General features: G+C 32.5%; 1 long non-coding RNA gene across 1 annotated transcript; it reads left to right on the forward strand.

The window, feature by feature from the left end:
- Positions 1-13,868: 13,868 nt before the first annotated feature.
- On the forward strand, positions 13,869-48,102 carry LOC139891206 (uncharacterized). Its single transcript, XR_011773568.1, has 3 exons — positions 13,869-14,001; positions 14,083-14,302; positions 47,761-48,102. It is a non-coding gene; the product is annotated as an uncharacterized lncRNA (long non-coding RNA).
- The last annotated feature ends 23,987 nt before the right edge of the window (positions 48,103-72,089 follow it).

A 72,089-nucleotide genomic window follows, 5' to 3' on the forward strand; every position in this document is an offset into this window, starting at 1 on the left:
TATTTCCTAAGCCGTTTTTTCAATATAGGGGTCCATTTATTCAAAATTGTTATTTTGAATATTTCTATAGCAATTCAAATAGCAGTTGTTATAATGTGTAAAATAATAAGTCTAGTTTCAATATTTTTGCTGCTCTTCTTTTCCTCTATTTGGTATCTCTACTTGTCAAATTTTAGATCCAACCCAAGTGACAAAGAAATAAAGATGAGAAGAGAGTTGAAGGAATACAAGAAATATGTATTGCAAATAGAAGATAGCTCAAAACTCACTACGAGAGTATTAAGAAAAACCCTCAATTCAATAATTTACTTCTTCAAGAATATGAAGAGAAAAGCCCAACAAATCTTATGAAACTGCTACACACTTCTTCAGGATTCATGCACTGGTGGAGACAGACAGTAGGGTGGCTTGAGAGTGTTTTACTACCCCTAACTCGCTCATTTGAAATAGATATTTTGTATGTTAATTGAAAAATATTGTTTTAACCACCCCTAATGGATTAATGTAATTAAACCAATAGAGTGATGGTATTCTTATATTTTTATAATTAGTCAAGTTATACAATATTATTATTAGCTCAAGCTCATATTATATTTAAATAAAAATTTTGTTTAAAGGTTCAACTAATGAATTATTAGATCTCAATACACGAATGACAAAAATAATCCCTAATTGTTAATTACTTTGATAATTTTCATTAAATTTCAAATAAATTTTTATGTATTTATTGGATACTACTAAATTAGTGAACGAAGTTTTATTAAACATAGAAGAAAATAAGGTAAATAATAAGTGTATTAGATTTGTGAGTCTTTTTTAAGAAGAAAATAAAAGGAAAACAAAGGAAACGAAAGGAAACAGTAAGGAGTTGAAAGAAAAATAATAGAAAATGAATAGAATTTTACAATGTTTTTGTTTGACATATTTTACTTCTAAACTAAGCGATTAAAAAGAAAGACTATGTTATTTGTTATAACATATATAGTGATAGTGATTGTTATTCTTTATAAATAAGTCGATCACTAAGTTAAAATTCTTGCTCCGCTTGTGTATATATGTTGTCAAGTATTTTTAATTTTTTTTAGCTTTAACAATTTCCATGAAATTTTAAATAAATTTTTACTTATTTATTGCATTTTACTAAGTTTATGAATGAAGTTTCATCAAATATGAATGACAGAAAGGTAAATAAAAAATATATTACATTTGTGAATTTTTTTTAGGAAGGAAATAAAAGGAACAGTAGGAAGATGAAAGAAAAAGAAATTGCAAAGAAATTTACAATATATGTATTTGAAATACTTGACTTCTAAAATAAGCCGATTAGTATTTTGTTATAACATAAGTTGAGCCTCCCTAACTTAAAATTTTAGCTCCGCCTCTAGATTCATAGGGTTGCTAAATTCTGACAATGATCAAATAGTACAATTTAATTTCTCAAATGAATTCCATAACTAATTTAATTTCTCAAATGGATTCCATAATTCTTGGAGCCTAGCAGTAGTGAGTTTAACTGCTGTTGCAATTGCGCTCCCGAATATAGCTTCTGACCAAGTGAATGAGTTACTTTCTAGCATGTCTGAAGGCATGTTTATTATAAAGCATGTTGAAGAGAACCTCAACCAAGGTGAAAAATCCGCGAATACGAGAAAATCCTCACAACGTGTAGGCTATAAAGTTGAAGTGTATAATACGTGCCTTAAAATCAAACTTCAAGATAAGGTTCGTAATGAAGTGACATTGATAGAGATTCTTCAATGGTTGAGTAAAGAAGCCATAAATATTATGGGATTGGTTTACGGAGAAAAAAGGTCAAGTCTAGATCTTTGTTATCATAAATTCGTTGTTGCGATAAGCATTTACGGAATCAGCGAAACGTTACTTCTCCGCTACAACTACCAAGAAGATCCGCCAACAATTAATGATATATTTGAGCAGATAAAGACGCTAATCGCGGACATATTGTTAGCGTGCTTTACAAATTTACCGCGGGTTATAACAATGAAGTGTCATCATGACGCCATAGAAGAAAGGGAAGAAAGCATCAGGACGGCAGCTCAAATTCTTGGTAAATAAAAAATGATCATGGCTATCCTTCAAGCGCGCAAACTTCCTAACATAGATATGGATTCTATGGTGTACATAGATATGGATTCTATGGTGTACGTATTCTTGGTAAATAAAAAATGATCATGGAGACTTAAAAGCGAAATCAAAATGCGGAATCGAAACTCGGAACCAAAAGATGAAAACGAAACGCGACACCTAGATGCGAAACTGAAACGTGAAATTGAAAAACGAAACAAAAAATATTTATTTAACTGAAATTAACGCATGTTAATGTCAGAAGCCACGATGGTGAGAATCATTATGTCACGATGGAATTACAAGGATATTACCCAAAATGTCTCCGATTACAATTTACTGGCATGATCGCTACATTACCAAGTATGCAGCTAGATGAAAAACAATTTTTTAAGGAGCACTTAGAACAATTTACTCAATTTAACCGTCATAAAAAGTGATTTTGTCGAAATAAGTGATTATATTCCTTAGTCTACAGGCGCCGTTAACGTAGGTAAAGTTGCTAATAGTTTCTTCATTTCCTGAAATGCGCTTTCCGCCTCACTTGTCCATACAAAATTCTTTTGCTTTAAACACCCTTTTAAAGTCTAAAAGAAAGGCAACTGCCTCTCCGCTGCTTTTGACAGAAATCTCGTTAAGGCAGCTAACTGATAGTGCTCCAAATGAACATATATTTAGTAGCAATATCCTCCCAATATGTAAATTATTTAGTTGTAATTGTCCTATTTTAAGTTGTAATCGTTTATATTAAATAAGTGCGAAGACAAAAGGCGAAAACGACGATTTGAAGACGCAAATGACCAAAAAGCTCGAATGTACAAGATACAATCCAAGTGGTTCAATTTATTGATGAGAAACGTCTAAAAATGACAAGAGTACAAGTTGCGGAACGCAAAGTACACGATATAAAATAATACGCAAGGACGTTCGAAAATCCGGAACCGGGACATGAGTCAACTCTCAACGCTCGACGCAACGGACTAAAAATTACAAGTCAACTATGCACATAAATATAATATAATATTTAAATAATTCTTAAAATTATTTATATATTATATTTATTTATATATTATGTCGGCAAAGCTAAGATCCAAATTGATGTGAGCTGGAAAATCAAACTCCACGACTCGCGGAGTTTGAAGGCCAAAAACTCCACGACTCGCGGAGTTTGAAAAATCAGAAATCCCTATAAAAGGCCACGAATTCTGCGAGTTTAAAGAACATAATAATAATAATACTCCGTAGTATAATATAAATAAATATATATATATATATATATATATATATATATATATATACATATATACATATATATATATATATATATATATACATATATACATATATATGTATATATATATACATATATATGTATATACATATATACATATATATATATACATATATATATATATATATATATACATATATATATATATATATATACATATATATATATATATATATATATATACATATATATACATATATATATATATATATATATATATATATATATATATATATATATATATATATATATAGTATAGATTAGTGTTATATTAGATTAGTTTGGGTTATGTAAAAGTTATTTTTACGGGTTTTAAGGTCGGAGCTCTGTTCGTGTACCACTACGCGATAAATAATCAATGTAAGCTATGTTCTCCTTTTTAAATTAATGTCTCGTGCTTAAGTTATTATTATGCTTATTTGAGCCGAAGTAATCATGATGTTGGGCTAAAAATTAAAGACGGGGTAATTGAATTTTGTACCATAATTGGGGTTTGGATAAAAGAACGACACTCGTGGAAATTAGACTATGGGCTATTAATGGGTTTTATATTAACTAAACAATACCTTGTTAATTTAATATACAAACTTATAATTTGACGTATTTATATATAACCACATACGCTTGACTGGGTACGGTGGGTGGGTTATCTATAAATACCAATAATTATTCATTTTACCGGATACGGAACTGGATTAATAGTTAATAGACTTGTTGAAACAGGGGTGAATTACATTCAAGGGTAATTGGTGTAATTGTTAACAAAGTAGTAAAACCTTGGTTTACACGCAGTCGATAACCTGGTGTATTCATTAAACAAAGTATTAAAACCTTGTTACAATTCGAATCCCCAATTAGTTGGAATATTTGACTTCGAGAATAAGAATAATTTGACGAAGGCTTTCGCTCTTTATATTTATGACTGATGGACTATTATGGACAAATCCGTATGAACATATTAAATAATCCAGGACAAAGAACAATTAACCCATGGGAATAAACTAAAATCAACACGTCAAACATCATGATTACAGAAGTTTAAATAAGCATAATTCCTTTATTTTCATATTTAATTGCACTTCTAATTATCTCACTTTTATTTATTGTTATTGTATTTAATTGCACTTTTATTTATTGTCTTTGTATTTAATTGCACTTTTAATTTTCGTACTCTTTAATTATCGTAATTTTATTTTATCGCACTTTTATTTATCGTAATTTCATTATCGTTATTTACTTTACACTTTAAATTAAGTCTTTTATTTATTTAATATTTTACATTAGGTTTTAACTGCGACTAAAGTTTTAAAATCGACAAACCGGTCATTAAACGGTAAAACCCCCTTTTATATTATTATTATATATAAAAATATATATTTTGTACAAATATAGTTGTTTAAAAATATAGTGTAAAATAAGTCGATCCCTGTGGAACGAACCGGACTTACTAAAAACTATACTACTCTACGATTAGGTACACTGCCTATAGTGTTGTAGCAAGGTTTAGGTATATCCCATTTGTAAATAAATAATTAAATATCTTGTGTAAAATTGTATCGTATTTAATAGTATTTTCTAGTAAAATATACCCCTTAGCTTTAACATCAAGTTTTTGGCACCGCTGCCGGAGAAGTCGGCGAAACTCTATATTTTTAATTTATTTTTGTATAAATATATTTATATATATTTTTAGAAAAACAATATAAAATAATTTAAAAAAAAAACCCCCCGAAAATGAAAACTCCACGACTCGCGGAGTTTGCAGGCTTAAAACACCGCGACTCGTGGAGCCGCCCTGACAGATGCACCAAGAACCCTAATTTGGCATTTATTACGAGTATAATTTAATAATTATTATTAAAACTTAATTAGGTTTATATTTAATATTAATATTTAGTTTTAGTTTTTAAATTAATTTGTATTTTAAATATTAATTAGTATTATTAAATATATATTTAAATTAATACTTTTATAAAATATAATATAAAAATAATATTTTTATAAAATTTGTATTTTTATCATTTTAATTATAATTTGTATTTTTATCGTTTATTCGTTCGTAATTAGTTTTAAGATTAGTTTTTGCCGTAGTTTATTTTTATTTCTAGTTTTTTTTTAAGATTTGCCGTAAAATCCCTTAAAGTGCTTTTTCTTTAGATTAAGATTTAGGCGCTTTAGAATTTTACGACGCCGTTTTTCACTTTAGATTTTAAATAGATTTTAGTGCCTTTTAAGTAATTGCCGTTTTCCGAATAAAATTGCATTTACCTTTAGACCTTTAGGCGCAACTTTTTAGATATAGTTTTTAGACTTTTAAGTTTCGACGTTTTTCTTTCTCATTTTTATTTTTCGACGTTTTTCGACGCGTAATCTTTTTCTTTCTTATTTCTCGACACGCTAGTTTTTAGGACATAGATTTTCTATTTCTTCTCTAAAATTTCAAACGAAAAATTATTTTAAGCGGTTAAATTGATAGACATCCAAATTTTCTGCTTCGTAGTAATAGTTGGATTTGTTAGTGGCTGAGTTGTGAGCTTCCGATTTAAAGGGTTCTGGCTCCCTGCTGCATCTATTGGCTATTCGAAACGTGGGCAAAAGCAGAAAAGTCTATTAATTTGATAACTTATATAATTTTTTTTATATAACTAATAGGATAATTAAGTAAATGCCCCACATTGTAGCTAAAATTTGGTAATAAGAGCATTATGGAAAATCTCGAGAATATTTTGGAAACTCTTTATGACATCCGAAATTAATTTAATCAATACTCTCAAACGGGTGTTGATGACAATTCGTTCAGTCAATCTTGGATCACGAATGACGAAACAATAACTGGTTGTGAAATCTGTGGAGATTATCACTCAACATGGGAATGTTATTATTACGTTCCTATGGAAAATTACGCACCCATGGAACCTGAATGGAATGATTATGAGGAATACAATTCTAATTGGGATTATTCCCAAGAATATATCCAAACTCAACAACCAGTAGACGAGGAAAATTACGTGTCTGAAAATTTATTAGACAATATGAAAATCAAACTCGAAGAACTTGATGCTCAAAATGAACAAATGAGAGAGTTTGTAAATAGGCAAGCTGAAACTCTATCAGATTACACACCTGTTGATCTAAGGAGTATTGTGCAAGAAAATCTCATATCATCGAATTTTGATGAATTCGAGAGCTCCGAAATCACCAACTATCCCGATGATACTTTTTATTCAGTTTTACCAATTTCACCACATATCGACACATTAGCCTCTACCGACGAAATCAACGATCCATCAATGGATGAAGAAGAAGAAGTAAGGGTGACAAATTGGTACTCTTGGGAAAACGATAACGTTGAAAATTTTACCCCCGAGACTAAAGTGGTGGGACCGATAAGTACCGTTAATGAAGAAGAATCTACTCCAATCCCGAAATTCACCATTCCACAACCTTCCAACCCAATATTCTCAATAGACGAGTCATCTACCGAAGATAAACTACGAGCTGTAATAGATATTGACACCTCGGATTTTACCCAATTGGGTAATAGAGGTGAAAACTTTTATCCCGAGAATGATCGGAAGGAAATGTTAGGAATTATCCACCCTATAATATGTATGTCGGTGTGTATCGATCCATTTGACCAAGAACCAGAAAAGAGACATATCCATTTACTAAAAGCTACACTTAAAAAAGAATTAAGTAGTGACGATCGGGTGAGTCTAAACTTTAAACCCATTGATATATTATACACCACCCGAGATGTAAATAACTGGCTCACTATTTTAATTCGTGGAACTTATTCTACCGACTTCACATGTCGTCAGCTAAGTGTGGGGAAGTCTAACCCCACTTAACGTTAAATTAGGGGTTCGGGTTAGTGCATAACTCGTTAATAAAAATGCATGATGAGTTAGGGTAAAAGACGTATTTTCAAAACTTAGATAACAGTTCAGAAAAGCAACCGTTTTTGAAGAAAAACATGTGTGATAAAACAAGAAGGAATGAACGATGAGGCGAACCATCTATCATTCGACGAGCTTTGTAATTAAAAACTGGGTATTTTCAATCACTTTTCTACACTAATCACCCTCATGAATTTATAATTAGAGTCTGATTTCATGCAAATGAGGGCATTGCATGATCTTAAGTGTGGAGAAGGATTATAAATTCTCTCGGGTTTACACTTGGTTTTATTTGCCAAATTTTGTGAAAATTTGAAAAATTTTAAACTAAATGAATTCAAAATCATGTTTATACATATTTATGAACGATGAAAATTAGGTGTTAATACCGAAATTATCGTTACCTCGAAAAGGACATAAATTGAGAAACAACTAAAACGCTTGAATTTATTTATTAAGATATAAAAAGATGCATGAAAAAAGCCAAGTGTGGGGAGAATGTATCAAGTTATTCAATTAAAAACTATCTATCACATGTTTCTGTAAAGTTATTGCAGGTGCTTTTGTTTTGGACTAAATTGACAGTTTTACCCGATTTACTGTAATACATTTGAAAGAAAAGATGGATCTACACGATGAATCAATTCCATCATTAAAAGGAAGTAAAGTCTTCCGAAAAAGAAACGCGCTTCTTGATTTAGGTCAGGAAGTTGTCGTCCAGACCAGCTGTAGATTGACAAAAAATCTAGAAAAGTCATCTCTAAAATCAGCAGGAAATCCACGGACCTCAGCATCAAACAGGGTCGCCAAGTGGTCAGATTTATCCTAACCATGAGAAGGATTTATCTCGTACAATGGGGGGACACCGTGCAAATTAGCTTGATAAGACTAATGAATCAGATCCCCAGAAAGGATAATCTCCTTAAAGATTAAAAATCAGCTTTTAAGCCTGATATTACGCAATCCTTGAGATTGACCTTAAAGATTGAGAATTACAAACTCATGGAATTCAATGATATTTAAACTCGAGCTTGAACGAGAAAATATTTTGATCAAAATTACAAACCGATTTGTTTTCTGAAAACCTATTTTCAATGCGTTCATTACCATTGAATGTAAAATCCTTGAAATTCACCTGGAATTCATTAGGTCACCTGAACCAAATCGGGTGTCAACCGTAAGAACGGTGGTTGCATAGCATGGTCGAAGACAGGACCTTCTGCTAGACCGAAAAATCATAGGATGATCTTTACTATTGCTCCTACAAAGGATAGTAATAGCATCCGACACGTTTTTGGACCATTATCAAATGCATGTCATTAGACATTGCCTTAACAGTTGCTTGTTCATCGCTTTCCTTTACAACCGGACGGTAGTTTGCCGAAAGGTAATATACAGGACAAGTGAACTGGACGTGTTGCTTTCCTAATACAAGGTTAGCAAGTGGGTAACACAAAACCACAAGTGTTGAGCTAAAATTTTCAAATCTGAAACCCACACAACCCACAAAAATATTTTGCAAACACCGGTGAAGGGTTATTCCAGAAAACTTGTCTAGGGTGAAAGCTAGATTGAATTTTCAAAAGATCAAATGTTTTCATAAAGATCCAATTTCCTTAAGGATCTAAATTTTCATAGTCATGTGGGACTGTAAACCGCCTTTCAAATGTGCACTTTGCTTTGGAAACCGAAAGTAAATCGGCTATTTGATTACAAGTGTCGTTGACCTAAACCCGAGGCAACTGTGAATGACACACCCACCTTTAACCATGGTTCTATCGTTACTATCATTGTTTATACCGCCATCTCAAAATCACTGATGTATAAAGTGTGAAGAATAAAGAAGTGATTCGTGTGATGTATTATATTATTTCAAGTTATGTATTGCTTGAGGACAAGCAACGTTCAAGTGTGGAGATATTTGATGGTGCTCCAAATGAACATATATTTAGTAGCAATATCCTCCCAATATGTAAATTATTTAGTTGTAATTGTCCTATTTTAAGTTGTAATCGTTTATATTAAATAAGTGCGAAGACAAAAGGCGAAAATGACAATTTGAAGACGCAAATGACCAAAAAGCTCAAATGTACAAGATACAATCCAAGTGGTTCAATTTATTGATGAGAAACGTCTAAAAATGACAAGAGTACAAGTTGCGGAACGCAAAGTACACGATATAAAATAATACGCAAGGACGTTCGAAAATCCGGAACCGGGACATGAGTCAACTCTCAACGCTCGACGCAACGGACTAAAAATTACAAGTCAACTATGCACATAAATATAATATAATATTTAAATAATTCTTAAAATTATTTATATATTATATTTATTTATATATTATGTCGGCAAAGCTAAGATCCAAATTGATGTGAGCTGGAAAATCAAACTCCACGACTCGCGGAGTTTGAAGGCCAAAAACTCCACGACTCGCGGAGTTTGAAAAATCAGAAATCCCTATAAAAGGCCACGAATTCTGCGAGTTTAAAGAACATAATAATAATAATAATACTCCGTAGTATAATATATATATATATATATATATATATATATATATATATATATATATATATATATATATATATATATATATATATATATAGATTAGTGTTATATTAGATTAGTTTGGGTTATATAAAAGTTATTTTTACGGGTTTTAAGGTCGGAGCTCTGTTCGTGTACCACTACGCGATAAATAATCAATGTAAGCTATGTTATCCTATTTAAATTAATGTCTCGTGCTTAAGTTATTATTATGCTTATTTGAGTCGAAGTAATCATGATATTGGGCTAAAAATTAAAGACGGGGTAATTGGGTTTTGTACCATAATTGGGGTTTGGATAAAAGAACGACACTTGTGGAAATTAGACTATGGGCTATTAATGGGTTTTATATTAACTAAACAATACCTTGTTAATTTAATATACAAACTTATAATTTGACGTATTTATATATAACCACATACGCTTGACTGGGTACGGTGGGCGGGTTATCTATAAATACCAATAATTATTCATTTTACCGGACACGGAACTGGATTAATAGTTAATAGACTTGTTGAAACAGGGGTGAATTACATTCAAGGGTAATTGGTGTAATTGTTAACAAAGTAGTAAAACCTTGGTTTACACGCAGTCGATAACCTGGTGTATTCATTAAACAAAGTATTAAAACCTTGTTACAATTCGAATCCCCAATTAGTTGGAATATTTGACTTCGGGAATAATAATAATTTGACGAAGGCTTTCGCTCTTTATATTTATGACTGATGGACTATTATGGACAAATCCGTATGGACATATTAAAAATCCAGGACAAAGAACAATTAACCCATGGGAATAAACTAAAATCAACACGTCAAACATCATGATTACGGAAGTTTAAATAAGCATAATTCCTTTATTTTCATATTTAATTGCACTTCTAATTATCGCACTTTTATTTATTGTTATTGTATTTAATTACACTTTTATTTATTGTCTTTGTATTTAATTGCACTTTTAATTTTCGTACTCTTTAATTATCGTAATTTTATTTTATCGCACTTTTATTTATCGTAATTTCATTATCGTTATTTACTTTAAACTTTAAATTAAGTCTTTTATTTATTTAATATTTTACATTAGGTTTTAACTGCGACTAAAGTTTTAAAATCGACAAACCGGTCATTAAACGGTAAAACCCCCTTTTATATTATTATTATATATAAAAATATATATTTTGTACAAATATAGTTGTTTAAAAATATAGTGTAAAATAAGTCGATCCCCGTGGAACGAACCGGACTTACTAAAAACTATACTACTCTACGATTAGGTACACTGCCTATAGTGTTGTAGCAAGGTTTAGGTATATCCCATTTGTAAATAAATAATTAAATATCTTGTGTAAAATTGTATCGTATTTAATAGTATTTTCTAGTAAAATATACCCCTTAGCTTTAACATCACTAACTTGCCTGTTAAACTATTAGAAACACTCTACATGCTACAGGCTCATCCCAATTGTAAGTGCTCACCATACCTTCAAATCTCTGAAGAAAATCCAACGGATCAGTTAACCCCAAATATACGCCCAGAGCTGTGGGCACAATGGGCGGCGTTGTAATGGGGTAATTCGATATGTGCGGCACAAATTTGTCAGTGACAAAGGTGATTTCCGTCGCTTTTTAGGGACGTGTTTCCTTACCCTCTTCGCAATATTTTTCCATCATTTGTTGGAGAAACTCTGGTTGCTCAAACTTGTATTGCATCTCTTTTGGCGCTATCTTGCGAAAGATATCTGTTAGAAAAGATTGCACATTTTCTCTTTCCATAGCGTGTGAATTTTCGCCTTCTTCCATACATCGCGGAATCGGTGTAGAATTTCGCTTTCATTTTACTCGTGGTATTTTGATTACCTCCAGATCACTTTCTGAAGTGTCTGCATGATCTGGATCTGTAAAGTTTTTAGCATGCATTGGTGAACCGAAAGCACCAAGTCCTCGGGTATGAACATCAACATCGCTAACTTGATTAACAGACTTCTGCGCTTTTGACAAAACATCATTGAGCGGCCATTCATAATTGCGAGGTGTTTGTAGCTCGCGGCCCTGCTATTGAAGTAATTGTCGCGCCTCTAAAGGCAAAATTACCTTTTTCGCTTTTAACGTTGCCTCTTTCGCTGCTTTTTTAGCGATATTAAGAGCGCCTTCAATTGGCAGAGCTTTTTCCACATTCACTTGTGAATTAGCGGATGTAGACTTTGAACGGAGTTCCTCCATAGTATATTCTTGGCAATTTTGCTGAGGATTTCTTCGCGCCACATCCACTTTTTCAAGCACAACGCTTGATTGCGGGTCACCACTAGGTACAATGCCTTCGGATGTTTTAACAAGCGATTCGTTTAATTGCTTGCTTGTTTCAGAGCTCATTTGAAAATTAAACGAAGTTGAATCTTGCGAATCAAGAATATTAGCAGAACTACTATTTTTCTTCTTTGTTGCCATTTCAATTCTGTTTTTCTTTTCGACATCGCACTTACCTGTAGATCATCAAAAAGTGTACACAATTTTAAAATTAAATTCGAAATTAATCAATTCGACATCACCACATTTAAAATTTCAAATTCAATTTTATGTGCGTCCCACGGATGGTGCCAATTGATCAATCCTAGATTAAGATATTACTCTAATCCAGGATTGAGTGCAATAATGGGATAGAATGGGTGGTTGATGATGTTTATGGTACCTAATGATCGTTTTTCATTAAGAGGAGCAATGATCAATCACCTCGTCCTGGTCTTGAGGAAATTACCTTAACACAATGTGAGTTTGCACTTGGGCGTGGTCAGAAGTCAGTCACAAAGGCCAGAGAAATTCCTTGGAATCAACAACCTAAAATGAGAGGCCAAGCTCTCTATTTATAGGTTTGGAATTCTTAGTGAATTCCTCTTTGCGTTCGCGGTTCGCTATCCGTCAGAACTTTGCGGATATCTTCCGCAATCCTGAAGGTTCACGAATCTTCACCTTGCACTATCATGCGTTCGCGCTACCTTAGTGGTCTATTTATTTCTCTGAAGATTGAGTTTTTAACACGAACGGTTTAGAGTTTAGAGTTTAGGGTTTAGCGTTTGGTGTTTTGGGTTTATTCCATAAACCCAAAACACCAAACCCTAAACCCTAAACTCTAAACCGTTCGTGTTAAAAACTCAATCTAAATCCTAAATCTAAACCCTAAATCTAAACCCTAAACCCTAAATTTCTAAACCCTAATATCTAAACCCTATAAACCCTAATATCTAAACCCTAATATCTAAAACCTCAACATACGCTCGAAAAACACGATAATTGTTATATATTACTTCTTCGAGCGTTTTCCCGCCAAAATAAAAACATTTATCACAAAGTGTCTTTATTAAATGTTAATATTTTCATCCAATCTATAATGTTCGTGAACAAAGTTTTTTCAAAAAATGAAAAAAAAAAAAATATTTTGCTTCCCCCGCTTCCCCCCAATTGGTTACTTCCCTCTTGAACCTGCCCCTATATATATATATATATATATATATATATATATATATATATATATATATATATATATATATATATATATATATATATATATATATATATATATATATATATATATATATATATATATATATATATATATATATATATATATATATATATATATGTGTGTGTGTGTGTGTGTGTGTGTGTGTGTGTGTGTGTGTGTGTGTGTGTGTGTGTGTGTGTGAAAAGATGATGTCATTTTAGGTGATGTGGCACTCTCACTGTCTCACATGCAATATAAGATCATTTGCTTATGTCATAAATCTAATTAAATTAAAATAAAAATATTATACACAATAATTAAATTTAAATATTAAATTAAAATTATTAAATAATTAACTAAAGTTAATTGTAATAATTATTATTTTAAATTTTAAATAATACATTATTATGCGGGGTAAATGCTTTAGCGGTTTAGCAAACCACCCATTTTTATCGAGACTTACAAAATTACAGATTACGCTTTCAATACGATTGGTATCTTCCATGACCAAAATCACGCGTATCTTATTTTCCACCCATTTCCCAACATTAATTTTGTTAAATTAATTTATCAGTCTCTTCTTCTTCTTCACTGCTCTTCTAAAACAAGTCTCTTCTTCATTTCTTCCCATATTGTTCTCCTATGATGGATAAAAGTCAATTGATGTTTTCTTTAGTTGATCAGGTTCTCCTACCTTAGTGTAATTTAGGTTTTGAATTTGACATTTTATTTATCATATGTTTTCATTAATTTAGTATTTTGTAGATCATGAATTCGGGTTTAAATGAGATATCTAAGAGATGAATAAAAGTCAATTGATGCAAGGTTTTTGTGTATGGTCACTATGAGAAAATGTTGAGGATTGAAAGGGTTCGAAAGATACTTTTTAATTTTCAAAAGCAGATGCCGAGGAAGGAGGTGGTGGTTGTGGGCATAATTTTCACTCAAGCTGATGCACATCAGGTGTTCGATCAAATGCCTACAGGTTTTCTTATATTCATAACTATTATATCTTTCAAAGCTACTGTTTTTGATATTCATCTATTTGAACCTGTCACCAAATCTATATAAAACCACAGTATAGTCAATAGAAAGTCAATGGTAGTAAGATTTTCGAATCATGATATTCTGAATGTAATTGTAGAATACACTCAGAAAGGTTATTAGTATTCGTTTTATGGCAGTTGTTCCTTTTATAAATTTTTCTACTATTTACATGTTTACATGGTTTGGTGCAGTACATGATTGATGTTATGCGAGGGGTATATGAAATAGTATTATTTTTACAAGGAAATACTATTAAATACGATACATTTTTACACAAGTTATTTATTTATTTATAGAGTGGATATACCTAAACCTTGCTATAACACTTATAGGCAGTGTACCTAATCGTACAGTAGTGTAGTTTTTAGTAAGTCCGGTTCGTTCCACAGGGATCTTAGCCAAGTTTAACGCTATATAAAAAAAACTATATTTGTAAAAATATAAATATATATATATATATAAGTAGTATTATTATTATAAAAGGGGGATTTTACCGTTTAATGTCCGGTTTGTCGATTTTAAAACTTTAGTCGCAGTTAAAACCTGATGTAAAATATTAAAAATAAATATAACTTAATTTTAAAGCGTAAAGTAAATGACGATAATGAAATTGCGATAAATAAAAGTGCGATTAAATATGAAATTGTGATAATTAAAAAGTACGATAAATAAAATGACAATAAATTAAAGTGCGATAATTAAAAGTGCAATTAAATATGAAATATATAAATTATGCTTATTTAAACTTCCGTAATCATGATGTTTGACGTGTTGATTTTAGTTTATTACCATTGGGCTAATTGTCCTTTGTCCTGGATTATTCAATATGTCCGTCTGGTTTTTGTCCATAACAGTCCATCAGTCATAAATATAAATTGCGAGTGTCCTCGTCAAATTATCCTTATATCCGAAGTCAAATATTCTAACTAATTGGGGATTTAAACTGTAACAAGGTCTTAATACTTTGTTTAATAATTACACCAGGATATCGACTGCGTGTAACCCAAGGTTTTAATACTTTGTTAACAATTACGCCAAGTGTCCTTGTACATAATTCACCCCTGTTTTAATAAGTCCATTAACTATTAATTCATTCCTGTGTCCGGTTAAATGAACGATTATTAGTACTTATAAATATCCCGCCCATCGTGTCCGATCGAGTGTATATGGTTATTTATAGGTACGTCCAATTGTAAATATTTATATTAAATTAACAAACTATCATTTAATTAAACAAATATAAAGCCCATTAATAGCCCATAGTCTAATTTCCACAAGTGTCGTTCTTTTATCCAAACCCCAATTATGGTACAAAACCCAATTACCCCGTCTTAATATTTTAGCCCAACATCATGATTACTTCGGCTTAAATAAGCATAATAATAACTTAGCTACGAGACATTAATTTAAAAAGGTTGAACATAACTTACAAAGATTAATAATAGCGTAGCGTTACACGGACAGAATTTCGACTTACACCCTTACAATATTCGCTAACATACCCTTATTAGTAGAATTTAAAATTAAAATTAAAATTAAAATTATAATATAAATATATATATATATATATATATATATATATATATATATATATATATATATATATATATATATATATATATATATATATATATATATATATATATCGTTGAATGAATGAAGAAGAAAAAGATGTGTTTAAGTTCGCTCAAAAATGCGAAATTTATAGGCATGTGGCCACAAAAAGTGGCCCATGCGATCGCATGGATATTAAGCCTACAAGTCATGCGATCGCATGGAGGTAGGATCCAGCTCACATTGCTTTGTTTGCTTTCTTGCCGACGGTTTTTTAATAATAATATAATATATAAATAATTTATAGAATTATTTAAATATTATATTATATTCATGTGTATAGTTGATTTGTAATTTTTAGTCCGTTGCGTCGAGCGTTGAGAGTTGGCTCTGGTCCCGGTTCCGGATTTTAGAACGTCCTTGCGTACAATTTAATATCTTGTATTTTGCATTTTGCGGCTTGTACTCTTGTAATTTTGAGATGTTTCTAATCAATAATTGGAACCACTTTGATTGTAATTTGTACTTTTGAGCTTTTTGGTCATTTGCGTCTTCAATTCGTCGAATCTGTATTTTATCTTCACCTTTTATTATTTAAACGAATATCACTTGTAAATAGAACAATTGCAACTAAAAGCTTGTCTTCCTTGAGGGATAATGCTATGAAATATATGTTCGTTTTTAGCATTATCAAATATTCCCACACTTGAGCGTTGCTTGTCCTCAAGCAATATAGTCTAGAAATAAAAATACTAGAGTCACTTCTTTATTCTTCACACTTTGTACATCAGTGATTTCTATACGGCGGTATGAACAATGGTAGTAGCGATGTGGTTTACAGTCCCACATTACTATAAAAATTTAGATCCTTATGGAAATTGGATCTTTATGAAAACATTTGATCTTTTGAAAATTAAATCTAGCTTTCACCCTAGATAAGTTTTTCGGAATAACCCTTCACCGGTGTTTGTAAATTGTTTTTGTGGGTTTGGTGGGTTTCAGATTTGAAAATTTTAGCTTAAAACTTGTGGTTTTGTGTCACCCACTTGCTAACCTTGTATTGGGAAAGCAACACGTCCAGTATACTTGCTCCGTATATTACCTTTCGATAAACGACCGTCCGGTTGTAAAGGAAAGCGTTGAACAAGCAACTGTTAAGGCAATGTCCCGTGACATGCTTTTAATTATGGTCTATAACGTGTCGTATGCAATTACTATCCTTTGTAGGAGCAATAGTAAAGCTCACCCTTATGGTTTTTCGGTCTGGCACAAGGTCCTGTCTTTGACCATGCTATGCAACCACCGTTCTTACGGTTGACACCCGATTTGGTTCAGGTGACCTAATGAATTCCAGGTGAATTCCTAGGATTTTACGTTCAATGGTAATGAACGCATTGAAAATGGGTTTTCAGAAAACAAATCTGTTTGTAATTTTAATCAAAATATTTTCTCGTTCAAGCTCGAGTTTAGATATCATTGAATTCCATGAGTTTGTAATTCTCAATCTTTAAGGTCAATCTCTAGGATTGAGTAATATCAGTCTTAAAAGCTGATTTTTGATCTTTAAAGGAGATTATCCTTTCTGGGGTCTGATTCATTAGTCTTATAAAGCTAATTTGCACGGCGTCCTCCCCATTTTACGAGACAGATCCTCTCATGGTTAGGATAAGTCTGACCACTTGGCGACCCTGTTTGATGCTGAGGTCCGTGGATTTCTAACTGATTTTCGAGAAAACTTTTCAAGGTTTTTCGTAGACTCTACAACTGGTCTGGACGACAACTTCCTGACCTAAATCAAGAAGCGCGTGTCTTTTTCGAAAGACTTTACTTTCTTTTAATGATGGAATTGATTCATCGGGTAGATCCATCTTTCTTTCAAATATATTATAAGAAATTGGGTAAAACTGATAAAATTGTCCAAAACAAAAGTATCTTCAGTTATTTGTACAAAAATATGTGACATATGTTTTAAATAACTTGGTGAATTTTTCCCACACTTGACTTTTATTTTCTTTGCCTTTTTATTGTCCTCTATTCCATTTTAAATGAATTCTAACATTTTGGGTTGTTTCTCAATTTATGTCCTTTCCGAGGTAACAATAATTTCGGTGTTAACACCTAGTTTTATCGTTCATAAATATGTATAAACATGATTTTGAGTTCATTTAATTGAAAATTTTAAAAAAAATTTACTAGAATTGGGTAGTCAGTATATAAGACTAAGGATGTTCTTTATTATCAGAGAGCACTAGATTCTAATACAACTACTGCGTTACTAGTATTTTTAAATGGTAACCAAGTGTATATGTAAAAAAAAATTAAAATTCCGAAAGAATTTAACCCCTTCCCACACTTAAGATCTTGCAATGCCCTCATTTGCAAGAAATCAGTAACAGATTAAATTATTGAGGGTGATTAGCGTAGAAAAATGATTAAATTTTACCAAAGTTTTCAAACATATTGGCGTTTGTTTGTTGAATGATAAATGGTGCACATCATTTGTTCATTCCGTCTTGTTGTTACATCACATTTGTTTTTCGTTTTGTCGTCAAAATTAGTAGCTGAAATGACCCGTTCATATACATTATAAACGATTCACAATAGTTGATTACATCGCGAGGTATTTGACCTCTATATGATACGTTTTACAAACATTGCATTCGTTTTCAAAAGACAAACTTTCTTTACATCAAAAATTGACGGCATGCATACCATTTCATATTACATCCAACTATAATTGACTTAATATTAATCTTGATGAACTCAATGACTCGAATGCAACGTCTTTCAAAGTATGTCATGAATGACTCCAGGTAATATCCTTAAAATGAGCTAATGCACAGCGGAAGATTTCTTTAATACCTGAGAATAAACATGCTTTAAAGTGTCAACCAAAAGGTTGGTGAGTTCATTAGTTTATCATAATCAATCATTTCCGTAATAGTAATAGACCACAAGATTTCAGTTTCCATAAATATCCATACACTCGCAAGTGTTTAAAAGTATTCTATAAGTTGTAGGCACCCGGTAACAAGCCTTAACGTTCATGTTTTACCCTCTGAAGTACACCAGATCAGGTGTTTTTAAAATAACCTCGAAGTACTAAAGCATCCCATAGTCAGGATGGGGTTTGTCAGGCCCAATAGATCTATCTTTAGGATTCGCGCCTACCGTACATAGACAAGTAGTTTAATGTTACCAAGCTAAGGGTATATTTCTGGTTTAAACCCACATAGAATTAGTTTTAGTACTTGTGCATTCTTCGTAAAACATTTATAAAACAGCGCATGTATTCTCAGCCCAAAAATATATATTGCAAAAGCATTAAAAAGGGAGAAAATGAAACTCACAATACTGTATTTCGTAGCAATTATGTATATGACGGCACTGAACAAGTGCAGGGTTTGTCTCGGATTCACGAACGTATCAATATTGTGATTCAATATTGCAGTAAAGTACGTAGACGCAACGAAAATGATAAACGTTAGGTTGACCTCACGAGCAATACCCTCGATTAATACCCATAACCTCCATAGCTATAACCCATAATTTCCTTAGCTCTATCCCGTTTGAAAACTTATTTTGAAATCGTCTGAGTATAACTCTGTCGTTGTATTTTATGTATACTAATAATATCTTGAAATAATAGAAAGAAAATATGTATATGTAATTCGATTGAGAGAGTTTAGAGAAATATATTTTCAAGTTTCTATGAAAAAATAAAGCCTATTGAATTCTATTTATAATAGATTTTTGAATTATTAAAGTGAATTATTAAAGTATGAATTATTAAAGTGAATTATTAAAGTGAATTATTAAAGTATGAAATATTAAAGTGAATTATTAAAGTATGAATTATTAAAGTGAATTATTAAAGTATGAATTATTAAAGTGGATTATTAAAGTATGAATTATTAAAGTGAATTATTAAATTATGAATTATTAAAGTTAAAGTAAAGTAAAAGTAAAGGAAAGGTAAAGTTAAAGTATAGTAAAAGTATAAAAACTATGTATGTATAATACGCGTATAAATATATATAATATTAATTTAAATTGTTATATATATTTAATAAAATAAAATATAAATATCGTTATCTTTATCATACTGGTTAAGTAATGAGTTGTCAAAAGTGATTCTAGATATTTATAAAAGTTATATACGTTTTAATAATAAAGTTCTTTTTAAATTGAAAACGTCTTTGTACGTTTGAAAATAGATTAATAGAATATTATGGAAACCAATTCTCCACTAACTTTTGTCTAACTTTCGTAAATGACACTTTATGTTTTTATTTATAAATAGCTTTACAAATTATTCTGAATATCGTTAAGAGGAATAGATTTTCTCAAATCATAGTGGACCTCTCAATAGAGACTTGTAATCATAATTCAATGTTTCTGATAATTCAATCATTTAATATATATTTTTTAATTTCGTCAAAAATCATATTGAAACAAATACGTTCGGGTAAAGTATTATACGTTTAATACTTTATTAATATTCTCAAGTTATAATATATATATATACATATACATATCTATTTATATATAACGGTTCGTGAATCGTCAGAATTTGGTCGAGGTTATAATGAATGTATGAACACAGTTTAAAATTCTTGAGATTTAACTTAACAAACTTTGCTTATCGTGTCGGAATAATATAAAGATTAAAGTTTAAATTTGGTCGAAAATTTTCGGGTCGTCACAGTACCTACCCGTTAAAGAAATTTCGTCCCGAAATTTGATCGAGGTCGTCATGGCTAACAATAAGAATGTTATTATGATGAATATAAGTTAATTCATAGGGTTTTATCATGATTGAGAAATATGGATAAAATAATTTGATTACTCGAAACGTATGAGTGAAGCTATCGTAAAAGAGTGAAATGAAAAAATAGGGATTCGTCTTATATTTTGACATCATTACGGTTGATCTACGGATTAAAGAAAATCTTTATAATCTATATAGGATTTGATTCTTCGGTGATTAAGGAAATTATGATCCTCTTCGATTTAATGCGATGATTCATCTCGATTTTTCTGTCGGATATTTCACTATAAATCCACCTCTTTCATTTCCTTTTAATTCACACCTTCTATTCTTTCTCCCTCAATTCTTACTTTAAAATTATTTGTCAATACGCTTCATCCAGTGCTGATTCTTGATATACTCCTCACTTTCATATATGTCGCTCTTCTTTTTCATCTGCCTCTGGAAGAATCTATTTACTTCTACTATACTCTTGGTTTTATAGTATTTTTAGTTCTCCCATGTCTTTATATTGCTATATGCATTGATATATACGGTTTGTGATTTCTGGGTTGTTGTTGGGTTTTATATCTTCCCTTATATTTCAAAGTCCTTGCTTCTTCTATAATCATTGTCATCCACAGTTAATGCTCTCTTCTATTTGCTATGATTTATACTCCCATTTCTAGTTCGGAGCTTTGTCCTTTCGTTTCTTCTTCTTGCGATTAAGCACCGCTTGTAATGGTCCAGAATTCGCAGATATAAATTTCGGAATGAACATTGTTAATATTCTAGGAAGGAAATTTTAATGGCACGATCTTGACTTGTCAAATTACCAGAATACCTCGGAAAAGGCCGAATCATCAAGAAATATTTTCTTGATATTTAGAGATCAAAGAGAATACAAGAGTCGTGTAACATAGCACATGATGACGTTTTGATCTGTGAATTATCATGTTCTATTTAGAAACTCAGCATGAATTACTGTAATATAATCACGTTGATCAAGTGTCATTATATTATACTAGTTCATGCTTCAGTTCCCAACACTACTTCAAAAATATTCCTTTTTTAAATTCGAAAGTTACAGAATTTAGAAACTAAAATAGTTTCTTTTATGATGTAATACAGACAGCACGAAGAGGTAAATGATTTCAGATAAGAATAATTATGGAAATATCTTCAGAAATATGGAGGATATTTATAATGAAAGATACGATGATATCTTAGAATGTCTAATATCAGAGGATGATGAAGGATATTGTCCGCAGGGGTTTAGAGTCAGGAGCAAGGTATTCGTTAATGACTTCAGCAAGTACTGAATCATTTGGATTCTTTGAAGGCAGGTTCAGCCTTTGTGATTTGTCCACAGCCTCCTTCATACTTTGCTCAATCCGTTTTCCAGTTCCAAAGCTTCTCTTTTTCTGAGCTTTGCCAATATACTATCCTTTATCATCCAACTTTTTACTGTTAAGGTCATTTACAGTTTTTGCTGCTTCATCAGCATTTTTCAAAATTTCGAGAACTGGTTCGCAGTTTAGGGTGTTTTTCAGAAACTTCACATTCAAAGTATATAAATCCAGAAGATAGACACATATAATTGTTGGCGTAGACATGCTGCAAGACTTCAAAATACTGATTGCTAATTTCTGATGATTCGTATGGCAATTCTTGTTACAAGATGCAGATGAGTAAATGATGGGGTTTTGATAAATATAAAGATTTTTCGAAAATTCAAAGATCAATGAAGTTGTTAATAAGTTTACTGCTAATGTGGCGAGATATGAAAGGTTCCCCGGTAATAATGATGAAGGGGTAATCATTATAATAAGGCTTATTCGAATGAACAATTGAAGTTGGTTTGCTGGAGCTGTGACAAAACTGTCTATTTTGAAACGGAATTAAAAAGTTATTTTAGCTAGTAAATGCCAAAGGGTCTAACACGGATACGTGTCGAACTATGACTTGGGTTTTGAGAGTTTTTCAGGTGTATAACTGTGGGTAACATGTGGTTGGATCATCATCTCAATTGTTCCTTAGTTGAAGTGTCTTCAGGAATTTCGAAGGGTTTGAGCACATATTGTAATCGTTAATACATATGATGTTCTAACACAGTTTTGAAGTCAAAGTATAGCTTTGAAAGATATAGGAATCTAAGAGTGATGATACTGGTTATATTTCGAATTGAATTATGCGATTTCAAAATCAAAATATGTAATTGAATTTGAATGAGTATGATTGTTTTGATTTATATGAAAGAATGGATATTGTTGTGAAAGTAGGGAGTATAGTTGATGATTTGCTGAATCAGATTCGAAGAATGTAATGTATTAATTGTGAATTTATATATCTCTCGGGTATTACCTACCCGTTAAAAAAAATATCACAATTAATATTTTGTACAAAAGAATTTTATTACAGTCTTTATGGAAATATATGTGTATATTTCTTCAGATGTAATATAGATTTAATGAGTTAATATTAAATTAAACTCACTTGATTTATGGTTAAGGCTAGGATAGATAATTTCTAAACTTTAGAAATTACATAATCGTCGTAGAATGTTTTCCCAATGAAGTTATGAATCAATACTTCATCGTTGTGGTATTCCTTAGTATCTACAAGGCGTATGACATCGATGCTCATGGGACAGATTGTGAAGTTGAGGTTTGCGATGCGGTTGTTGTTGGTGGTAGTAATGGTACTGTTGATGTTGTTGATGGTGGTACTGGTTATGTTGCTGGTGCTGCTGCTGGTGTTTGTAACCTTTGCACCATATTCTCCAAAGCCACTACCCGAGCGCGAAGCTCGTTGACTTCTTCTATTACACCGGGGTGATTGTCGGTTCGGACGAGCGGATAAATAAGATCTAGAATTTGGTGTAGTATATAATCATGACGAGATACTCTGGAAATGAGAGAGAAAATGGTGTTTCGAACAGGTTCGCCGGTAAGTGCTTCAGGTTCTTCGCCAAGAGGGCAACGTGGTGGATCCAAAGGATCACCTTCTTCTTATCTCCAATGATTAAGGAGGCTACGAACCCATCCCCAATTCATCCAGAATAGATGATGACTAATTGGTTGATCCATTCCGGTCACACTGCTTTCAGAACTTGAGTGGGATTCCATTTTGAAATCCGAGGAACTTGAACTGATGACGAATTCCATTTCGTACGATTTGATAAAGGATTTTTCGATATGAAATGATTTTCCGGCTATCGGGTGGTATTCTAATTATATAGAGCAAAAGGTTTCGTAGATTACGGAGGAATTTACGGAATATGTCAGGCAAAGTTTACGGTAATAGATACGATAAGATATGATTTAGCAGATACGCTAAGATATGAATTTTGTCTATACACTATTCATGCAATCAATGCAGCAAGACGTGTCTAGACTAAGAATGATAAGCAGGTAATTTTCTAAGGATGGTAAGTAGATGATTTCCGACTAAAAATGATAAACAAAACTTTTGACATGCAGACACGGTCGAAGTCCAGACTCACTAATGTATCTTATAAACTATCAGTTAGACACACTAATGCAAGAACTGGTTCGCTAAGACCACCGCTCTGATACCAACTGAAATGACCCGTTCATATACATTATAAACGATTCACAATAGTTGATTACATCGTGAGGTATTTGACCTCTATATGATACGTTTTACAAACATTGCATTCGCTTTCAAAAGACAAACTTTCTTTACATCAAAAATTGACGGCATGCATATCATTTCATATTACATCCAACTATAATTGACTTAATATTAATCTTGATGAACTCAATGACTCGAATGCAACGTCTTTCAAAGTATGTCATGAATGACTCCAGGTAATATCCTTAAAATGAGCTAATGCACAGCGGAAGATTTCTTTAATACCTGAGAATAAACATGCTTTAAAGTGTCAACCAAAAGGTTGGTGAGTTCATTAGTTTTTCATAATCAATCATTTCCGTAATAGTAATAGACCACAAGATTTCAGTTTCCATAAATATCCATACACTCGCAAGTGTTTAAAAGTATTCTATAAGTTGTAGGCACCCGGTAATAAGCCTTAACGTTCGTGTTTTACCCTCTGAAGTACACCAGATCAGGTGTGTTTAAAATAACCTCGAAGTACTAAAGCATCCCATAGTCAGGATGGGGTTTGTCAGGCCCAATAGATCTATCTTTAGGATTCGCGCCTACCGTACATAGACAAGTAGTTTAATGTTACCAAGCTAAGGGTATATTTCTGGTTTAAACCCACATAGAATTAGTTTTAGTACTTGTGCCTACTTCGTAAAACATTTATAAAACAGCGCATGTATTCTCAGCCCAAAAATATATATTGCAAAAGCATTAAAAAGGGAGAAAATGAAACTCACAATACTGTATTTCGTAGCAATTATGTATATGACGGCACTGAACAAGTGCAGGGTTTGTCTCGGATTCACGAACGTATCAATATTGTGATTCAATATTGCAGGAAAGTACGTAGACGCAACGAAAATGATAAACGTTAGGTTGACCTCACGAGCAATACCCTCGATTAATACCCATAACCTCCATAGCTATAACCCATAATTTCCTTAGCTCTATCCCGTTTGAAAACTTATTTTGAAATCGTCTGAGTATAACTCTGTCGTTGTATTTTATGTATACTAATAATATCTTGAAATAATACAAAGAAAATATGTATATGTAATTCGATTGAGAGAGTTTAGAGAAATATATTTTCAAGTTTCTATGAAAAAATGAAGCCTATTGAATTCTATTTATAATAGATTTTTGAATTATTAAAGTGAATTATTAAAGTATGAATTATTAAAGTGAATTATTAAAGTGAATTATTAAAGTATGAAATATTAAAGTGAATTATTAAAGTATGAATTATTAAAGTGAATTATTAAAGTGAATTATTAAAGTATGAATTATTAAAGTGGATTATTAAAGTATGAATTATTAAAGTGAATTATTAAATTATAAATTATTAAAGTTAAAGTAAAGTAAAAGTAAAGGAAAGGTAAAGTTAAAGTATAGTAAAAGTATAAAAACTATGTATGTATAATACGCGTATAAATATATATAATATTAATTTAAATCGTTATATATATTTAATAAAATAAAATATAAATATCGTTATCTTTATCATACTGGTTAAGTAATGAGTTGTCAAAAGTGATTCTAGATATTTATAAAAGTTATATATGTTTTAATAATAAAGTTCTTTTTAAATTGAAAACGTCTTTGTACGTTTGAAAATAGATTAATAGAATATTATGGAAACCAATTCTCCACTAACTTTTGTCTAACTTTCGTAAATGACACTTTATGTTTTTATTTATAAATAGCTTTACAAATTATTCTGAATATCGTTAAGAGGAATAGATTTTCTCAAATCATAGTGGACCTCTCAATAGAGACTTGTAATCATAATTCAATGTTTCTGATAATTCAATCATTTAATATATATTTTTTAATTTCATCAAAAATCATATTGAAACAAATACGTTCGGGTAAAGTATTATACGTTTAATACTTTATTAATATTCTCAAGTTATAATATATATACATATACATATCTATTTATATATAACGGTTCGTGAATCGTCAGAATTTGGTCGAGGTTATAATGAATGTATGAACACAGTTTAAAATTCTTGAGATTTAACTTAACAAACTTTGCTTATCGTGTCGGAATAATATAAAGATTAAAGTTTAAATTTGGTCGAAAATTTTCGGGTCGTCACAGTAGCTTTTGCTGAACTTAATGCCAGTCTTTAAAAATGCCCTGTTTTACCCTGTTGTGTACAATTGACAATATACATACATACAAATAATAACATGCATCGTAATTTGAAATGGGACTTAAAATCCCACTTTCAAATCAAATATGAAATATTAGTACAACATAATAAAAATATTAAACATTACAATAAAAGTATCAAAATATAATGTGTTTAAACATAAATAAATAGAAATAATAAAAAGATAAAAATCATAGAAATCACCAACAGGAACTATATCAATCTGGATAGGGGTTCCAGTTCATGTCGTCGTTCGGGTTCCATGGTTGGTGATAGGTGTACTAGTAGGCCTGGTTAGGGTCGTAGAGAGTATATGGTGGTCTCATCTCGGGCTGGTGTGGAGGATAGTAAGCGGGTCGGGTCGGTACGTAGTGATCCTGAGGTGACAGCCAGCTCATGATCTGACGCTGATGATAGTCCCATCTATCATGCTGTCGTTGCCTGGAATGCTCGTAATCATTCCGGGCTTGCCACTGCTCCATCCGACTAAATCTCTCCTCGTTTGTTATTTCCACCTCATCTACACGCTGGTAGACGTCAGTCATAGCCTCCTTAATGACATCCCTAATGTCATCCGCTTCCTCCATTTCCTCATCTGAACCTCTCTCTACCTGAGGATGACTACCTTCATAGGGTACTGCCTGGTTGCGTCTGCTCTTTAATACCTTAGCACCCTGATAGACCTTCAATCCTAAAGGCTCAACCTGTTTCCTACATACCAAAAGTGGACCCCCTTGATCCCTATCTACACACAAATACTCTCCAATGAGAGTAACAAAAATACCTCCTCCTATTATTCCCCCTTCCTGTATTCCTTCTACCATTTTAGACAAATAAAAACCAACACAGTAAGGGATATTAACAAAGCTTCTTGGGTCTCGAATACACTTTAGGTAAAATAAATCATGTAAGGTCATTTTCTCCTTGTTGTGACCTCTCTGTGTAATCGAGTTAGCCAAAAATCTATGAATTATACGAAGCTCGGCTTTGTTAATATGTAAGTAGGAGTGTTTTCCTCCAGCGTAAAAACATTATAATCTGACATACGCCTCCAGACGGCGTTCGCGTCAAAATTCCTATCTACCCTTTCACCACGATAAATCAAATTCATACAATCGGGTAGTAGTAATTCACCAGGAGTGTAAATCTGTAATGCCCTGGCCATGTCCAGCATAGACATCCTGTACATCCTACGGCCAAGTATAAATCTAAGAAAACTTCTATCATCTAATCTATCTACATCTGCATTTAACGTTATAGTACTCATAAGCTCAACACACCATTCCTTATATACAGGCCTACAAATGGTGAATGGATGTTCCCAATCGGGAAAAGAAGAACTGCCATACCTTTGGATCAGATGCTCCCTAACTGAGTTAACTAGTTGGACCCTTTCTAAAGGCTCCCAATTGATTACCCTCGGCACTTCTACATTTTTCGGTATCAGTTTGAATTTGTTACTTTGATATGTCGGGTAATCTCTCCAGCTTCTATCAAATCTCAGATTAGGATGCAACGTGTGTTCAGGAATTGTTGGGTATTCTATTGGTGGATGCATTGAAAATAATATGAAGGCATCAACAAATTGTAGCGGATCATAATAAGGTACGTGTTGATCAGGTTGATGTTGTTGTTCCTGTTGTGGTTCTTGTTCGGGTTCTGGCTCGTATTGCAATTCTGGCTCAGGTTCCGGTTGTGGTTGTCTAGATGATGATGATGCACCTCCAGTTTCAGTATATTTCTGCAAAACACATTAAACACAAAATTTGTGCATCCAAATATGCATTAGTGTTAGCAAAATAACAACTTAAAACAATCACAATGACATGTTTAATCTATACTAAACTTATGCTCATTTTCATATTTTTATCAAAATCTACATTTTTTCAAATAAGCATATATGAAAATATATACAAAGTTCATAAGCATTTAACTCAAATAACATGTCAAAATAGTCATTACTAACAATTAAACAAGTCTCAAATGGCAATTTTATCAAATTAATCAAGTTCATGAATTTTAGATTTAAAAAGTCCACTTTAATTCTCAAAAATTATGTTTAGGATCAAAGTTTGGATCATTTAGCTACCTAAACATGTTACACTCCTTAATTTAGCAATAATTCATGACAAAAATCGGCCATAACCTGTTTATATCAAAAAGCCCCAAATTGTTCAAGAACACAAACCCAAGATTTCTAAAAATTTTGAAGTTTTTGGCTTCAAATCATGTTAAATAGCATCAATCTAGGTTATACATGCATAATATACTAACAATTTAACACTAATTACACTAGAAATTAACAAAATTAAATTAGGTAAAATATTGTTAAATATCACAAAAACTAGAAAATTTGAGAGTTTAGGGGTGTAATTTTTACCTTTTTGTTGAAAAATCCGAACCTAGGCATGATTGTAATGGATTGTAGGATGAAATTTGGTGAAATTTGGGTGAAAAATGGTGATTTTTTGGTGATAATATGTGTATATGCTCGTGTATGTGTGTGTGTAAAATGTGGAGCAGCAGCAGCAGGTCGATGAGCTTTATGCTCCTGACCAGTTTTTGGGGGCCATGCGATCGCATGGCTTTGCTGTGCAATTCCCAAGCGATCGCATGGGGGGTCTGTATTTTTTTTTTATATATAAAAACCTTATACTAATAAAACATATAATTAATTAAAAATTAAAATTTTGTTTTTTTAGGATGAGGGCGTTTCGGATCGTTGTCCTAGTCCGTCCCTCGACAAAAATTTTAAAATTTGTCATTTTTTTTTTAAACGCAGTTTTAAAAGCAAAGATTTTTGGGTTTTTTAAATGTTTTTGGCATACTTTAATTCAATAAGATTAAAAATAATGATAATAAAAGTTCTCGTCCCTCCCTTGGGTAGAGCAATTTCGATTCAACGACCTAGTTTTTAACTCAAGACGAATTTTAAAAATCATATTTTTAACTTAGTGAAATAAAGTAAATTTTTGTTTTTAAATTTACACCAAACTTAAATTTAAAATGCATAAAATTAAAAATTCATATTATTAATATTTTAAAATTCACACCAAACTTATAATATATTTTTGTTTTTATACATACAAACTTATATTAAAAATATTAATTTTTCAAATATTTACAACTTAAATATATTTATTTTAAAAAAAATTTACAATTAATAATTTAATATTAATTTTAAAAATAAAGTAAAAATAAAATTAAAAATCTTTTTGGTCTTTTATCCCACTTTAATCAATTAAATATTATCAAAAATATACGCCCCTCTTTTCGATAAAGTAATTTCGGCTCCATAACCTAGTTTTACTCCTGACGAATTTTTGAAATATTTTGAGTTGATTGATTAAAGATATTTATACCTTAAGAATAAACAGTAAATTTCGCAGTGATGTAATAAATTTTTTGTATGATATCAATAATTTCGGTCGCAAAACCTAATTTTATTGAATACCAATTTAATACTTTATTGCGAACGATTTAGCGTTTATTATCAAAAGGTTAAAAGCAATAAAATAAAAATAAAAACTGTACATACTTACTTATGAGATAGAATTCTCAGAGACCTGCTTTAGCTGACTCATAGGAGAGTCGTGTGATTTGGTTCTCCATAGCTACGTAAGCATAACCTCGAATCTTTAATATCTTTTCTTCTAAACATATAAACGGTCCTTCTCTGCATAGAGTAACAAATTCGGTATTTGAATATGTTTGATTATTTGAACATTTACCTTCGTGTAACCATTTTCTGCATTTATAACATCTTTCAAGGTGTCGTGCTCTTCTTTTCGTTGCGGATTTTGATTTTTCTTTACCAAAATGTATCTTATGATGATCTTTCCTAAGTTCTTTCCTTACTTCGTCACATCTGCTTCTTATTACTGACATCAGGTCACTCGGAAGTGTGTAATTATTACGTTTAGTAATCAAAGCATGTATCATTAGACCATGGTTCAGATCAAAGGAATTCTTCATCTCGTAAAACCTAAAAAAAATAAAAATTCAGAATGGGGAGAGAAGACTAGTTCTTTAGGGTCTGCTAGGGAAAGACCATTCAGATTCCATTCTCAAAAACTATACGAAAACAGAATATCTAACTCTAACAGAAATACATATTACCCTAAAAAGATTCGAACCTTCTCACACTTAGTTAGATGTGGTGTCGAAATTGTGATTAACTTCATTTTCAACTTCCATTGGATTATCTATGTAATGTTTAACTCTGTGACCATTAACCTTAAATTCAATCCCATTTGAATTTATTAATTCTACTATTCCGTATGGGAAAACTCTTTTGACTATAAATGATCCAAACCATCTTGATTTCAATTTTCCAGGAAATAACTTGAATCGTGAATTGAAAAGAAGAATTTTGTCTCCTTCTTTAAATTCTTTTGAACTTCTGATTCTTTTATCATGTCATTTCTTCGTTCTTTCTTTATAGATCAACGAATTTTCATATGCTTCATGTCTTAATTCTTCTAATTCGTTTAGTTGACTTAACCGTAGACGTCCAGCTTCATGTAAATCAAGATTACATGTCTTCAAAGCCCAAAATGCTTTGTGTTCAATTTCTACTGAAAGATGACATGCTTTTCCATAAACGAGTCTAAAAGGTGTGGTTCCAATTGGAGTTTTGTAGGCTGTTCTAAAAGCCCAGAGTTCATCCTCCAATTCCATGGACCATTCCTTCGGATTTGATCCTACGGTTTTCTCTAGAATACGTTTTAAAGCTCGGTTGGTATTTTCAACTTGTCCACTTGTTTGTGGATGATAAGCAGCGGAGATTTTATGAGTTACTCGATATCTTTTGAGAACTTTCTCAAGTTGATTGTTACAGAAATGAGTACCCCGATCACTTACTAAAGCTTTCGGTGTTCCGAACATAGCAAAAAGATGTTTTAAAAAGTTGACTACAACTCGTGCATCGTTAGTCGGGAGAGCTTGTGCTTCCGCCCATTTAGATACACAATCAATGGCAACGAGAATGTAGAGATTATTATGAGATTTTGTAAATGGACCCATAAAGTCAATACCCCAAATGTCAAATACTTCACATACTTGAATGACATTTTGTGGCATTTCATCACGTTGATTTATTTTTCCGGCCCTTTGACAAGCATCACAGGATTTGCAAAGAAGGTGTGCGTCTTTAAAAATTGTAGGCCAATAGAATCCAGCATCGTAAACTTTTCTTGCTGTAAGTTGAGGCCCATAATGCCCTCCTGTTGGTCCTGTGTGACAATGGTTTAAGATTTTACTAGCTTCATCTCCGAATATGCACCGGCGTATTATTCCATCGGGACAACTTTTAAACAAATGTGGATCTTCCCAGAAATAGTATTTTATATCACTAAAGAATTTCTTTTGTTTTTGGTACGACAATCCTTTTTCAAGGAATCCACATACTAAGTAGTTTGCATAGTCTGCAAACCATGGAATTTCACTATAATCTATCTTCAATAGATATTTATCAGGAAAGTTGTCTTGTATGGCTGATTCATTTAGAACTTCTAATTCAGGATTTTCAAGACGAGAAAGATGATCAGCGGCGAGATTTTCTGCTCCCTTTTTATCTCGAATCTCAATATCAAACTCTTGTAAGAGTAAGATCCAACGGATTAATCTTGGTTTAGCATCTTGTTTCGAAAATAGGTATCTAAGAGCAGAATGATCGGTATAGACCACCGTTTTAGCTAGAACGAGATATGAACGAAATTTGTCAAAAGCAAAGACAATAGCAAGGAGTTCTTTTTCAGTAGTTGTGTAATTTGTTTGTGCTCCTTGTAACGTCTTACTAGCATAATAAATAGGTTGAAATCGTTTTTCAATCCTTTGTCCTAAAACGGCTCCCATTGCAAAATCACTTGCATCGCACATAAGTTCAAACGGTAGATTCCAATTTGGAGTTATCATGATTGGCGCATTAGTGAGTTTTTCTTTAAGAATATTAAAAGATTTGATACATTCATCTGAAAAGATGAATGGAGCATCCTTTTCTAGGAGTTTATTCATAGGAGTGGCAATTTTAGAAAAATCTTTTATGAAACGTCGGTAAAAACCGGCATGCCCTAGAAAACTCCTAACTCCTCTAACATTGGTGGGATGTGAAAGTTTAGCAATTACATCTACTTTAGCTCTATCCACTTCAATTCCTTCCTTTGAAATTTTATGACCAAGAACGATGCCTTCTTTAACCATGAAATGGCATTTCTCCCAATTAAGAACTAGATTTGATTGTTCGCATCTAATAAGCATTCGTTCAAGATTAACTAGACATGATTCAAATGTATCACCGAAGACTGAAAAGTCATACATGAAAACTTCCATGCATTCTTCTATCATGTCATGAAAAATCGCCATCATGCACCTTTGAAAGGTTGCAGGGGCGTTGCAAAGTCCAAATGGCATGCGTTTGTAAGCAAAAGTACCATAAGGGCACGTGAACGTACTTTTCTCTTGATCCTCGGGTGCTATTGGAATTTGAAAATATCCGGAGAAACCATCAAGAAAACAATAGTAACTATTTTCGGCTAATCTTTCCAACATTTGATCAATGAAAGGTAAGGGAAAGTGATCTTTTCTGGTGGCGTCATTTAATTTTCTATAATCAATACAAACACGCCATCCTGTTACAGTCCTAGTAGGAATAAGCTCATTTTTCTCATTTGTGGTGACAGTCATGCCACCCTTCTTAGGCACGCATTGAACTGGGCTTACCCATGGACTATCAGAGATTGGATAAATTAAACCTGCATCTAGCAGTTTAATAATTTCTTTCTTAACAACATCTTGCATATTAGGATTTAGTCTTCGTTGGCGTTGCACATACATTTTATGACCTTCTTCCATAAGGATTTTATGTGTGCAATACGAAGGACTTATGCCTTTAATATCATGAATCTTCCATGCAATAGCTGGTTTATGAGCTTTTAGCACAGAAATGAGTTGAGATTTTTCATTTTTAGTAAGAGAAGACGATATTATTACAGGTAATTCAGATTCACCATGTAAATAAGCGTATTCCAAATGGTTTGGAAGTGGCTTTAACTCTAATGTCGGTGGTTCTTCTATCGATGATTTGTATCGATATCTGTCTTCTTCTTTTAGCATTTGAATTTCTTCTGTTGTTGGTTCATATCCATTAGCCATAAGTGTGGTTAACATTTTAGTTTCATCAATTGGTTCAGTTCCTTCTCCTAAAGAACATTCTCCTGTTCCTTGTAATTCTGAAAAGTCTTCTAACAATTCTGCATGTGAATCTATAGTTTGAATATAATAACATGTATCATCTGCAGATTGCGGTTGTTGCATGGCTCTATCAACAGAAAAGGTAACACTCTCGTCCTCTATACTCAGGGTCAGTTTCTTACCAAACACGTCTATTATTGCTTTAGCCGTGTTTAAGAATGGTCTTCCTAATATGAGAGGAACTCGAGAATCTTCTTCCATATCCAGAATAACAAAATCTACTGGAAATACTAAAGTACCAACTTTAACTAGCATGTTCTCCATTATCCCTCTAGGATATTTTACTGATCGATCGGCTAGTTGTATGCTTATTCGTGTTGGTTTCAATTCTCCAAGGTCTAGTTTACCGTATAGTGAATACGGCATTAGATTTATACTACCACCTAAGTCTGACAATGCTTCTATTGAACTAAGACTACCCAGAAAACATGGAATTGTGAAACTTCCTGGATCAGAGAGTTTTTCTGGTATCTTATTCAACAGCACTGCAGAACAATTAGCATTCATTGTAACAGCCGAGAGTTCTTCCATTTTCTTTCTATTTGTGATTAGATCTTTCAAAAATTTAGCATATCTAGGCATTCCTGAAATCACATCAATGAAAGAAAGATTGACATTTATTTGTTTAAACATATCCAAGAATTTGGATTGCTCGACTTCAAGTCTCTCTTTTCTCATTTTACTCGGGTAAGGAAGTGGTGGTTGGTATGGTTTAACATAAGGTTTAGCCTTAACTGTGTTATCTTCATTAACTTTTCCAACTACCGGTTCTTTTTCCTTATCTTGCTCAAGTTGTGGTTCTTGTGGAGTAGGAATAGCTTCATCAGAAATTACAGGTATTTCAGGTGGTTTAAGTGTAATACCACTTCTCGTGGTAATGGCTTTAGCTGTTTCATTCCGGGGGTTAGCATTTGCATCACTAGGTAGAATTCTCGGTTTTCTTTCACCTATTAACCTTGCTAGGTTACTTACTTCTTGTTCCAAATTTTGAATAGAAGCTTGTTGATTTCTAAATGCTTGAGCATTTTGTTCATTGGTTTGTTTCTGAGATGTGAAAAACTGCGTTTGAGATTCAACTAGCTTCGACATCATATCTTCAAAATTTGGCTTTTTTATCATCGGTTTGTGGTGGTTTGTTTTGAAAAATAGGTCTTTGCTGATTGTAAGTATTATTGGGTACTTGTTGGTTGCTAAGACCTTGTTGGTTATTGTATGGAACATTTCGGTTATAATTCTGGTTTTGATTGTAGATTGGTCTTGTCGGTTGATAATTATTTTGATAATTATTTCCAGGCCTTTGGTTTAGATATGAAACATTCTCTCTTTGTTCCATTGTTTGTTCAATACTGAGACAATCTTTTGTCAAATGTGGCCTCCACACTGCTCACAACTAATTCTTATTGAGGGAATATCTTTAGTCATTTTTTGCATTCGTCTCTCAAAAGCATCTATCTTTGCAGAAATGGAATCTAAGTCATGGCTAGAATCGGCTCTAGCTGCTTTAGAAGATCTAACGATATCTTTATCTTGGTGCCACTCATGTGAGTGGGAAGCAGTGTTATCAATAATTTTATAAGCGTCAGTTGCGGTTTTCTTCATAATGGAACCACCAGCTGCTATATCTATGTCTTTTCTTGTAGTTATGTCGCATGCTTGGTAGAATATTTGTACTATTTGACAAGTGTCTAAACCATGTTGCGGACATCCTCTTAATAACTTTCCAAATCTTGTCCACGCCTCATACAGAGATTCATTTGGCTTTTGTGTGAACGTAACAATTTCTCCTTGAAGTCTCACGGCTTTAGATGCCGGAAAGAATTGTTTAAGAAATTTTTCAACTAAAACGTCCCATGTATCAATCGCCCCTTCAGGTAACGATTCCAACCAATCTTTGGCTTCTCCCTTTAAAGTCCAGGGAAATAACATGAGATATATCTGTTCATCCTCCACTTCTCGGATTTTAAATAGTGTACAGATCCTATTAAAGGTACGAAGATGTTCATTTGGATCTTCCTTCGGCGCACCACTAAATTTACATTGATTAGTCACCATGTGTAGGATTTGTCCTTTGATTTCATAATCTTGCGCATTAATGTCTGGTTGAGTAATTGCGTGACCTTGGCCAGTGCGTTTAGCTCACATTCGGTCTTCCATACTTAGAGGTTCCAGATTTTCCATGATTGAATTTGTTTAATCTGAATCACTAGAGGATTCTGATTTAATGGGTTGTTCCTCGACAATTTCTGTTTGAATGATTGGTGGTTCCGGAGGAAAGATTAGTGGTTCAGGATCTCTGAATTGTTCCTGAATATCCTCCGGATTCTCAATTGTGAGGTCGGGTTCAAAAAATGGATTATCGGAAATTTGAATTGGAGTACTTGGTCGACTTGATGACGATTCTAAAGAAAAATCAACGGCGACAATATTGGCTAGATGTCTTGATCGAGTTACAGGTGGAGAACGTATAAAAGGTGGTGAACGTTTTGCTCGGTGCATTCACTGAATATCCTATTAGTTTTTAAAAAGAAAGAAAAATTATATAAGTTATCCAATTAATAGATTTTTCTGCTTTTGCCCACGTTTCGAATAGCCAATATATGTAGTAGGGAGCCAGAACCCTTTAAATCGGAAGCTCACAACTCAGCCACTAACAAATTCAACTATTACTACGAAGCAGAAAATTTTGGATGTCTATCAATTTAATCACTTAAAATAATTTTTCGTCGAAATTTAAAGAAATTTTAGAGAAGAAATAGAAAATTCTATGTCCTAAAAATTAGAGCGGCGAAAAATAAGAAAGTAGCGCGTCGACACTTACAAAGTCTAAAAACTAAAAATTAAAAGTTGCGTCTGAAGGTATTAAAGCTTAAAAGGAATATTATATCCCAAATGGCAATAACTTAAAAAGGTACTAAAATATAAAAACGGCGTCGCAAAATTCTAAAGCACCTAAATCTTAGTCTAAAGAAAAAGCACTTAAGGGATTTTACGGCAAAGCCTAAGAATCAAGAAATAAAAATAACTACGGCAAAAACTATGACTTAAAACTAATTACGAGCGAAAAATACAAATATTACGCTAAAACAAATAAAAATATACAAAATATAAAAATAAACTTGAAGTTGTAAAAAGTACAATTTTTATAAAAATATTATTTTTATATTATTTATTTATAAATTATAAAAGTATTACTTTTTTTAATTTTAATAAAACTAATTAAACAAAATAATACAAATTAAATACTAAAACTAAAATAAAAAATAATTAAATACACTAACCCTAATTAGGGTTTTAATTAATAATAATAATAATAATTACCCCGTAATTAATGCTGTTGTAGGTCAAACCTGGCGTGTCAGGGCCAGTCATGCGATCGCATGGTCTGTGCGTTTTAAATCCATGTGGTCGCATGGATTAGGGTTTCGGGCCAGGAGCTGGGCTGCTTGATGTCGTAGCGTGGGGTTACGAAATATACTATATTTTTAATACGGAATGCTACAAAATTTAACAAGTTTTAATTAAATATTTACAAAATGGATATACCAAAACCTTGCTACAACACAATAGGCAGTGTACCTAGTCGCGAAGTAGTATAGTTTTTAGTAAGTCCGGTTCGTTCCACAGGGAGACGGGCTTATGAAACACTTTATTTTTATATAACAATATATAAATATAAATATAAAAAGGGGGGTTTTACCGTTTAATGACCGGTTTGTCGATTTTATATTTTAAAGTCACAATTAAAAGCTAATGCAAAATATTAAAAATAACTAAAAACTTAATTTAAAGAGTAAAGTAAATGACGATAATTAAAATGACAGAAATTAAAGTGGGAAAATTAAAAGTGCAATTAAATATGAAATAAAAGGGATTATGCTTATTTAAACTTCCATAATCATGATGTTTGACGTGTTGATTTTAGTTTTATGCCCATGGGTTAATTGTCCTTTGTCCTGGATTATTTAATATGTTCGTCTGGTTTTTGTCCATAACAGTCCATCAGTCATAAATATAAAATGCGAGTGCCCTCGTCAAATTATTATTATACCCGAAGTTAAATATTCCAACTAATTGGGGATTCGAATTGTAACAAGGTTTTAATACTTTGTTTAATGAATACACCAGGTTATCGACTGCGTGTAAACCAAGGTTTTACTACTTTGTTAACAATTACACCAATTACCCTTGAATGTAATTTCACCCCTGTTTTAATTATTCTAGTGGCTATTAATCCATTCCCGTGTCCGGTTAAATGAACGATTATTCGTACATATAAATACCCCGCTCATCGTGTCCGATCGAGTGTATATGGTAATTTATAGGGACGCCCAATTGTAAATCTTTATATTAACATTAACAAACTATCATTTAGTTAAACAAATATAAAGCCCATTAATAGCTCATAGTCTAATTTCCACAAGTGTCGTTCTTTTGTCCAAACCCCAATTAAGGTACAAAGCCCAATAACCCCGTCTTTAATATTTAGTCCAACATCATGATTACTTTGGCTCAAATAAGCATAATAATAACTTAAGTACGAGACATTAATTTAAAAAGAAGAACATAGCTTACATTGATTATTTATCGCGTAGTGTTACACGGACAGAGCTCTGACTTTAAAACCCGTAAAATAACCTTTACATAACCCGAACTAATCTAATATAAAACTACACTATACTATATATATTATATATATATTTATTTATTACAGAGTATTATTATTATTATGTGTGTGGTGTGTTAAAAACGAACGAAAAACTGGCAATTTATAGAATGTGAGCTGATTCTGATCCTCATGCGACTCGCATGGGTTTATGCCTATTTGCCATGCGACTCGCATGGCCACGCTGGACAGCTCACATATCTTTTGTCTTCTTGTTCGTCGACATATTTATTAAATATATATAAAATATAAATAATTTTAATAATTATTTATATATTATATTATATTTATGTGCATAGTAGACTAGATATTTTTGGTCCATTGCGTCGGGCGTTTCTTCTTGGCTCGGGTCCCGGTTCCGGATTTTCGGACGTCCTTGCGTACTATTTTATATCGTGTACTTTGCGTTTCATAACTTGTACTCTTGTTATTTTTAGACGTTCCTCATCAATAATTTGAACCATTTTAATTGTATCTTGTACATTTGAGCATTTTGGACCTTTCCGTCTTCAAATCTGGTTTTCGCCTTTTGTCTTCGCACTTATTTAATATAAACGAATATTACTTGAATATGGAACAATTACAACTAAAATCTTGTCATTTCGGAAGGATATTGATACTAAATATATGTTCATTTAGAGCACTATCAAATATCCCCACACTTGAACGTTGCTTGTCCTCAAGCAATATAGTCTTGAAATAAAAACATACGAATCACTTCTTTATTCTTCACACTTTGTACATCAGTGATTTTGATAGAGCGGTATAAACAATGATAGTAACGATGTGGTTAAAGGTGGGTGTGTCTTTTATAGTTGCCTCGGGTTTAGGTCAACGACACTGGCAATCAAATAGCCGATTTACTTTCGGTTTCCAAAGCAAAGTGCACATTTGAAAGGCGGTTTACAGTCCCACATGACTATAAAAATTTAGATCCTTAAGGAAATTGGATCTTTATGAAAACATTTGATCTTTTGAAAATTCATTCTAGCTTTTACCCTAGACAAGTTTTCTGATTTGACCCACCATCGGTGTTGCAAAATATATTTGTGGATCAATATTTTGGCTAAAAACTTTTAGGTTCGTGTAATCCACTGCTATCCCGGTATCGGAAAGCACACATCCAGTTTACTTGTTCCGTATATTACCTTTCGGTAAACTACCGTCCGGTTGTAAAGGAAAGCGATGAACAAGAAACTGTTAAGGCAATGTCCCGTGACATGCATTTGTTCATGGTCTAATTACGTGTCAGATGCTAGTACTATCCTTGGTAGGAGCAATAGTAAAGATCATCCTATGATTTTTCGGTCTGGCACAAGGTCCTGTCTCCGACCATGCTATGCAACCACCGTTCTTACGGTTGACACCCGATTTGGTTCAGGTGACCTAATGAATTCCAGGTGAATTCCTAGGATTTAACGTTCAATGGTAATGAACGCATTGAAAATGGATTTTCAGAAAACAAATCGGTTTGTATTTTTGATCAAAATATTTTCTCGTTCAAGCTCGAGTTTAGATATCATTGAATTCCATGAGTTTGAATTCTCAATCTTTAAGGTCAATCTCAAGGATTGAGTAATATCAGTCTTAAAAGCTGATTTTTAATCTTTAAGGAGATTATCCTTTCTGGGGATCTGATTCATTAGTCTTATCAAGCTAATTTGCACGGTGCCCCCCCATTGTACGAGATAAATCCTTCTCATGGTTAGGATAAATCTGACCACTTGGCGACCCTGTTTGATGCTGAGGTCCGTGGATTTCCAGCCGATTTTAGTGATGACTTTTCTAGATTTTTCGTCAACCTACAGCTGGTCTGGACGACAACTTCATGACCTAAATCAAGAAGCGCGTGTCTTTTTCGGAAGACTTTACTTCCTTCTAATGATGGAATTGATTCATCGTGTAGATCCATCTTTCTTTCAAAAGTATCACAATAAACCGGGTAAAACTATTAATTTAGTTCAAAACAAAAGCACCTGCAATAACTTTACAGAAACATGTGATAGATAATTTTTAATTGAATAACTTGGTACATTCTCCCCACACTTAGTTTATTTCTTTGCCTTTTTATTCTCTTCTATTCCATTCTTAAATGAATTCAAGCGTTTTGGGTTGTTTCTCAATTTATGTCCTTTTTAAGGTAACGATAATTTCGGTATTAACACCTAGTTTTCATCGTTCATAAATATGTATAAACATGATTTTGACTTCATTTAATTGAAAATTTTTCAAATTTTCACAAAATTTGGCAAATAAACTAAGTGTAAACCCGAGAGAATTTATAACCCTTCCCCACACTTGAGATCATGCAATGCCCTCATTTGCATGAAATCAGACTATAATTATAAATTCATGAGAGTGATTAGTGTAGAAAAGTGATTAAGATTACCTAGTTTGTACTTACAAAGCTCGTCGAATGATAGATGGCGCGCCTCATCGTTCATTCCTTCTTGTATTATCACACATGTTTTTCTTCAAAAATGGTTGCTTTTCTGAACTGTTTGCTAATCTTTGAAAATGCATCTTTTACCCTAATTTATTATGCATGTTTATTAACGAGTTATGCACTAACCCGAACCCCTAATTTAACGTTAAGTGGGGTTAGACTTCCCTACACTTTAGCTGACGATATGTGAAGTCGGTGGAATAAGTTCCACGAATTAAAATAGTGAGCCAGTTATTTATATCTCGGGTGGTGTATAATATATCAATGGGTTTAAAGTTTAGACTCACCCGAACGTCACTACTTAATTCTTTTTTAAGTGTAGCTTTTAGTAAATGGATATGTCTCTTTTCTGTTTCTTGGTCAAATGGATCGTTATATACTGACATACATATTCCTATAGGGTGGTCAATTCTTAACATTTCCTTCCGTTCATTCTCGGGATCAAAGTTTTCACCTCTATTACCCATTTGGGTAAAATTTGAGGTGTCATTATCTATTACAGTTCTTAGTTCATCTTCGGTAGATGATTTGTCTATTGAGAATATTGGGTTGGAAGGTTGTGGAATGGTGAATTTTGGGATCGAAGTAGATTCTTCTTCATTAATGGTACTTATCGGTCCCACCACTTTGGTCTCGGGGGTAAAATTTTCAACGTTATCGTTTTCCCAAGAGTACCAATTTGTCACCCTTACTTCTTCTTCATCCATTGGTGGATCGATGATTTCGTCGGTAGAGGCTAATGTGTCGATATGTTGTGAAATTGGTAAAACTGAATAAAAAGTATCATCGGGATAGTTGGTGATTTCGGAGCTCTCGAATTCATCAAAATTCGATGATATGAGATTTTCTTGCACAATACTCCTCAGATCAACAGGTGTGTAGTCTGATAGAGTTTCAGCTTGCCGGTTTACAAACTCGCTCATTTGTTCATTTTGAGCATCGAGTTCTTCGAGTTTGATTTTCATATGATCTAAAGAATTTTCGGACACGTAATTTTCCTCGTCTTCTGGTTGTTGAGTTTCGATAAATTCTTGGGAATAATCCCAGTTTGAATTGCGTTCTTCGTAATCGCTCCATTCAGGTTCTGTGGGTACGTAATTTTCTATAGGAACATAATAGTAACATTCCCATGTTGAGTGATAATCTCCACAGATTTCACAACCAGTTATTGTTTCGTCGTTCGCGATCCAAGATTGACTGACCGAATTGTCATCAACACTCATTTGAGAGTATTGATTTAATTGATTTCGGAGTTCAAAAAGAGTTTCCAAGGCTTTGTTTTCAAATTTTTCCATTTTATTGCGATGGCCAAATTTTAGCTACAATGTGGTGCATTCACGAATTATCCTATTAGTTATAAAAAAAATAGAAAAACTTATCTAAGTTGTCCAATTAATAGACTTTTCTGATTTTTGCCCACGTTTCGAATAGCCAAAAGATGCAGCAGGTAGCCAGGACCCTTTAAATCGGAAGCCCACAACTAGCCACTAACAAATCCAACTATTACTACGAACCAGAAAAATGTCAACGTCCATTAATTTAACCACTTAAATAATTTTTCTTCCCGTTTGAGAATTAGATAAGAAGTAGAGAAAATTTCTAAGTCCTAGAAAACTAAAGCGTCGAGAAATAAGAAAGAAATAGATTGCGCGTCGAAAAGTGTCGAAAAAATAAAAAGGTAGAAAAATAGGCGTCGAAAAATAAAAATAAGAAAATAAAACGTCGGAACTTAAAAGTCTAAAAACTAAATATAAAAAGTTGTGCCTAAAGGTATTAAGGCTTAGAAGCAATTCTATAGGAAATCCGCAATTACTTAAAGGCACTAAAATCTATTTAAAACTAAAGCGAAAAACGGCGTCGCAAAATTCTATAGCACCTAAATCTTAATCTAAAGAAAAAGCACTTAAGAGATTTTACGGCAAAGCCTAAAAATCTAGGAATAAAAATAAGCTACGGCAAAATACTAAATTTAAAACTAATACGAACGATAAAAATACAAAAATTACGCTAAACGATAAAAAGATACAAAATATAAAAGTTAATAAAAAGTTATAAAAATTATTTATTTTTATAAAAATATTATTTTTATATTTATATATTATAAAAGTATTAATTTATAAATTTAATAAACTAATAATAAGTAATAATAATTTAATTAATCTAAAAGCTAAATATAATAATTAATAATAGATTAGGGTTTTAGATAATAATAATAATAAAATACGTGTAATTAATGCGATTTTAGGTTAACATGTGGCCTGTCAGACTCCTCCATGCGACTCGCATGGAATCAGGGGAACAGGTCATGCGAGTCGCATGACCTGCTGAGCCGGTTCAAGTGGGGGTTCAAACAACAGGTTCAGTTTGTATTATATTTATATTTATTTTATTTTCTGTTTTAAAAAAATAAGATATTTATAAACATATAATTTAAATAAAAACTTAATTTTTAAAAACTAAAATAAAATAAAAAGACTTAATAATTTTATAAATAATAAAAACTTAAAAATAGATTTTAATATATATATTTTTTTTCGGTTTTAATAGAATTTTTTTTTTTTTTTTTTTTTATATTGTTTTTCTAAAAATCATAAATAATGTTTTGCCGACTCCCCGGCAGCGGCGCCAAAAACTTGATGTCGTAGCGTGGGGTTACGAAATATACTATATTTTTAATACGGAATGCTACAAAATTTAACAAGTTTTAATTAAATATTTACAAAATGGATATACCAAAACCTTGCTACAACACAATAGGCAGTGTACCTAGTCGCGAAGTAGTATAGTTTTTAGTAAGTCCGGTTCGTTCCACAAGGAGACGGGCTTATGAAACACTTTATTTTTATATAACAATATATAAATATAAATATAAAAAGGGGGGTTTTACCGTTTAATGACCGGTTTGTCGATTTTATATTTTAAAGTCACAATTAAAAGCTAATGCAAAATATTAAAAATAACTAAAAACTTAATTTAAAGAGTAAAGTAAATGACGATAATTAAAATGACAGAAATTAAAGTGGGAAAATTAAAAGTGCAATTAAATATGAAATAAAAGGGATTATGCTTATTTAAACTTCCATAATCATGATGTTTGACGTGTTGATTTTAGTTTTATGCCCATGGGTTAATTGTCCTTTGTCCTGGATTATTTAATATGTCCGTCTGGTTTTGTCCATAACAGTCCATCAGTCATAAATATAAAATGCGAGTGCCCTCGTCAAATTATTATTATACCCGAAGTTAAATATTCCAACTAATTGGGGATTCGAATTGTAACAAGGTTTTAATACTTTGTTTAATGAATACACCAGGTTATCGACTGCGTGTAAACCAAGGTTTTACTACTTTGTTAACAATTACACCAATTACCCTTGAATGTAATTTCACCCCTGTTTTAATTATTCTAGTGGCTATTAATCCATTCCCGTGTCCGGTTAAATGAACGATTATTCGTACATATAAATACCCCGCTCATCGTGTCCGATCGAGTGTATATGGTAATTTATAGGGACGCCCAATTGTAAATCTTTATATTAACATTAACAAACTATCATTTAGTTAAACAAATATAAAGCCCATTAATAGCTCATAGTCTAATTTCCACAAGTGTCGTTCTTTTGTCCAAACCCCAATTAAGGTACAAAGCCCAATAACCCCGTCTTTAATATTTAGTCCAACATCATGATTACTTTGGCTCAAATAAGCATAATAATAACTTAAGTACGAGACATTAATTTAAAAAGAAGAACATAGCTTACATTGATTATTTATCGCGTAGTGTTACACGGACAGAGCTCTGACTTTAAAACCCGTAAAATAACCTTTACATAACCCGAACTAATCTAATATAAAACTACACTATACTATATATATTATATATATATTTATTTATTACAGAGTATTATTATTATTATGTGTGTGGTGTGTTAAAAACGAACGAAAAACTGGCAATTTATAGAATGTGAGCTGATTCTGATCCTCATGCGACTCGCATGGGTTTATGCCTATTTGCCATGCGACTCGCATGGCCACGCTGGACAGCTCACATATCTTTTGTCTTCTTGTTCGTCGACATATTTATTAAATATATATAAAATATAAATAATTTTAATAATTATTTATATATTATATTATATTTATGTGCATAGTAGTCTAGATATTTTTGGTCCATTGCGTCGGGCGTTTCTTCTTGGCTCGGGTCCCGGTTCCGGATTTTCGGACGTCCTTGCGTACTATTTTATATCGTGTACTTTGCGTTTCATAACTTGTACTCTTGTTATTTTTAGACGTTCCTCATCAATAATTTGAACCATTTTAATTGTATCTTGTACATTTGAGCATTTTGGACCTTTCCGTCTTCAAATCTCGTTTTCGCCTTTTGTCTTCGCACTTATTTAATATAAACGAATATTACTTGAATATGGAACAATTACAACTAAAATCTTGTCATTTCGGAAGGATATTGATACTAAATATATGTTCATTTAGAGCACTATCACTGCTACAGTTCTCGGGCCGATTTATTATTTTTTTTATTTTTTTCTGTTTTAAATATATAGAATATTTATATAAAGTAAATAAAAACTTAATTGTTAAAAACTAAAAATAAAAATAGAAAATTTATAATTTTATATATTTTTATCAATCTCTTAAAAATATATATTTTTATTTTTCTTTTCTTTTTAAATTTTTGCATTTTTAATAATTAAAACGTATTTTTATAAAAAGAACTAAATAAAAAATCTTTTTTTTATTATAGCGTTGCGCTTTCGGCGTTTTAGTGTCCCCGACAACGGCGCCAAAAATACTTGATGTTATGCGAGGGGTATATGAAATAGTATTATTTTTACAAGGAAATACTATTAAATACGATACATTTTTACACAAGTTATTTATTTATTTATAGAGTGGATATACCTAAACCTTGCTACAACACTTATAGGCAGTGTACCTAATCGTACAGTAGTGTAGTTTTTAGTAAGTCCAGTTCGTTCCACAGGGATCTTAGCCAAGTTTAACGCTATATAAAAAAACTATATTTGTAAAAATATAAATATATATATAAGTAGTATTATTATTATAAAAGGGGGATTTTACCGTTTAATGACTGGTTTGTCGATTTTAAAACTTTAGTCGCAGTTAAAACCTAATGTAAAATATTAAAAATAAATATAACTTAATTTTAAAGCGTAAAGTAAATGACGATAATGAAATTGCGATAAATATAAGTGCGATTAAATATGAAATTGCGATAATTAAAAAGTACGATAAATAAAATGACAATAAATTAAAGTGCGATAATTAAAAGTGCAATTAAATATGAAATATATAAATTATGCTTATTTAAACTTCCGTAATCATGATGTTTGACGTGTTGATTTTAGTTTATTACCATTGGGCTAATTGTTCTTTGTCCTGGAATATTGAATATGTCCGTCTGGTTTTTGTCCATAACAGTCCATCAGTCATAAATATAAAGTGCGAGTGTCCTCGTCAAATTATCCTTATATCCGAAGTCAAATATTCTAACTAATTGGGGATTTAAACTGTAACAAGGTCTTAATACTTTGTTTAATAATTACACCAGGATATCGACTGCGTGTAACCCAAGGTTTTAATACTTTGTTAACAATTACGCCAAGTGTCCTTGTACATAATTCACCCCTGTTTTAATAAGTCCATTAACTATTAATCCATTCCTGCGTTCGGTTAAATGAACGATTATTAGTACTTATAAATATCCCGCCCATCGTGTCCGATCGAGTGTATATGGTTATTTATAGGTACGTCCAATTGTAAATCTTTATATTAAATTAACAAACTATCATTTAATTAAACAAATATAAAGCCCATTAATAGCCCATAGTCTAATTTCCACAAGTGTCGTTCTTTTGTTCAAACCCCAATTATGGTACAAAACCCAATTACCCCGTCTTAATATTTTAGCCCAACATCATGATTACTTCGGCTTAAATAAGCATAATAATAACTTAGCTACGAGACATTAATTTAAAAAGGTTGAACATAACTTACAATGATTAATAATAGCGTAGCGTTACACGGACAGAATTTCGACTTACACCCTTACAATATTCGCTAACATACCCTTATTATTAGAATTTAAAATTAAAATTATAATATATATATATATATATATATATATATATATATATATATATATATATATATATATATATATATATATATATATATATATATATATATATATATATATATATATATATATCATTGAGTGAATGAAGAAGAAAAAGATGTGTTTAAGTTCGCTCAAAACTGCGAAATTTATAGGCATGTGGCCACAAAAAGTGGCCCATGCGATCGCATGGATATTAAGCCTACAGTGCATGCGATCGCATGGAGGTAGGATCCAGCTCACATTGCTTTGTTTGCTTTCTTGCCGACGGTTTTTTAATAATAATATAATATAAAATAATTTATAGAATTATTTAAATATTATATTATATTCATGTGTATAGTTGACTTATAATTTTTAGTCCGTTACGTCGAGCGTTGAGAGTTGACTCTGGTCCCGGTTTCGGATTTTCGAACGTCCTTGCATACAATTTAATATCTTGTATTTTGCGTTTTGCGGCTTGTACTCTTGTAATTTTGAGACGTTTCTCATCAATAATTGGAACCACTTTGATTGTAATTTGTACTTTTGAGCTTTTTGGTCATTTGCGTCTTCAATTCGTCGAATCTATCTTTTGTCTTCACCTTTTATTATTTAAACGAATATCACTTGTAAATAGAACAATTGCAACTAAAAGCTTGTCTTTCTTGAGGGATAATGCTATGAAATATATGTTCGTTTTTAGCATTATCAATGATGCATGGTAATTGTTGGAAATCTTACGTGGTTTGGTGCAGATAACCAGATTTTTTAGTTTATCCAGTTTTGTATACTTATTTGTAGGTAATTCTACAGTATTTTGATCTATTGATGTTGATGAAGATGATACATTTGGATCGAAGTTGCTTTGTAAGATTGGTACAATATTGAATGATACGGGTTACTGGTGTTGTTGATAAGTGCATTTTTATTTTAATTTGTTTGTTAAAATACCTAGAAGTTGACTCGATACTTAGATTTCATTTAGACAATAACGGGTCAATCTTCTTGGCACAAGAAGCTAAAGTGCCAACAGATGTTTGCAGAACAACCTTTTGTTATCACGTTTTTCAATTTTAATAGTATATAATTCATACACTTTTGTTTATAAGGAGATGAATTTTGTTTGCAAAATGATAACCCGTATATTTTGACTCATTATTTATCCCCTGCAGTTATAATGGAAATTCAGCAACTTCAATTTGATACAACACTTTCTTGACCACAGTCTCCAGTACATTTGGTATTTCTGCCCTGGCATATATTTGATATATCTGGGTATTGGTTTATGTTATTGTTAGTATGGACTTCTAAACGAGGTGAGTTGCGGTTATTGTTGTAATGGGTTCTAAACAATGTGAGTTAGGCAATATTGTTAGGAAAATGATGATATAGTTTTGCATGATTCAACTTCATTTGGTTAGGTGTTTAATAATAAATAATATTGTGATTTTTTAATAATGTGTTTTTGTTAATAGCTTTGCATATTCATCACGTGATGGGCGTATATTTGATATTGTTATATTTTATTGTTCAAATGTTATTAAATTGTAGTTTCAGTTTCAGGTTAGTATCATCCATTTGCTTATACATAATGTTAGTAGATTAATAATGTTGTTATATTATTCCCCTTTTAAGTTCATAAAAACTGTTATATGGACAATGTTAGTTATACATAATTGATCAGATCGTATGTATTTTCTATGAAGCCAACTTAGAAGATTTTATTGTATAACACAAGATGGGTTCGTGTTTATGGAAAACACACCAAATTAGACCAACGTAGTTCTTGCCTAAGTATGTATTTATCGCTTAACTATGTATGATTGTGTGGTATGAATGTATTGTGTGTGTGTGTTTTGTTTTATATCTTCTCATATTAATACAACTTGAGTGCATATAAAATGATAAAAACCTTTCATCGATAAGTAGTAGTATACTCAATGTAATATTAGTAGAATTAGTAGAATTTGGGGCAGGATCAATGGGAAGTAACCAATCGGGGGGAAGCGGGGGGAAGCAATTTTTTTTTTTTTCGTTTTTTTTTGAATTTTTTTTTCCCGGCATCAAGATCACACGAAAATGTGAACATTTAGAAGAGACATTTCGTGATGAATGTTATTATTTAGGCGAGAAAACGATCGACAAAAATAACATTCAAGATAATATTGTTCGTGAAGAATATAAACATTTTTTTTCATGTTTTGTGAAGTAAAATTTAGCCCGATTTAGAGTTTAGGGTTTAGGGTTTAGGGTTTAGGGTTTGGTGTTTTGGGTTTATGGAATAAACCCAAAACACCAAACCCTAAACCCTAAACTCTAAACCGTTCGTGTTAAAAACTCAATCTAAATCCTAAATCTAAACCCTAAATCTAAACCCTAAATTTCTAAACCCTAATATCTAAACCCTATAAACCCTAATATCTAAACCCCAATAGCTAAAACCTCAAAATACGCTCGAAAAACACGATAATTGTTATATATTACTTCTTCAAGCGTTTTCCCGCCAAAATAAAAACATTTATAACAAAGTGTATCTACTAAATGTTCATATTTTCATCTCACCTATAATGTTCGTGAACAAAGTTTTTTTTAAAAAACGAAAAGAAAAAAAAAGTTTTTGCTTCCCCCCGAATGGTTACTTCCCTCTTGATCCTACCACAGTAGAATTTAACTTACAAGTTACATTGTAGATCCTTATACATACAAATTACATTTTAGTAATATTATATTCAAAACTAATGAAATTGTTCTATAATCTAAGTCATTCAATAAACCCGTTAATTTACGGGTCTTTTAACTAGTATATATATATATATATATATATATATATATATATATATATATATATATATATATATATATATATATATATATATATATATATATATATATATATATATATATATATATATATATATATGGTTCACTTATTTAGCGCGCATTGAAAATGCCTATAACATGTTCAACGAATTGCGAGTTAGGTTTGTTGGAAAATCGTGTGTACTTTTAGTCAGATTAACGCAGCGGATAGTTAAAATAATAATCTTTTATTATTTTATGAACGAAATTTTACAAGATTAAATATTCACTTATTTAATGAAACATGCACACGATTAATATTTTCCAATGATCCAGTTACACCATAATAATTGTCATGAATATAAAACAAAAGAGGAGTTGACGATATACCTTTCTTGGAGAAATTGATGAGACGGAGAGAAACTTACGATCAAAAGTATGACCGTCTCTTTGGATAGTCCACACTACACTTTAAACGACCGTCAATGGATGTTAGTCCAAACCCAAGTAATATTAATCAACCTTTGGTTAATAATATGAAATCAAAATTTTTAGTTCATCGAAAGAAGAATGAGATATGAATTAATTTGGTACAATATATATAGATATTTTTTTCAAAACACCCGTGAACCTTTTTAAATGAACCCGTGAATTCAAATTATCAAATATATGTATCATAAAGTCGTATTTCTCAAATACTTCAGGGGTATGTTATGTAACTTATAATTAATAATTTCTATCACTTTCATGTGAATAGTAAATTAATTAATTTCGATTTATTTACTATTCATATGAATAGTAAATGAATTAATTTCGATTTACTATTTTGTTACTTGAGTAATATATATACATCATATATATATTTTATTTGACGTCTCGGTGTATATGTGTGTGACCCCGAAGGTTCAAATGAGGTTGGTCATATAGTTATATGTTGTACCTTGCACATTAATCCTACAGACTCCCACTTGTGCATGGCATAACACTAAGTAACTATACAAATAATGTTAAGCGTCTAGCAACACGTCATTGTCCCCAAATTCATGTGAGGGTAGTTTCTCGAAACTGTTTATGGTAAGTTTTAAATGTCATTCGTCCTTTTGTTTCAGATACTTTAGTTAAACTTGAGATATGGATCATTGGTCATTCTCATTTGTTTAACAATTTTGTTTCTCGATCTTAGAACTGAATTAAATCACCAAATTAATTAAGTATCATCTTAATTACATTTGGGTGCGGCCACACAAATATCTTGTTCATTCATCGAGGAGCTCAAAAAGTATCTAACTCCAAACATTTTAGAGGAATAAATCATATATTGCATACACGTGTCTATCACGAGCTTTACATTATACCCAATAATGGCCTTTATAACAGCCTTATTCAGGACAGCGTTTAACCATATCAAAGTACAATGTTCCACACATCAAAACTGGCGTGCATCTCAAGTCTAAGGACATAAAGACATAATCACTAAAAGATTCACTACTGACAATGATCCATGTAGTGACATCTCGGATGGGTCATTCCAACATTCATCATCAATGAATACATATGAATTTTGGTCTCTACAAGTTAACTATTTATCATCAATAAATATAACCAAAACTTCATATTAATCTTAATTCATGTTATTCCCATAACATGATTGATTATGAAGATTTTGAATAATCAACAATTACTCATGGATTAAACAAGCTAATATAGAATACAGTGATATATATGAAAACGATCATACCATCAATATATCAATTCATTATGATAAAACTGTTTAATGTTCCAAAAAATATCCAAATACTAAATTACAAATTAAAAATATCAGCAGCATAACGAAGTCCAATACTACTAGCATGATCATCATGCTTGTTGTGTGTCATGGGCTTCGTGAACGGGTCAGCCACATTATCATCTGTATGAACCTTAAGAATACTAATATCATTCCTCTCAACGACTTCTTGAATGTAGTCAAACTTTTGAAGAATGTGTCTGCTACCTTTACGTACACGTGATTCTTTTGCAAGTATAATAGCACTTGAATTATCACAGTACATTTTCATAGGGGATTCAATGCTGGGAACTACTCCGAGTTCAGCAATAAACTTCCTAATCCAGACAGCTTCTTGAGCAGCTTCTGAGGCAGCAATGTATTCTGCTTCCGTTGTAGACTGTTGTAACGACCCAAACCTAGAAACGCCCAAAAGTACGACCCAAAAAAAAAAAAACTGGGCTAGTACATCTGGACGACGTCCAGGATTCTGGACGGCGTCCAGTACTGAAGGCCTGGATGGCGTCCAGCCCTTTGGGACGGCGTCCCAATGATCTGCCAGGGACTGATCCCCGTGCTCGACTTACATGAGCGGAAAACCCTCTTCCCGACACTTTTAAACGAAAACCTTTTCACAACAAGTTATAATAAGTTAAACTAAGAGGTTTCCACAATAAAATTGAGTTTTACAACTTCGGGCCCACATCGGCCGTTTTACGAGTTTGGTTCAAAATACAAGTTTCGACCGTACGAGTTTAATTTCCAAACTACACTAGAGCATGGTGTTTGGGGTTAAACTACCCACATCTTGGCCAAACTTCAAAAGCTATTCATCACAAATGCGTCCCCTATCAAAAACAAAGCGGGATCTCTAATCCAATCGAACGCCCTTACCCTTGTCAACACCCGAGCCTATAAAAAGGTAAACAACGAGAGGGTAAGCAAAGCTTAGTGAATACAATAATTATACATATACATATATAATATACCTACTTGCATACACTTACAAACACCGTATAGTCGCTAGCAATAACAATTAGCATACCATCTCATGTACAAAGCCAATAATCTCCATCAAACCGCAACTAGCGTAATCAATAACATGTAATCGACATACTAAAATATGCTACAAAACAATACACAACCATGGTTAACCATTCTCGCGTCATGGTGCTACCGGCTCTTGGTTCACACCATACGCATCTGTTATGATGCTACCGGCTCTTTGGTTCACATCACAACCTGAGTCATACTCGCGTTAAAGTGCCACCGGTGCTTTGGTTCACACTCTAACAACTCGTGCCGTAGTGCTACCGGCTCTTTGGTTCACACTACCACACACGTACTATGACGTTACCGGCTCTTTGGTTCACATCATAGCACAATCGCACATACTATGGCACTACCGGCTCTTTGGTTCATACCATAGCATACAAATAAATACATTATATACATACACATATAATCATTCCACTCACCTTAACGTCTTCGGTGAGATTATCAAGCTCGCAACCTTCAACGCGACGTACCTATACGTTATGCATATAATCAATCATACAATCAAATTGGTCAACCAACTTACTCACCATTCTAGTGTCATTTTGACCCATGGTGCCTATTTCGACCCATTAGCACCTTTAACCCTAATCCTTAGGTCATCTTTGCCAAAACTCTAACACTAGCAAGTTTTGGGTCTTAAATCATTCATTAACACAAGGTTATCGCATTTACACACACACTTAGACAACTTAGGTCATCAAAGACCCATTTCAAGGTTCACACACCCATTTGGTCACCAAATACCCACTTACATCACATATAGGTGTGCTAGTAGTTAACTAACCAATTTAAGACTCACAAGTACCAATTTACACATTGGAACCCTAGGTTAATTTCTATTGAGTCTTCATAACTCAATCTTACCCAAGAACACCCAAAATTACCCAATATGGATATTATGTTCATCTATGACCCAAACCCTAACCCTCAAACAACATAAAATAAGGAAATTAGGTTTAGGACTTACCACCACTATCACAACGTAGCTAGGAAGTAGATGAACAACTTTAAAACACGCGCTTTGGCCCGAAACTAGCTTCTTCCTCTTTGGATTGAGATTTCTCACACTAGAAGCCTTTTCTCTCTCTAGAATTGAAGTGGAAGAGGATAAGGTAGATGAAGTTGGTGTAATGACACCCACCAACTGATCTCTAGGTCTTTAAGTCATCCTCCAAGTGAAATTACCAAACTACCCCCTTTAAATATCTAAAAGTGGGACAGCTGGTCCGCCAGTCCATCTGGACGGTGTCCAAATTGCTGGACGGCGTCCAGTCCTTCACACTTGGACGGCGTCCCACCTGTTTGGATGGCGTCCCAACCAACTAAGGAAAACTGGTTATTACAACTCTCCCCCACTTGAACCGGATTGCATCCTCGCAATCCAAGCCGCATGACAAGAGGGAAGATACACCAACACAAACTCTTCGGGCTCCCAAGTGAACTCGAAACCTTTACTACGACGTCATTGAACTTTATAAGTTCTCACCTCTTTATTCCTCAACCGTTTGACCTTCTCATCGAGTATTGCAATCGGCTCCTCAACATACTCGAACTTGTTGTTTAGCTCAATTTCATCTAAAGGCATCCATGAAGAATCATCCGCAAGACACTTACGGAGATGGAAAACATGAAATGTATTATGGATCCCCGCAAGCTCTTCGGGTAATTCCAAAAGGTACGCAACTTCACCAACACGAGCTAAAATCTTAAATGGCCCAATAAACCGAGGAGCTAACTTTCCCCGTTTTCGAAACCGAATAATACCCTTCCATGGAGAAACCTTAAGCATCACCATGTCACCTTCTTGGAACTCAATCAATCGCCTACGTTTGTCGGCATACGACTTTTGTCTATCTTGAGCCACTTTTAAGTGAGTCCGAATCATATCAATCTTGCTATTCGTCTCTAAAACCAAATTGGTACTCCCGATTTCTCTTTGACCCACTTCACCCCAACAAATCGGAGTTCGGCACCTTCGCCCATAAAGCACCTCGTAAGGTGGCATCCCGATACTAGTATGATAACTATTATTGTACGAGAATTTCATCAATGGTAAGTGTTCGTCCCAACTATCACCGAAATCAATAATAAACGCCCGTAACATATCCTCCAAAGTTTGATTCGTACGTTCGGTTTGACCGTCCGTTTGAGGATGATACGCCGTGTTCAATTCCAATTGTGCACCCATATCTTCATGAAACTTCTCCCAAAACCGAGATGTGAAACGGGTATCTCGATCTGAAATAATAGATATAGGAACCCCGTGTCTCGATATCACCTCCTTGATAAACAACTTAGCCAAAGTTTCCGATGATATCGCTTCCCGAATGGGAAGAAACAAGGCACTCTTCATCAATCGATCAACTATTACCCAAATCGAGTCAAATTGGGTTCTCGCCGTTGATAATGCTAAAAACGAACATATATTTCATAGCATTATTCCTCAAGAAAGACAAGCTTTTAGTTGCAATTGTTCTATTTACAAGTGATATTCGTGTAAATAATAAAAGGTGAAGACAAAAGACAGATTCGACGAATTAAAGACGCAAACGACCAAAAAGCTCAAAAGTACAAAATACAATCAAAGAGGTTCCAATTATTGATAAGAAACGTCTCGAAATTACAAGAGTACAAGATTCAAAACGCAAAGTACAAGATATTAAATTGTACGCAAGGACGTTCGAAAATCCGGAACTGGGACCAGAGACAACTCTCAACGCTCGACGCAACGGACTAAAAATTACAAGTCAACTATGCACATAAATAAAATATAATATTTAAATAATTCTTATAATTATTTATATATTATAATAAATAATAAAAACCGTCGGCAAGAAAGACTCCAAACTGGACTGAGCTGTAATTTCAATCTCCGCAACTCGCGGAGTTTGAAGGCCAAAAATGCCGCGAGTCGCGGAGCCCCAAGTTTTGAAAGTCCCTATAAAAGCAACCGAATTCTGAGCATTTTTCATCATCTTTTTCTTCTTCTCTCATAATACTACGTAAATATTTATATTTATATTTTAATTTTAATTTTAATTATAATTCTAATAATAAGGGTATGTTAGCGAATATTGTAAGGGTGTAAGTCGAAATTTTGTCCGTGTAACGCTACGCTATTTTTAATCATTGTAAGTTATGTTCAACCTTTTTACATTAATGTCTCATAGCTAAGTTATTATTATGCTTATTTAATCCAAAGTAATCATGATGTTGGGCTAATTACTAAAACTGGGTAATTGGGCTTTGTACCATAATTGGGGTTTGGACAAAAGAACGACACTTGTGGAAATTAGACTATGGGCTATTAATGGGCTTTATATTTGTTTAACTAAATGATAGTTTGTTAATGTTAATATAAAGATTTACAATTGGGCGTCCCTATAAATTACCATATACACTCGATCGGACACGATGGGCAGGATATTTATATGTACGAATAATCGTTCATTTAACCGGACACGGGAATGGATTAATAGCCAATAGAATAATTAAAACAGGGGTGAAATTATGTACAAGGACACTTGGTATAATTGATAACAAAATATTAAAACCTTGGATTACACTTAGTCAATATCCTGGTGTAATTATTAAACAAAGTATTAAAATCTTGTTACAGTTTAAGTCCCCAATTAGTTGGAATATTTAACTTCGGGTATAAGGATAATTTGACGAGGATACTCGCACTTTATATTTATGACTGATGGACTGTTATGTACAAAAACCAGACGGACATATTAAATTATCCAGGACAAAGGACAATTAACCCATGGGCATAAAACTAAAATCAACACGTCAAACATCATGATTACGAAAGTTTAAATAAGCATAATTCTTTTATTTCATATTTAATTTCCTTTAATTTATATTTAATTGCACTTTTAATTATCGCATTTTTATTGTTATTGTATATAATTGCACTTTTAATTATCGTACTTTTTAAGTATCACAAGTTTATTTTATCGCACTTTTATTATTCGCAATTTCATTATCGTTATTTACTTTACGCTTTAATTTAAGCCTTGTATTTATTTTTAACATTTTACATTTAGGTTATAACTGCGACTAAAGTTTTAAAATCGACAAACCGGTCATTAATCGGTAAAAACCCCCTTTATAATAATAATATTATTTATATATATATATTTGTATTTTTATAAAAGTAAACTAATATAGCGTTGAGCTTTGTTTAAAAAAGATTCCCTGTGGAACGAACCGGACTTACTAAAAACTACACTACTGTACGATTAGGTACACTGCCTATAAGTGTTGTAGCAAGGTTTAAGTATATCCATTCTATAAATAAATAAATATCTTGTGTAAAATTGTATCGTATTTAATAGTATTTCCTGCTAAAATTTAATAGTATTTTATATATACCTCGCGAAACATCAAGTTATTTTTGGCGTCGCTGCCGGGGACTCTTTTAAAAGCCGGAATGGCAACGCTAATATAAAAAAAAAAAAAATTAGTTAACTTTTATTAAAATTCGTTTTTGTAAAAATACGTTTTAATTATTCGAAAATATAAAAAGAAAAACAAAAATTTAAATATTTTTAGGAGTTTGATAAATATTTAAGTTTTATAAAGTTTCTTTAGTTTGTAAAAATATAAGTTTTATTTAATTTATTTTATAAATATATTTTATAAGTATAAAAAAACCGAAAAAAAATATATATATATATATCTAGCTTTAAGATTTTTATTTATAAAATTATAAAGTAGTCTATTTTTTTTATTCTAGTTTTGTTTTAAATATAAGTTTTTATTATACACATTTTTTTTATATATAAACAGAAAAATATAAAAACAGAATATAAAAAAAAAAAAAACGCGTCGAATTTTAAACCTGTCAGTTGAAATTTGGAACCCCGCGAGTCGCGGGGTTTGATGCTTTGAATACCGCAAGTCGCGGAGATAACCTGACACTCCGACAGAACCCTAATCAGGCATTAATTACGAATAATTATTATAATTATTAATATAAAACCCTAATTAGGTTTTAATTAAATAATTATTTTAGTTTTTATTAATATTTTGTTTAATTAGTTTAATTAATTTGTAAAATTAGTAGTTTTAATAAATAAATAATATAAAAATAATATTTTTATAAAAATTGTACTTTTTACAACTTTTTGTATATTTTTATATTTTGTCCCTTTTCAATCGTTTTAACGTAATATTTGTATTTTTAGCTCATATTTAGTTTTAAACTTAGTTTTTGCCATAGTTATTTTTACTTCTAGATTTTTAGGCTTTGCCGTAAAATCCCTTAAGTGCTTTTTATTTAGACTAAGATTTAGGTGCTTTAGAATTTTGCGACGCCTTTTTAAGTTTTAGTTTCTTTTTAAGTTATTTCCATTTGGGATATAGTTTTTTCTGTAAGCTTTAATATTTTTAGACACCTTTTACTATGTACCAATTATCATTCCAATTAGTTATCTCAATTTGCGATTATAATTTTAAGTTAGTTGTAGTAATAAGGTTAGGTTAGTCAAGTATTTTTAATTTTTATAAGTTTCTTTTATTTTTCCGTCACCTTTTATTTTTCAACCATTTTTCTTTTTCGACCTTTTTCGACGAACTCGTTTTCTTTCTTATTTCTCGCTATTCTAGTTTTAGGACATAGATTTTTATTCTACTTCTTATCTGAATTTCTTAAAATTACGAAAATTTATTTTAAGTGGTTAAATTGATAGACATCAAAATTTTCTGGTTCGTAGTAATAGTTGGATTTGTACGTAGACCGGGTTATTGGAGCCAAACAGTCCTCAATTATATTGAGACCAAACGAATCCTACCCCTCTGCTGCATCTTTTGGCTATTCGAAACGTGGGCAAAATCAGAAAAGTCTATTGATTGGATAACTTATTATAATTTTTCTTTCCTTTTAAAAACTAATAGAATATTCAGTGAATGCACCGAGCAAGACGTTCACCACCTTTTGTACGTTCACCACCTGTAACTAGATCAAGACATTTAGTAAATATTACCGCCGTTGATTTTTCTTTAGAATCGTCATCCAGTCGACCAAGTACTCCAGTTCAAATTTCCGATAATCCATTTTTTGAATCCGACCTCACAATTTAGAATCCGGAGAATATTCAGGAACGATTCGTAGATCCTGAACCACTAAACTTTCCTCCGGAACCACCAATCATTCAAACAGAGATTGTTGAGGAACGAACCATTAAATCAGAATCATCTAGTGATACCGATTCAACAAATTCAATTATGGAGAATCTGGAACCTTTAAGTATGGAAGACCGAATGAGAGCTAAACGCACTGGCCAAGGTCACGCAATTACTCATCCAGACATTAATGCGCCAGATTATGAAATCAAAGGACAAATTCTACACATGGTGACTAATCAATGCCAATTTAGTGGTGCGCCGAAGGAAGATCCAAATGAACATTTACGTACCTTTAATAGGATCTGCACACTATTTAAAATCCGAGAAGTGGAGGATGAACAGATATATCTCATGTTATTTCCCTGGACTTTAAAGGGAGAAGCCAAAGATTGGTTGGAATCGTTACCTGAAGGGGCGATTGATACATGGGATGTTTTAGTTGATAAATTTCTTAAACAATTCTTTCCTGCATCTAAAGCCGTAAGACTTCAAGCAGAAATTGTTACATTTACACAAAAGCCGAATGAAACTCTATATGAGGCGTGGACAAGATATGGAAAGTTATTAAGAGGATGTCCGCAACATGGTTTAGACACCTGTCAAATAGTACAAATATTCTACCAAGGATGCGACATCACTACCAGAAAAGACATAGATATAGCAGCTGGTGGTTCTATTATGAAGAAAACCGAAACTGATGCTTACAAAATTATTGATAACACTGCTTCCCACTCACATGAGTGGCACCAAGAAAAAGATATCGTTAGATCATCTAAAGCAGCTAGAGCCGATTCTAGCCATGACTTAGATTCCATTTCCGCAAAGATAGATGCTGTGGAAAGACGAATGGAAAAGATGACTAAAGATATTCACTCAATACGAATTAGTTGTGAGCAGTGTGGAGGACCACATTTGACAAAAGATTATCTCAGTATTGAATTAACAATGAAACAAAGAGAGAATATTTCATACATAAACCAAAGGCCTGGAAATAATTATCAGAATAATTATCAACCGCCAAGACCTATTTACAATCAAAACCAGAATTATAACAGAAATATTCCATACAACAACCAACAAGGTCCTAGCAATCAACAAGTATCCAATAATACTTACAATCAGCAAAGACCTAATTTTCAAAACAAACCACCACAACAAACCGATGATAAAAAGCCGAATTTAGAAGATATGATGACAAAGCTAGTTGAAACTCAAACGCAGTTTTTCACATCTCAAAAACAAACCAATGAACAAAATGCTCAAGCATTTAGAAATCAACAAGCTTCTATTCAAAATCTGGAACAAGAAGTAAGTAACCTAGCAAGGTTAATAGGTGAAAGAAAACCGGGAAGTTTACCTAGTGATACAAATGCTAACCCCCGGAATGAAACAGCTAAAGCCATTACCACAAGAAGTGGTACAACACTTAAACCACCTGAAATACCTGTAACTTCTGATGAAACTATTCCTACTCGACAAGAACCACAACCTGATCAAGATAAGGAAAAAGAACCGGTAGTTGAAAAGGTTAATGAAGATAACACAGTTAAGGCTAAACCTTATGTTAAACCATACCAACCACCACTTCCTTATCCGAGTAAAATGAAGAAAGAGAAACTTGAAGCCGAGCAATCCAAATTCTTGGATATGTTTAAACAGATAAATGTAAATCTTCCTTTCATTGATGTGATTTCAGGAATGCCTAGATATGCTAAATTCTTGAAAGATCTAATTTCAAATAGAAAGAAAATGGAAGAACTCTCGGCTGTTACCATGAATGCTAATTGTTCAGCAGTGCTGTTGAATAAGATACCAGAAAAACTATCTGATCCAGGAAGTTTCACAATTCCATGTTTTCTGGGTAGTCTTAGTTCAATAGAAGCATTGGCAGACTTAGGTGCTAGTATAAATCTAATGCCGTATTCACTATACGCTAAACTAGACCTTGGAGAATTGAAACCAACCAGAATAAGCATACAACTAGCCGATAGATCAATAAAATATCCTAGAGGGATAATGGAGAACATGCTAGTTAAAGTTGGTACTTTAGTATTTCCAGTAGATTTTGTTGTTTTGGACATGGAAGAAGATTCTCAAGTTCCTCTCATATTAGGAAGACCATTCTTAAACACGGCTAAAGCAATGATAGACGTGTTCGGTAAGAAATTGACCCTAAGTATAGAGGATGAGAGTGTTACCTTTTCAGTTGATAGAGCAATGCAACAACCACAATCTGCAGATGATACATGTTATTATATTCAAACTATAGATGCACATGCAGAATTTTTAGAAGAATTTCCAGAATTACAAGGAACAGGAGAATGTTCTTTAGGAGAAGGTTATGAACCAATTGATGAAGCTGAAATGTTAGCTACACTTATAGCTAATGGATATGAACCAACAACAGAAGAAATTTAAATGCTAAAAGAAGAAGACAGATATCGATACAAATCATCGATAGAAGAACCTCCGAAATTAGAGTTAAAGCCACTTCTAAACCATTTGGAATACGCTTATTTACATGGTGAATCTGAATTACCTGTAATAATATCGTCTTCTCTTACTGAAAATGAGAAATCACAACTCATTTCTGTGTTGAAAGCTCATAAACCAGCCATTGCATGGAAGATTCATGATATTAAAGGAATAAGTCCTTCGTATTGCACACATAAAATCCTTATGGAAGAAGGTCATAAAACATATGTGCAATGCCAACGAAGACTAAATCCTAATATGCAAGATGTAGTTAAGAAAGAGATTATTAAACTGCTAGACGCAGGTTTAATTTATCCAATTTCTGATAGTCCATGGGTAATCCCAGTTCAATGCGTACCTAAGAAGGGTGGCATGACTGTCATTACAAATGAGAAAAATGAGCTTATTCCTACTAGGACTGTAACAGGATGGCGTGTATGTATTGATTATAGAAAATTAAATGACGCCACCAGAAAAGATCACTTTCCCTTACCTTTCATAGATCAAATGTTGGAAAGATTAGCCGGAAATAGTTACTATTGTTTTCTAGATGGATTTTCCGGATATTTTTAAATTCCAATAGCACCCGAAGATCAAGAGAAAACCACATTCACGTGCCCTTATGGTACTTTTGCTTACAAACGCATGCCATTTGGACTTTGTAACGCCCCTGCAACCTTTCAAAGATGTATGATGGCGATTTTTCACGACATGATAGAAGAATGCATGGAAGTTTTCATGGATGACTTTTCAGTCTTCGGTGATACATTTGAATCATGTCTAGTTAATCTGGAACGAATGCTTATTAGATGCGAACAATCAAATCTAGTACTTAATTGGGAGAAATGCCATTTCATGGTTAAAGAAGGCATCGTTCTTGGTCATAAAATTTCAAAAGAAGGAATTGAAGTGGATAGAGCTAAAGTAGATGTAATTGCTAAACTTCCACATCCCACCAATGTTAGAGGAGTTAGGAGTTTTCTAGGGCATGCCGGTTTTTACCGACATTTCATAAAAGATTTTTCTAAAATTGCCACTCCTATGAATAAACTCCTAGAAAAAGATGCTCCATTCATCTTTTCAGATGAGTGTATCAAATCTTTTAATATTTTTAAAGAAAAACTCACTAATGCGCCGATCATGATAACACCAAATTGGAATCTACCATTTGAACTAATGTGCGATGCAAGTGATTTTGCAATGGGAGCCGTTTTAGGACAAAGGATTGAAAAACGATTTCAACCTATATATTATGCTAGTAAGACGTTACAAGGAGCACAAACGAACTATACAACTACTGAAAAAGAACTCCTTGCTATTGTCTTTGCTTTTGACAAATTTCGATCATATCTCGTTCTAGCAAAAACGGTGGTCTATACCGACCATTCTGCTCTTAGATACCTATTTTCAAAACAAGATGCTAAACCAAGATTAATCCGTTGGATCTTACTCTTACAAGAGTTTGATATTGAAATCCGAGATAAAAGAGGAGCAGAAAATCTAGCCGTTGGTCATCTTTCTCGTCTTGAAAATCCTGAATTAGAAGTTCTAAATGAATCGGCCATACAAGACAACTTTCTGATGAATATCTATTGAAGATAGATTATAAAGAAATTCCATGGTTTGCAGACTATGCAAACTATGTAGTATGTGGATTCCTTGAAAAAGGATTATCGTACCAAAGACGAAAGAAATTCTTCAGTGATATAAAACACTATTTCTGGGAAGATCCACATCTGTTTAAAAGTTGTCCCGATGGAATAATACGCCGATGTGTATTTGGAGATGAAGCTAGTAAAATATTAAACCATTGTCACACAGGACCAACAGGAGGGCATTATGGGCCTCAACTAACAGCAAGAAAAGTTTATGATGCTGGATTCTATTGGCCTACAATTTACAAAGACGCACACCTTCTTTGCAAATCCTGTGATGCATGTCAAAGGGCCGGAAAAATAAGTCAACGTGATGAAATGCCACAAAATGTCATCCAAGTATGTGAAGTATTTGACATTTGGGGTATAGACTTTATGGGTCCATTTCCAAAATCTCATAATAATCTATATATACTCGTAGCCATTGATTATGTATCTAAATGGGCGGAAGCACAAGCTCTCCCAACTAATGATGCACGAGTTGTAGTCAACTTTTTAAAACGTCTTTTTGCAAGGTTTGGAACACCGAAAGCTTTAATAAGTGATCGGGGTACTCATTTCTGTAATAATCAACTTGAGAAAGTTCTTAAAAGATATGGAGTAACTCATAAAATCTCCACCGCATATCATCCACAAACAAGTGGACAAGTTGAAAATACCAACCGAGCTTTAAAACGTATTCTAGAGAAAACCGTAGGATCAAATCCAAAGGAATGGTCCATTAAATTGGAGGATGCACTCTGGGCTTTTAGAACAGCCTACAAAACTCCAATTGGAACTACACCTTTTAGACTTGTTTATGGAAAAGCATGTCATCTTCCAGTAGAAATTGAACACAAAGCATTTTGGGCTTTGAAGACATGTAATCTTGATTTACATGAAGCCGGACGTTTACGATTAAGTCAACTAAACGAATTAGAAAAATTAAGACATGAAGCATACGAAAATTCGTTAATCTATAAAGAAAGAACGAAGAAATGGCATGATAAAAGAATCAGAAGTTCAAAAGAATTTAAAGAAGGAGACAGAGTTCTTCTTTTCAATTCACGATTCAAGCTATTCCCTGGAAAATTGAAATCAAGATGGTCTGGGCCATTCATAGTCAAAAGAGTTTTCCCATACGGAACGATAGAATTAATAAATTCAAATGGGATTGAATTTAAAGTTAATGGTCACAGAGTTAAACACTACATAGATGGTTCGATGAAAGTCGACAACGAAGTTAATCACAATTTCGACACCACAGCTAACTAAGTGTGGGGAGAATCAAGGGATAATATGTATTTCTGTTAGAGTTAGATTGTCTGTTTTCGTGTAGTTCTCGAAAATGGAACCCGAGTGGTATTTCCCTAGCAGACCCTAAAGAACTAGTCTTCTCCCCCCATTCTGAATTTTTATTTTTTTAGGTTTTTACGAAATGAAGACTGCCTGTGAACTAAACCATGGTCTAATGCTACACGCTTTGATCACTAAACGTAATAATGACACACTACCGAGTGAACTAGTATCAGTAATCAGAGAAAGAATGGACGGAGTTAGAAAAGAATCCAGATGCGAAGATAATAAGTTACAATTTGGTAAAGGAAAATCAAAATCCGCAGCAAAAAGAAGAGCACGACACCTAGAACGATGTCACAAATGCGGAAAATGGTCACATGATGTTCAAATAATCAAACCTATTCAAATACCGAATTTGTTACTTTATGCAGAGACGGACCGTTCATATGTTTAGAAGAAAAGACACTGAATGCTCGAGGTTACGCCTATGTAGCCATGGAAAACCAATTAAACCGACTATCTTATGAATGGGATAGATCATATAACTAAGAAATCTATTTCACAGGTAAGTCTGTACAGTTTTTATTTTATTTTTATATTTTTTTTAACCTTTTGATAATAAACGCTAATTTGTTCGCTAAAAAGTATTAAATTGGTATTAAATAAAATTAGGTTTGGCGACCGAAATTATTGATATCATTCAAAAATTTATTACATCACTGCGAAATTTAACGTTTATTCTTAAGGTATAAATATCTTTAATCAATCAACCCAAAATATTTCAAAAATTCGTCATGAGTTAAATTAGGTCTTGGAACCGAAATTACTTTACCGAAAAGAGGGGCGTATATTTTTGATAATATTTGATTGATTAAAGTGGGATAAAAAGCCAAAAAGATTTTTAATTTTATTTTTACCATGTTTTTAAAATTAATATATAAATCTTAAATTAATATTGCAAACTTTGTAAAAACAATATTTGTAAAATTGTAAATATTTGAAAAATTAATATAAGTTTGGTGTGAATTTATAATATGAATTTCTAAAATTAAGATTGGTGTGAATTTTTTATTTTATGAATTTTTAATTTTATGCATTTTAAATTTTAGGTTTGGTGTGAATTTTTAATATTAATTTTGAATTTTATATTTAAATTGTGTGAATTTAAAAACAAAAATTTACTTTATCTCATTAAGTAAAAAAATATGATTTTTAAAATTCATCGTAAGTTGAAGACTAGGTCTTTGAACCGAAATTGCTTTACCCGAGGGAGGGACGAGAACTTTTATTATCATTATTTTTAATCTTATTGAATTAAAGTATGCCAAAAACATGAAAAAACCCAAAAATCTTAGCTTTTAAAACAATCGCTACAAAAAGACAAATTTTAAAATTTTGTCGAAGGACGGACTAGGACATCGATCCGAAACGACCTCGTCCTAAATAACAAGGGAAACAAAATTTTAAAATTAATTACTTAATTGTTTTAATTAGTATAAGATATATTTATAAAAAAAAAATACCAAACTCCGCGACTCGCGGAGTTTGGAGGTTTAATCCCCGCGAGTCGCGGGAGGACCGAAATACAAAAAAAAAAATATAACGCAAAAACTGATCAGTTCACTCCCCACAAAAACACACTGCGAAGAACACAGCGAAAAAATCCCGAAAATACACGAAAAATACACCCCAAAATCACAATTTTTGACCATTAATCACCAATTTTTTTACTAAAATCATGTTGAGAAGGATGCTATCTAGGAATTACTCAAGAAAAACGGTAAATTTCTACACCTAAACACCATTTAATCCGAAATTTGGTGTTCTTGAGCCATTTTTTCCCCAATTTGATTTTGATGTTTTTTAGTGTAATTATGCTTAAATTGTTTATGTATTATGCTTGTATAACCTAGATTGATGCTATTTAACATGATTAGAAGCCTTAAACTTCAAATTTAGAGTAATCTAGGGTTTGTGTTCTTGAGCAAATTTGGGGCTTTTTGATATAAACAGGTTATGGCCGATTTTTGTCATGAATTGTTGCTAAATTAAGTAGTGTAACATGTCTAGGTAGTTAAATGATCCAAACTTTGAGCCTAAACATGATTTTAAGAATTAAAGTGGACTTGTTCAAGTCTAAAATTCATGAACTTGATTTTTGAGAGATAATGCCATTTGAAACTTGTTTAATTGCTAGTAATGATTATTTTGACATGTTATTTGAGTTGAATGCTTATGAACTTGACGAACATTTTCTTATATGCTTATTTGAAAAAGTGTAGATTTGATGAAAATATGAAAATGAGCTTAAGTTTGATATAAATTGATCATGTCATTGTAATTATTTTGATTGATGATTTTGCTGACACTAATGCATATTTGGATGCACAAAAATTGTGTTTGATGTGTTTTGCAGACTGAAAGGGGTGAATCTTCATCCCAAGCCCGCAATGCTCCTGCTGAGAATGCGGAACAACAGGAGGTGGATAACTACTACAAGCAAGATATACCTCATGCAGTCATGACCTTTTCTGATATGCACTTGGAAGAGTTGCACCCGAACCTGAGATTTGACAGACTTTGGATAGATTATCCAAAATATCAAAGGGGTTTGCATACTCTTCATTCTAAGGTTGTTGAGGTACCGAGGGTCATAGAATGGGGACCCTTAGAAGCTGTAGAATTGGTCGGGCCAATTAGGGAATTACTTGTACAGAGGTATGGTAATTCTACTTTTAATGACTGGGTACATTTATTCACCATGCGTAGACCTGTATATAAAGTATGGTGTGAAGAATTGTTGTGTAGTATAGAGTTGAATGATCGGGCAGCTAGTTTAACCGATCGTTCTTTTATTAGATTTTTGTTAGGCGGTTCGATGCGCCACATGTCTTTACTAGACATGGCTCAGGCTTTACGTATATATACGCCTGAGGAGTTAGCATCTGCTGATTGTAGAGGGTTGATACTAAACGGTAGAAAGATAGATGAAAATTTTGATACACACGGTGTGTGGAGTCAAATGACAAGCCATCACCGTTTCAAAGGGGGAAATTACTCTTATTTGGATATAGATAGAGCCGAATTAAGAGTGATTCATAGGTTTTTAGCTAATTCGATTACACAAAGGGGTAAGAACAAGGAAAAGGTAAATGAACAGGATTTGTTTTACCATATGTGTATTCGAGACCCACAAAGCGCTGTAAGTATACCGTATTGTGTGGGTTATTATTTATCAGCTATGGTTAGGGGGATGCGACCGCATAGCATAATAGGAGGTGGTATTTTTATTACTTTGATTGGTGAATATCTCGGTGTGGATATAAGTCGGGGGGTATTATTAGTAGAAGAACCAGAACCCCGCGATACTATAGGTTTAAATGTATACCATGGTGCGAAAGTTTTGAAGAGGCGAAATAACGCCGCAGTACCATACCATGGTAGACATCCACAGGTTGAGAGAAACCAACAGCAAGGTAATGTAGGAGGGAGAAATGAGATGCAAGAAATGCAAAGGTTTATAGCTTCACAGGAGTACGAAAATGCTAGACAGAGAGCATTTGAAGATTGGCAAGTTCATCAGAACCAAATCATAGCTCATTGCCAACATATAGGTAGAAACTATATTCCTACACCGAAACCCATCTTCCCTCCCTGGTCTATAGAGATGCAACCACCGTATCCTACGTATAACCCTGCCGAAGCATTCTATAGCACCTATGGTTATGCCTGGAACCCCTATTGGTACCAGTATCATCCCTAGTCTACTTAGTTTTATTTATTTTGTAATTTGTAATATTGATACGTTTAATACTTATGTTAATATTGTAATAGTTTTTATAATTTTCTAACTTTTATTCTTAGATTTAAATAATTTTTGAATGTGGGGTAATATACCAAACTTCAAAAATATGTATATATGTTTGCAGTTTATCTTATGTACACAACAGGGTAAAACAACGCATTTTCAAAGACTGGCATTAAGTTCAGCAAAAGCAACTAATTTTGACGACAAGATGCAAAATATATGTGAAATAACAACAAGACGGAATGAACAAATGATGTGCACCATTTATCATTCAGCAAACAAACGCCAATATATTTGGAAACTTTGATAAAAATTTAATCATTTTCACACAAATCACCCTCAATAATTTAAATTGTTACTGATTTCTTGCAAATGAGGGCTTTGCAAGATCTTAAGTGTGGGAAGGGGTTAAATTCTTTCGGATTTTAAAATTTTTACTTTAAACACTGGGTTACCATTAAAAATACTAGTAAAGCAGTAGTTGTATTAGAATCTAGTGCTCTCTGATAATAAAGAACAGCCCTAGTCTTATATACTGACTACCCAATTCTAGTAAAATTTTACAAAATTTTCAATTAAATGAACTCAAAATCATGTTTATACATATTTATGAACAATAAAACTAGGTTATAACACCGAAATTATTGTTACCTCGAAAAGGACATAAATTGAGAAACAAACCAAAATGTTAAAATTCATTTAAAATGGAATAGAGGACGATAAAAAAGGAAAATAAAAGACAAGTGTGGGAAAAATTTACCAAGTTATCTTAAACATATGCCACATATTTTTGTACAAATAACTGAAAATACTTTTGCTTTGGACTAAACTAAAAAGTTTTACCTGATTTACTATAAGAAAGATGGATCTACACGATGAATCAATTCCATCATTAAAAGGAAGTAAAGTCTTCCGAAAAAGACACGCGCTTCTTGATTTAGGTCAGGAAGTTGTCGTCCAGACCAGCTGTAGGTTGACGAAAAATCTAGAAAAGTCATCACTAAAATCAGCAGGAAATCCACGAACCTCAGCATTAAACAGGGTCGCCAAGTGGTCAGATTTATCCTAACCATGAGAAGGATTTTTCTCGTACAATGGGGGGCACCATGCAAATTAGCTGAATAAGACTAATGAATCAGATCTCCAGAAAGGATAATCTCCTTAAAAGATCAAAAATCAGCTTTTAAGACTGATATTACTCAATCCTAGAGATTGACCTTAAAGATTGAGAATTACAAACTCATGGAATTCAATGATATCTAAACTCGCGCTTGAACGAGAAAATATTTTGATCAAAAATTACAAACCGATTTGTTTTCTGAAAACCCTATTTTCAATGCGTTCATTACCATTGAACGTAAAATCCTAGGAATTCACCTGGAATTCATTAGGTCACCTGAACCAAATCGGGTGTCAACCGTAAGAACGGTGGTTGCATAGCATGGTCAAAGACAGGACCTTGTGCCAGACCAAAAAATCATAAGGGTGAGCTTTACTATTGCTCCTACCAAGGATAGTAATTGCGTCCGACACGTTATAGATCATAATTAAAAGCATGTCAGGGGACATTGCCTTAACAGTTGCTTGTTCAACGCTTTCCTTTACAACCGGACGGTAGTTTATCGAAAAGTAATATACGGGACAAGTAAACTGGACGTGTTGCTTTCCAAATACAAGGTTAGCAAGTGGGTGACACAAAACCGCAAGTTTTGAGCTAAAATTTTCAAATCTGAAACCCACCAAACCCACAAAAATATTTTGCAAACACCGGTAAAGGGTTATTCCGGAAAACTTATCTAGGGTAAAAACTAGATTTAATTTTCAAAAGATCAAATGTTTTCATAAAGATCCAATTTCCTTAATGGATCTAAATTGTTATAGTCATGTGGGACTGTAAACCATATCGTTACTACCATTGTTTATACCGCTGTATAGAAATCACTGATGTACAAAGTGTGAAGAATAAAGAAGTGATTCTAGTATTTCAAGACGATATTGCTTGAGGACAAGCAACGCTCAAGTGTGGAAATATTTGATAATGCTAAAAACGAACATATATTTCATAGCATTATTCCTCAAGAAAGACAAGCTTTTAGTTGCAATTGTTCTATTTACAAGTGATATTCGTTTAAATAATAAAAGGTGAAGACAAAAGACAGATTCGACGAATTGAAGACGCAAACGACCAAAAAGCTCAAAAGTACAAAATACAATCAAAGAGGTTCCAATTATTGATAAGAAACGTCTCGAAATTACAAGAGTACAAGATTCAAAACGCAAAGTACAAGATATTAAATTGTACGCAAGGACGTTCGAAAATCCGGAACCGGGACCAGAGACAACTCTCAACGCTCGACGCAACGGACTAAAAATTACAAGTCAACTATGCACATAAATAAAATATAATATTTAAATAATTCTTATAATTATTTATATATTATAATAAATAATAAAAACCGTCGGCAAGAAAGACTCCAAACTGGACTGAGCTGTAATTTCAATCTCCGCGACTCGCGGAGTTTGAAGGCCAAAAATGCCGCGAGTCGCGGAGCCCCAAGTTTTGAAAGTCCCTATAAAAGCAACCGAATTCTGGGCATTTTTCATCATCTTTTTCTTCTTCTCTCATAATACTACGTAAATATTTATATTTATATTTTAATTTTAATTTTAATTTTAATTATAATTCTAATAATAAGGGTATGTTAGCGAATATTGTAAGGGTGTAAGTCAAAATTCTGTCCGTGTAACGCTACGCTATTTTTAATCATTGTAAGTTATGTTCAACCTTTTTACATTAATGTCTCGTAGCTAAGTTATTATTATGCTTATTTAATCCAAAGTAATCATGATGTTGGGCTAATTACTAAAACTGGGTAATTGGGCTTTGTACCATAATTGGGGTTTGGACAAAAGAACGACACTTGTGGAAATTAGACTATGGGCTATTAATGGGCTTTATATTTGTTTAACTAAATGATAGTTTGTTAATGTTAATATAAAGATTTACAATTGGGCGTCCCTATAAATTACCATATACACTCGATCGGACACGATGGGCAGGGTATTTATATGTACGAATAATCGTTCATTTAACCGGACACGGGAATGGATTAATAGCCACTAGAATAATTAAAACAGGGGTGAAATTATGTACAAGGACACTTGGTATAATTGATAACAAAATATTAAAACCTTGGATTACACTTAGTCAACATCCTGGTGTAATTATTAAACAAAGTATTAAAATCTTGTTACAGTTTAAGTCCCCAATTAGTTGGAATATTTAACTTCGGGTATAAGGATAATTTGACGAGGATACTCGCACTTTATATTTATGACTGATGGACTGTTATGGACAAAAACCAGACGGACATATTAAATTATCCAGGACAAAGGACAATTAACCCATGGGCATAAAACTAAAATCAACACGTCAAACATCATGATTACGGAAGTTTAAATAAGCATAATTCTTTTATTTCATATTTAATTTCCTTTATTTTATATTTAATTGCACTTCTAATTATCGCATTTTTATTGTTATTGTATATAATTGCACTTTTAATTATCGTACTTTTTAATTATCGCAAGTTTATTTTATCGCACTTTTATTATTCGCAATTTCATTATCGTTATTTACTTTACGCTTTAATTTAAGCCTTGTATTTATTTTTAACATTTTACATTTAGGTTTTAACTGCGACTAAAGTTTTAAAATCGACAAACCGGTCATTAATCGGTAAAAACCCCCCTTTATAATAATAATATTATTTATATATATATATTTGTATTTTTATAAAAGTAAACTAATATAGCGTTGAGCTTTGTTTAAAAAGATTCCCTGTGGAACGAACCGGACTTACTAAAAACTACACTACTGTACGATTAGGTACACTGCCTATAAGTGTTGTAGCAAGGTTTAAGTATATCCATTCTATAAATAAATAAATATCTTGTGTAAAATTGTATCGTATTTAATAGTATTTCCTGCTAAAATTTAATAGTATTTTATATACACCTCGCGAAACATCAGCCGTCTTTACTAACTTTGTGATGAAATCCATGGTAATGTGTTCCCATTTCCATTTTGGAATTTCTAATGGTTGTAACTTACCATACGGCTTTTGGTGTTCGGCTTTCACTTGAAAACACGTGA

This window comes from Rutidosis leptorrhynchoides, chromosome 2 (genome assembly GCF_046630445.1).
Source record: "Rutidosis leptorrhynchoides isolate AG116_Rl617_1_P2 chromosome 2, CSIRO_AGI_Rlap_v1, whole genome shotgun sequence".
Lineage (NCBI taxonomy): Eukaryota > Viridiplantae > Streptophyta > Magnoliopsida > Asterales > Asteraceae > Rutidosis > Rutidosis leptorrhynchoides.